The sequence below is a fragment of the Ranitomeya variabilis genome, chromosome 4 (genome assembly GCF_051348905.1).
Source record: "Ranitomeya variabilis isolate aRanVar5 chromosome 4, aRanVar5.hap1, whole genome shotgun sequence".
Lineage (NCBI taxonomy): Eukaryota > Metazoa > Chordata > Amphibia > Anura > Dendrobatidae > Ranitomeya > Ranitomeya variabilis.
Window position 1 is genome coordinate 649,505,825 of NC_135235.1, and position 72,089 is coordinate 649,577,913.

The following is a 72,089-nucleotide window of genomic DNA, read 5'->3' on the forward strand; positions in this document are numbered from 1 at the left end:
GTATCCATTGCCATTATTGACTGATTTGTTTGCTCGCATTAAGGGGGCTAGGTGGTTCACTAAGATAGATCTTCGCGGTGCGTATAATCTTGTGCAGATAAAACAGGGTGATGAGTGGAAAAACGCATTTAATACGCCTGAGGGCCATTTTGAGTATTTGGTAATGCCTTTTGGACTCACCAATGCTCCGTCAGTCTTTCAGTCCTTTATGCACAATATTTTCCGTGAATATCTGGATAAATTTATGATTGTGTATTTGGATGATATTTTGGTGTTTTCTGATGACTGGGAGTCTCATGTTCTACAGGTCAGGAAGGTGTTTCAGGCTCTGCGGGCCAATTCTCTGTTTGTGAAGGGCTCAAAGTGTCTCTTTGGAGTCCAGAAGATTTCTTTTTTGGGGTACATTTTTTCTCCTTCTACTATTGAGATGGATCCTGTCAAGGTTCAGGCGATTTGTGACTGGACACAACCTACATCTGTTAAGAGTCTTCAGAAGTTCTTGGGGTTTGCTAATTTTTATCGTCGGTTCATTGCTAATTTTTCCAGTGTTGTTAAACCTTTGACTGATTTGACTAAAAAGGGTGCTGATGTTGCTAATTGGTCTCCTGCGGCTGTGGAGGCCTTTCAGGAACTTAAGCGCCGGTTTTCTTCTGCTCCTGTGTTGTGTCAACCAGATGTTTCACTTCCTTTTCAGGTTGAGGTTGATGCTTCCGAGATTGGAGCGGGGGCGGTTTTGTCACAGAGAAGTTCCAATGGCTCGGTGATGAAGCCATGTGCATTCTTCTCTAGAAAATTCTCGCCCGCCGAGCGCAATTATGATGTGGGTAATCGGGAGCTTTTGGCCATGAAGTGGGCATTTGAGGAGTGGCGTCATTGGCTTGAGGGTGCTAGACATCGTGTGGTGGTCTTGACTGATCACAAGAATCTCATTTACCTTGAGTCTGCCAGGCGTCTGAATCCTAGACAGGCTCGTTGGTTGTTGTTTTTTTCTCGTTTCAATTTTGTGGTTTCATACCTGCCAGGTTCAAAGAATGTGAAGGCAGATGCTCTTTCCAGGAGTTTTGTGCCTGACTCTCCTGGAGACTCTGGGCCTACTGGTATCCTTAGGGATGGGGTAATATTGTCCGCCGTCTCCCCAGACTTGCGACGTGCATTGCAGGAGTTTCAGGCGGATAAACCTGATCGTTGTCCACCAGAAAGACTGTTTGTTCCGGATGATTGGACCAGTAGAGTTATCTCCGAGGTCCATTCTTCTGTGTTGGCTGGTCATCCTGGAATATTTGGTACTAGAGACTTGGTGGCCAGGTCTTTTTGGTGGCCTTCCTTGTCAAGGGATGTGCGCACCTTTGTGCAGTCTTGTGAAGTGTGTGCTCGGGCCAAGCCTTGCTGTTCTCGAGCCAGTGGGTTGTTGTTATCCTTGCCCATCCCGAAGAGGCCTTGGACGCACATTTCCATGGATTTTATTTCTGATCTCCCTGTTTCACAGAAAATGTCCGTTATCTGGGTTGTGTGTGACCGCTTTTCTAAGATGGTTCATTTGGTGCCCTTGCCTAAGTTGCCTTCTTCCTCTGAGTTGGTCCCTTTATTTTTTCAGAACGTGGTTCGTTTGCATGGGATTCCGGAGAATATCGTTTCTGACAGGGGATCCCAGTTTGTGTCTAGATTTTGGCGGACGTTTTGTGCTAAGATGGGCATTGATTTGTCTTTCTCGTCTGCATTCCATCCTCAGACGAATGGCCAGACGGAGCGAACTAATCAGACCTTGGAAACTTATTTGAGGTGTTTTGTTTCTGCTGATCAAGATGACTGGGTTGCCTTTTTGCCACTGGCCGAATTTGCCCTAAATAATCGGGCTAGTTCTGCTACTTTAGTCTCTCCTTTTTTTTGTAATTCGGGGTTTCATCCTCGTTTTTCTTCTGGTCAGGTGGAGTCTTCGGATTGTCCTGGAGTGGACGTGGTGGTGGACAGGCTACATCACATTTGGAATCAGGTGGTGGACAATTTGAAGTTATCTCAGGAGAAGACTCAGCAGTTTGCTAATCGCCGTCGCCGCGCGGGTCCCCGACTTCTTGTTGGGGACTTGGTGTGGTTGTCTTCTCGTTTTGTCCCTATGAAGGTTTCTTCTCCTAAGTTCAAGCCTCGGTTCATCGGTCCTTATAGGATCTCGGAGATTCTTAACCCTGTATCTTTCCGTTTGGATCTCCCAGCATCGTTTGCTATTCATAATGTGTTCCATCGGTCGTTATTGCGGAGGTATGAGGTGCCCGTTGTTCCTTCGGTTGAGCCTCCTGCTCCGGTGCTGGTGGAGGGAGAATTGGAGTATGTTGTTGAGAAGATCTTGGATTCTCGTTTTTCCAGACGTAAACTCCAGTATTTGGTTAAGTGGAAGGGTTATGGTCAGGAGGATAATTCCTGGGTGGTCGCTTCCGATGTTCATGCGACTGATTTGGTCCGCGCCTTCCATAGAGCTCATCCTGATCGCCCTGGGGGTTCTCGTGAGGGTTCGGTGACCCCTCCTCAAGGGGGGGTACTGTTGTGGATTCTGTTTGTGGGCTCCCTCTGGTGGTTACTGCTGGTACTGGGTGACTTTGGTGGGTTGCGGTCTCTGGGTTCCACCTGTCCATCAGTGGTTGGGTGTTTCCTATTTAGCCTGGCCTTTCTGTCATTTCCTTGCCGGCTATCAATGTATTCAGATGTGCTCAGTTTGGTTCCTGCCTACCTGCTCCCAGATCTTTCAGTATAAGCTAAGTGCTGATTTTCAGTTGTTTGGTTTTTTGTCCAGCTTGCTTATTATGTCTCTATGCTAGCTGGTAGCTCTAGTGGACTGAGGTTCTCCCCATGTGCCATGAGTTGGCACATGGGTTCTTGTAATCTCAGGATGGTTTTTTGATTAGGGTTTTTTGCTGACCGCTCAGACCCCTTTTGTATCGTTCTGCTTTCTAGTTTACAGCGGGCCTCAATTTGCTGAAACTATATATATCATCTCTATGTGTGTGCCTTCCTCTCATTTCACCGTCAATACATGTGGGGGGCAACTATACCTTTGGGGTTCATTCCTCTGGAGGCAAGTGAGGTCTTATTTTCTCTGCAGTGCTAGTTAGCTCTTAGGCTGGTGCGTGGCGTCTAGAACCAACGTAGGCACGCTCCCTGGCTATCTCTAGTTGCGTTTGTCAGGCGTAGGGCAGCGGTCAGCCCAGGTTCCATCACCCTAGAGCTCGTCCGTTATTTATTTGTACTTTGCTTTTCCTGTGCTATCCCTTGCCATTGGGATTCATGACAGATCAGACAGGCTGACCAAGTAACAGCTGATGCTCCCAGTCTGCTCCTGTGCAGGACTGAATGTGACCCCTAACATGAGCAGTGTTTGGCACAGCCAACTCCAGTTTATTTATTATATAGAAGCACAGGCAAATTTGTGAACCAGGGTCAGTGACCACGGGTGTACATAGAAAACATGGGGCCCCAGAGCAAAAGTCTATTTGGGCCCTTCCCTCAACAAGAAAAAAATAATAATCACCAAGGTCGCAGAAGGACTTACGCAGTAAATATGCCCCTATATGTTCCCACACACTAAGATACCCTTTTCACTGTGCTCCACAAAGTATGATGCAAATGTGCCCCCCACCACACACAATGTGACGATATTGGGTGTGGACGCATATGTAGCAGATGGTGCCAGCTTAGAAAATGGTGAATCCTTGCAGAGCACAGTGCGCTTGAGTTATTCAGTTACATAGAGTGATTGCAGACTTATCAGTTTAGGCCGGAGAACCTCTTTTAATGGTGATTTTGTTAAGGTCCCAATAATCAATACAGGGATGTAGGAAACTATCTTCTTAGTCACTAAGAAGCTGGCACTAGTAGGAGAAGAGGACTTAAGGTTGAATCCCTTGGCTGAGTTTTCTTGGATATATTCCAACACGGCACGAGCCTCTGGCAGGGATAGAGAATACACACGGCAATGTAGTGGAGGAGTGCCTGACTGACGATTGATGGAACAATCGGAAGGTCTATAGGGTGGCAAAATCTATGCCTTCTTTTCACAAAAGATGTCTACTAAGTCATGATAATAGGTGGGCAGGGAAGAAATGTTCGACGGCATGGAAGGTGAGCCTTGAGCAAGACCTTGACAAAGCAGTTGGTAACACAAAAAGGGCCCCACAGAAGCTTCTGGCCACTGGACCACTTTACAACCAGCATGTGTAAACGCAACCATGGAAGGACCAGAAGAACAGTTTACTAATTGATGGATGATATTAGCAGTGGAGCCAAAGTCTAAATAAGATGCCGTAGAGAGACATGTCTCTCCCCAGACCAGGGTGACCTCAGTCAAGAGTTTTTGAGAGCAATACTTCTCACCTAGGGTCATCTCTCCGGCGCACCCTAGGTGCTAGAGTTTCACGGCCTCATTGTGCACTGACTAACATAATGCCATTTGCGTCCACAGTACATGGATTTGTTCTCTCTATACCTTCGCTGTCTTTCATAAACAGAAAGTTTGGCCCTTTCAAATTGGCTCTATAACAGGAGGTGTGGCTTGCGGCAGCAAGGTGTACTGGAAATATACAGCTCGGAAGCTCCTTATGTCGGGTGTCTCTGAACCCCCACGCTCCCGAGGGCTTGTTCACACAGAAGAGAGACCATAAGTGCAATCTTGGTTTTGTCTCGTGGAAACAGATGGGTATGGAGCATGAAGTGGCAAAGTTGCAACTCTCCTTTGGGTCTCCATGGTAACAGGACAGAAATGAAAGATGGAGCTTAGCTGCTCCACCCGAAGGTGAAGCTTTAGGTGGTTCTTTTAGAGAGGATGTCAATCCTAAGGAAGGATGACCTGTCACCATAGAGGCACATGACAAATAGGAGTTGTTACCACATTAATTGCCTGGTCTTGGCACTCATGTTTCTCATGCAGGACGTGCATGTTCGACTTAGAGTCTCTAGTTCCCGACTTGTTAACAAGCACTGAAACTTTTATATATTAATTTTATGTAGTAGTAAGGGCTCATACTCATCTACATTTAAAATGAATGAGTGCAATCCGATAAAAAATCGGATTGCTCTCTGACTGTGTGTGCCGTCCGATTTTAATCCAAAAAGTATCGTTTCTCCTTGCGGAGATCGACATGCTAAGCATGCGGAGATGAGGAGACTTAAAGCCGCAATGCTCCTCTGGGTACCCCGAAACACAGTGTCTGCAAATTGAGATTCTGGTTTGGCTATTATCCTAAGTCATGTGACAAGGCTCATTAAAGGAAAACATTGACTTGTAAGATTGCTACCTTCCAATAGGTGGCACTAGAGTTCTAGCTCTCTTCCTCTCTGAAGATATAATTTGCATAATTAGTCTGATTTTTAGTCATCCATTTCATCAGCCAAGTACAGAAAATTCACAACTGTCAGAATAGCTTAGAGAGGATATATACGTACAATAGATAGATGTCAGTGACATATGTAATTGGTGCAGTGTGTGTGTAGCTTAATATACATGTAGTTAGTTAAAAAATAACTAAAAGAAAATAATGGTGTTGGGTCCTTCTAATTTCTCTTAACCAGCTGAGGGAAAGTTGACAGCTGGGGGCTGATGTTTATAGTCTATGAATGGGGTAATAAACATGGAGCTTCCCAGGATATTAATATCAGCTCACAGTGGTCTACTTAGCCTTTACTGATTATTAACAAGGGGTTCCCCCTATAATTAATGACCAGCATAGGCTAGGCTGCCAGCTGCAGACTAGTCTAAGAAGGGGCCATGGATATTGGCTCCCTGCCAGACTAAGAACATCAGCCCTCTGCCGCCCTAGAAATGGCACAACCATTAGATGTGCCAATTTTGGCACCTAGCCTCCTCTCTTCCCACTTGCCTTGGTGCGGAGGAAGTGGGGTAATAGTATTGGGGTTAATATCAGCTTTGTAATGTTAGCTGACACCAAGCCAAGGGGTTAGGCCGGCATCACACTAGGCGTATGAAAATACGTTCCGTTTTTTACAGCCGTAATACGCAGAAATTGTTCCAAAACACTGTTCCGTATTCAATGCAAGGATGCGATTTTTACGCACAAATTTATCTGTGTGTCATCCGTATGGCTTCCGTGCAGAGTTTTTTTCACGCAGGCTTGCAAAATGGACACATCATGGATCCATCGGCTCAAATATTCTTAAAAACATATATACAGTCTATATACATATATATATATATATATATATATATATATATATATATATATATATATATAAAATATGTCAGTAAGACATATATATATATATATATATATATATATATATATATATATATATATATATATATATATATATATATATATATTTAATTCAGCGCTAGATAGCAGAAAAGCCGGTAATTCAATTGCCGGCTTTTGCTATCTCCTTCACAAACCAGACAGGATATGAGACATGGTTTACATACAGTAAACCATCTCATATCCCTTCTTTTATTACATATTCCTCTTTACTAATGTAACAAGTGTCTCTGTGTAAAATTTGGGGTCAGTGACTGAGGGCAGATATTAATAGCCTAGAGAGGGACCATGGTTATTGGCCCCTCCCCGACTAAAAACATCTTCCCCCAGCCACCCCAGAAAAGGCACATCTGTAAGATGCACCTATTCTGGCGCTTAGCCTCTCTCTCCCCACTCCCGTGTAGCGGTGGGATATGGGGTAATGAAGGGTTAATGTCACCTTGCTATTGTAAGGTGACATTAAGCCAGGTTAATAATGGAGATTGGAGAGGCGTCAATTATGACACCTATCCATTATTAATCCAATAACAAAAAACACCTGGTAAAATATTCTGAAAAGTACCCAGGCTCGAGTTCATATGAGTTCATCCAGCTGAGGGCGCATCACCACGACTCGAGGTAACTACAGGACATTCCCCTGCATTCCATTCATTCACAAAGTTTTACAGACAGGAACACAGCTGCATTAGCAGAGCTCCTGGGTGTAAAATGATTTAACCCCTTCAGATGGATTTACAGCATGGGACAAAACTGAACGACGGAAGGTATGGAATATTGTTGTTTGTTTTGTTTAACTTTATTTCAGGTGACAATGGTCTTCAGGTGGATTAAGAGTATAATAAAATATTAAAACACCATGTGTCTTTATTTCATTAAAATACTTTTTAATAACGTGTGTGTTTTATTAACCATTTCATTCTATTGGATTAATAATGGATAGGTGTCATAATTGACGCCTCTCCATTATTAACCTGGCTTAATGTCACCTTACAATAGCAAGGTGACATTAACCCTTCATTACCCCATATCCCACCGCTACACGGGAGTGGGAAGAGAGAGGCTGAGTGCCAGAATAGGTGCATCTTCCAGATGTGCCTTTTCTGGGGTGGCTGGGGGCAGATGTTTGTAGCCAAGGGGGGGCCAATAACCATGGACCTTCTCTAGGCTATTAATATCTGCCCTCAGTCACTGGCTTTCCCACTCTGGCGGAGAAAATTGCGCGGGAGCCCACGCCAATTTTTTCTGGGATTTAACTCTGTAGTTTAATAGCTAGAGACCCCAAATTTTACACAGAGACACTTGTTACATTAGTAAAGAGGAATATGTAATAAAAGAAGGGATATGAGATGGTTTACTGTATGTAAACCATGTCTTATATCCTGTCGGTTTGTGAAGGAGATAAGAAAAGCCGGCAATTGAATTACCGGCTTTTCTGCTATCTAGTGCTGAATTAAATATAAATATATCTCTCACTGACATGCCGGCTTTTCTAGAGAACACCGCTGCGTATTTCTCGTAAGTCACACGCATGGTCCGTGTGTAATCCGTAATTTTCTCGCCCCAATAGACTTTCATTGGCGGATTTTTTGCGCAGTACGCTGACAAACACAGCATGCTGCGATTTTCTACGGCCGTACAAGACTGTATAATACGGATCCGTAAAATACGGCAGATAGGAGCTGGGCCATAGAGAATCATGGTACCGTATGCAATCCGTATTTTCTGCGCCTCTCATACGTCCGTAAAACACGCCAGTGTGACGCCGGCCTTAGTAATGGAGAGGTGTTAATAAGACGCCCCCATTACTAACCCCATAGTCAAATGTAATAAAGACACATACAGAGTAAAGTTAATTGAAAGGAACAGACAGTCTTTTATTTGAAGTAAACACTCCCCACCCTCTTTTACCCATTTATTAATGTAAAAATACAAAATAATAAAACACCATATGCCTCACCTATCCATAGCTAACCCCTATCTGATGGTGTCCCATGAAGAGTTCCAGCTCTGCTACATCTGGGTGGTTTGTAGAGCGGTGGCTTGACGCGAGCGCTCAGCAAGCCAGCGAGAACACATTGGGACTACAGTAGTGATGAGCGAATATACTCATTACTCGAGATTTCTCGAGCATGCTTGGGGGTCCTCAGAGTATTTTTTAGTGCTCGGAGATTTAGTTTTCATCGCCGCAGCTGAATGATTTACATCTGTTAGCCAGCATAAGTACCTGTGGGGGTTGCCTGGTTGCTAGGGAATCCCCACATGTAATCAAGCTGGCTAACAGATGTAAATCATTCAGCTGCGGCGAAGAAAACTAAGTCTCTGAGCACTAAAAAATACTCAGAGGCCAGAGCGAGCTCGAGAAATCTCGGGTAACGAACATCACTAATTGAGACATGAGAGTGAGAACGCCCCCCCCCCCCGGCAGTGTCTAGTGCTGACGTAAGGTCACCGGATGTCAGATGGATGGTAGGTGAGGAAAACCGCATTGTACTCGAATGACACTCGTCCGACTTTTCAGGAACAGCATCGGACCTATTTATGCTGATGAGTGTGAGCTCTAAGAGGAAAACTCTGATATCATAGAAACAAGAGCAACTAAAAATTGTCATTGTCAGAATTGAATTGTACCCACACACTTCTCCACTTCGTACACCCACGGCTCCGCTCCGTACACTTCGTACACCCACGGCTCCGCTCCGTACACCTCGTACACACACGGCTCTGCTACATCCACCATGTAAACCCCTCCTGACCCTGTAATGAGCTGGCCGGCTCTGACTGTTCTGTTATCATTGACATAGAAGAATCTGTGACAGACACTGCCCCCGTGTGGCCAGAAGTTATACCTACGCCGAATGTGATTACAGAGAAACAAACTGTATTGGCTAAGCTCCCCCCTGTTATGTCATGTGACCAGGAAGGAGGGAGAGAGGAAGAAGAGCCCGGGAAATCAGTCTGTGCAGAGAGAAGTCTGTGTATGCTGGTGCCCTCCTGTGAATGCGATATAACAGATTGTCTGGATGATCCCTCTCCCTTGAAAGCTGACTTCCAGATCCTGAACCCACGAACTGTAAGCGGGTCCTCTGTTGAGAGGCCGAATATTCACTCAGCGGTGACATCTCCACAGATCCTGAACCCACGAACTGTAAGCGGGTCCTCTGTTGAGAGGCCGAATATTCCACCCCTACCTGCCGTACCCCAAGGACTACAGTCTGGACCTGAGAGACGGAGCTTTGTTTAATCCCTGCAGAGACAGACAGGCCTGCGACGTGGGAAGATAACCTCCTGGAGCAAAGAGACTGGTAACGTGTGGATAGGGACAGTGAGGGAAAGTTTGTTATTACACGTTATTTCTGTGAATAGGCATATTTTGTGTTGTTTATTATTGTGTTCCGCTGTGTTAAGAAAATGTTTAACAGTAAAGATACGTTTGTTAAGATGGAATCTGAGTGTGGAAGTTCTGCTGGGCCAGATCATGGATATACATGGGCGAACTTGCCCTCGGTCACTTCATCTGGCGTAGTCGGCAGGATCTGTGCCCAGCAAGATTCCCACCCAGGCCCAGTATACAGTCAGAAACCGCCGCCGGTGTCCATTGTAAACCAGGTCAGGAAATTTGGCGGGCGAAACTACCCCGTACCAGAGTGGGCGGAACAAGTGCGGATACTGGGAGAAATGTATAATATTGACCCTAAGACCTTGGCAGAAATGGCGGTACTGACACTAGAGGGGGAGGCATGGACGACAGTCAGACTGGAGACGGTCAGGGGGCAGCGTGTGTTAGAGGATTTGGTGCGGGTGCTGGAAAAGACCTATGGACCTACTACGTACCAGGGAACACTGCGATACCTGTTCTTTAGATGGACACAGCTTGAATGGGAAGACATTCCCCAGTATGCAAATGCCCTTCAGGTACTCCTTGAACAAGTCTGTGCAAAAGGGGAACAGCTGGCTACTATAGCTCCTCGTGACCTGGTACTGAGAGACCAATTCGTTATAGGGCTGAGAGACCAGTATCTTAACCGTACGCTACAGGACTTGATTCAGATGACGCCGACTCTCACCTTCGCTGAAGTCCAGCAGGAAGCCATAGAACGTTCTAGGGGACCCGTCATGGATGTGGGGACTCAAAGCGCTGCGTGCAGATCCATATTAGACATTAAACAGCCCAACAGTGACACCGAGGAGCTGAAACAGATGGTAGCAGATTTACAGCAACAGGTGTCACAGTTAATACTAGAACGACAGAGAGACCAGCGGATACGACCTAGCCGTCCCGCGGGACCGTGTTGGTCATGTGGTGACCCCCGTCATAGGGCGAATCGTTGTCCTCAACGAACAAACCATCAATTACCACGACGAACCGAATATCAGCTACACCCACGAGCAGAGTCACCACGCCAGGTCTCACCACAATGGCCGCCGTTAAACTAGACACCCCTGCAGCTGAGGTTCGAGCAGCAGGGGGGGACAGAGAACGGGGTGTAGAAAAACAGAACCAGCGGCTGATAAGAAGAATCTGGGAGGAGATTGAGAGTCTGGGGAAAGCCCTTACTGCCGTTCTGGGGACCAGTGGCCTATCCCAAGATAACATGCGGAAGCCGCCAGAAAGAGTTAAAGGAGAGGTACTCAGCATGAAGGCGGTTTCAGTGGTGGCCCCAGAGTGTAACTCCGTATCCTGGGGTGAAGAGCAACCGCAGATGACAGATGTTCCCTACCGAGGTCGACGATACAGGCTGAAGCGCCCCCCAGACAGACGCAGACGTGAGTGCTGGACGTGCAGAAAGGTGGGACACATGTCCAGAAATTGCCCTACCCGAGAAGAGCGGTGGCAGAGATCCGCTCACCCCTCTGAGGGTCCTGCTAACTGGAAGGAACGACGCCCCTGGAGGGAATGGTACGGCTGGAAGAGAAGAGTTCCACCTAGGACAAGACAGCACCGCAACATGTTGCGCCCCTGCCGTTCTCAGCCTGACTCCTCTCCTGTGATACCTAGAGAGATGGATATCACTAATACTGTGGGAGACACCGACACCGGGGATGTAGAGGTAGAAGACATACCTACCCCTGCTCGCCTGACTGACACGTCTGATACCCTTACCTCCTCGACTGACTTACCGACTGGGGCGGAGAGTGGAGTGACTGATCGGGGAGAGAGATTAGCACCCGTTAGGCGGACAGCTAGGACCAACGCAGGAGTGCCCCCGGGACAGTCCTACAGAGACCAATATGTGTGGCCCTCTTCACAGCCGGGTCCTACAACCTCCACAGCCATCGCCGCCCTGGAGTCAATCGTTGACAGGGACTGCCAACCTTCAAGTGGGGGGGCGTGTAATGAGCTGGCCGGCTCTGACTGTTCTGTTATCATTGACATAGAAGAATCTGTGACAGACACTGCCCCCGTGTGGCCAGAAGTTATACCTACGCCGAATGTGATTACAGAGAAACAAACTGTATTGGCTAAGCTCCCCCCTGTTATGTCATGTGACCAGGAAGGAGGGAGAGAGGAAGAAGAGCCCGGGAAATCAGTCTGTGCAGAGAGAAGTCTGTGTATGCTGGTGCCCTCCTGTGAATGCGATATAACAGATTGTCTGGATGATCCCTCTCCCTTGAAAGCTGACTTCCAGATCCTGAACCCACGAACTGTAAGCGGGTCCTCTGTTGAGAGGCCGAATATTCACTCAGCGGTGACATCTCCACAGATCCTGAACCCACGAACTGTAAGCGGGTCCTCTGTTGAGAGGCCGAATATTCCACCCCTACCTGCCGTACCCCAAGGACTACAGTTTGGACCTGAGAGACGGAGCTTTGTTTAATCCCTGCAGAGACAGACAGGCCTGCGACGTGGGAAGATAACCTCCTGGAGCAAAGAGACTGGTAACGTGTGGATAGGGACAGTGAGGGAAAGTTTGTTATTACACGTTATTTCTGTGAATAGGCATATTTTGTGTTGTTTATTATTGTGTTCCGCTGTGTTAAGAAAATGTTTAACAGTAAAGATACGTTTGTTAAGATGGAATCTGAGTGTGGAAGTTCTGCTGGGCCAGATCATGGATATACATGGGCGAACTTGCCCTCGGTCACTTCAACCCCACACAGAAATTTCCCTCATCCAGCACCATGACAACCAGCACAGCACAGTCCTGCATACACTGAGGCCCCTGATCATGTGACCCCTGACTCCTCCCCTCCTGTGACCTCATCACAGGTCCTGTGCGCACAGAACAGCCATATATGTGATGTGCGGCTCTGCAGGTGGAGGTAGGTGCTGGAGATTCCCCATTACTGGGCGGGGGCAGAGGGCAGTAACCCCTCCATTCCCGGAGATAGTGCCCCCAGCTCTGCCATGTGTATATAGATATCTGCCAACTACAAGAGCAGATGAGAGGGACAGATTGTGGTGAGTGCAGGAACAGGAAACAGCTGGGGCAGATTCATTATTAGACACACACCAGCTGAGTCTGGCTGTCCTCACTGACTATAATGAGCTCCAGGGATATTTTGTCAAGTTTCTCATCATATGTCACATCTAAGTTCTTTTTCTGGTAAGTCCTCACCCAGGCAATCTCCTCAGTGTTCCTCTCTGACCTCAGGCCATCTCCTCAGTGTTCCTCTGTGACCTCAGGCCTTCTCCTCAGTGTTCCTCTGTGACCTCAGGCCATCTCCTCAGTGTTCCTCTCTGACCTCAGGCCATCTCCTCAGTGTTCCTCTCTGACCTCAGGCCATCCCCTCAGCACTTCTCTCTGATCTCAGGCCATCTCCTCAGTGTTCCTCTGTGACCTCAGGCCATCCCCTCAGCGTCCCTCTGTGACCTCAGGCCATCTCCTCAGCGTCCCTCTGTGACCTCAGGCCATCTCCTCAGTGTTCCTCTCTGACCTCAGGTCATCTCCTCAGCATTCCTCTCTGACCTCAGGCCATCTCCTCAGTGTTCCTCTCTGACCTCAGGCCATCCCCTCAGCGTCCCTCTGTGACCTCAGGCCATCTCCTCAGTGTTCCTGTCTGACCTCAGGCCATTTCCTCAGCGCTCCTCTCTGACCTCAGGCCATCTCCTCAGCGTTCCTCTCTGACCTCAGGCCATCTCCTCAGTGTTCCTCTCTGACCTCAGGCCATCTCCTCAGCGTTCCTCTCTGACCTCAGGCCATCTCCTCAGTGTTCCTCTCTGACCTCAGGCCATCCCCTCAGCGTCCCTCTGTGACCTCAGGCCATCTCCTCAGTGTTCCTCTCTGACCTCAGGCCATCTCCTCAGTGTTCCTCTCTGACCTCAGGCCATCTCCTCAGTGTTCCTCTCTGACCTCAGGCCATCTCCTCAGTGTTCCTCTCTGACCTCAGGCCATCTCCTCAGCATTCCTCTCTGACCTCAGGCCATCTCATCAGCGTTCTTTTCTGCCCTTAAGCAATCTCCTCGGTGCTTCGTTTCATCACACAGGAAATTGGAAAAGATAGAATAGCTTTTAGATAGTGTAGTTAGAGAATGGCAGGGAGTTTTTAATACAGGTATATTAGAAAACAGCTTAGATTACGGCACTAAATATATGAGGATTTAGTATGAAATTTAGTTTGACTTCAGACCAACCCTCTAACTTTAATGATGTGCTCTGTCAGACATAATTTTCAGAAATATCCGTCTTTTTCAGGTAAGAACTGCGTTCATGTTATATTTCATGAGAAAAGAAACCTCTACATGACATAGCTCCTCACTTGTTTTCCCTTATTACCTCTAGTAATTTTGTTATTACATGGGATCTTTATGACGTTACATCATCATCTTCTTCCCATTCAGGTCCCTACAATATTGGATCCTTTCCGTGAAGATCTTCTATAAGAGAATTTTCCTGATTGACCCGCCAAGGATGGATAGTGGCAGGAAAGAGATGGCAAAGAGGCTGTTAAACCTCACCCTAGAGATCCTCTTCCAGCTTACTGGAGAGGTGAGAGATTCTGATGACGTCACATTACATCATTCTTATCTATGGGAATAACAGATGGACAGAACTGGAGAGGTGAGGACTCTGGAAATGTCTGTAGTGAGATTTATTAATGTGTCTCTCCATAACCAGGATTGCACAGTAGTGAAGAAGACCTCTAGTGAGCGCTGTCAGGCCCCTGTGTCTGAGGGATCGGGAAGACCCCTGCACCCAATCACAGGGCCTCCACCTCACCCCCTGATACATGAGGATATCAATGACCAGAAGATCCTAGAACTCACCAACAAGATGATTGAGCTGCTGACTGGAGAGGTGACACTGCTGGGAATGCTGGGACATATTACAGTAAACGCTATGAAGGGATCTGGTTGATGACGTTATCATTGTATGTGTCAGGTTCCTATAAGGTGTCAGGATGTCGCCATCTATTTCTCCATGGAGGAGAGGGAATATTTAGAAGAACACAAGGATCTATACAAGGACATCATGAAGGAGGAGTGGGAGTATTTAGAAGGACACAAGGATCTGTACAAGGATGTAATTGTGGAGGTTCCCCAGCGCCTCACATCACCAGGTAATTGATATGAATAAATTCACTTCTTTAATAATAAGTGCTGAAGTAAATCTAGTTTTACAGAATTTTCAAACACCCAGGTTCTCTAAACCTCATTAACCCCTTCCCGCCGTGGCCCTTTTTCGTTTTTGCGGTTTCGTTTTTCACTCCCCTCCTTCCCAGAGCCATAACTTTTTTATTTTTCCGTCAATATGGCCATGTGAGGGCTTATTTTTTGCGGGACGAGTTGTACTTTTGAACGACACCATTGGTTTTACCATTTCTTGTACTAGAAAATGGGAACAAAATTCCAAGTGCGGTGAAATTGCAAAAAAAGTGCAGTCCCACACTTGTTTTTTGTTTGGCTTTTTTGCTAGCTTCACTAAATGCTAAAACTAACCAGTTATTATGATTCTCCAGGTCATTACGAGTTCATGGACACCTAACATGTCTAGGTTATTTTTGATCTAAGTGGTGAAAAAAAATTCAAAATTTTGCTAAAAAAAAAAAAACAAAACACCATTTTCCGATACCCGTAGCGTCTCCTTTTTCCGTGATCTGGGGTCCGGTGAGGGCTTATTTTTTCTGTGCCGAGCTGACGTTTTTAATGATAACACTTTTGTGCAGATACGTTCTTTTGATCGCCTGTTTTTGCATTTTAATGCAGTGTCGCAGCGACCAAAAAAATTTAATTCTGGCGTTTCGATTTTTTTTTTCTCTCTACGCCGTTTAGCGATCAGGTTAATGCTTTTTTTTTATTGATAGATCGGGCGATTCTGAACGCGGCGATACCAAATATGTGTAGGTTTGATTTTTTTTTATTGTTTTATTTTGGATGGGGCGAAAGTGGGGTGATTTAAACTTTTATATATATATATTTTTCATATTTTTAAAACCATTTTTTTTTTTACTTTTGCAAAGCTTCAATTGCCTCCATGGGAGGCTAGAAGCTGGCATAGCCTGATCGGCTCTGCTACATAGCAGCGATCATCAGATCGCTGCTATGTAGCTGAAATGCAGGCTTGCTATGAGTGCCGACCACAGGGTGGCGCTCACAGCAGGCCGGCCTCAGTAACCATAGAGGTCTTAAGGACCTCTATGATTACCATCCTGATGCATCGCCAACCTCCGATCATGTGACGGGGTCAGCGATGCGCTCATTTCCGGTCGCGCGGCCGGAAACGCCGGTTAAATGCCGCTGTCAGCGTTTGACAGTGGCATTTAACAGGTTAATAGTGGCCGGTGAATCGCAATTTCACCCGCTGCTATTGCGTGCACATGTCAGCTGTACAAAACAGCTGACATGTCGTGACTTTGATGTGGGCTCACCGCCGGAGCCCACATCAAAGCAGGGGACCCGACATGTGCCGTACTAGTACGGGGGGGCATGTCAGGAAGGGGTTAAAGGGTTGATTGTGACTTGTAGGATCGCTATTTCCAACAGGGGGCGCTATAGAGTTCAAGTCCTCTTTTTCTTTGAAAAGGCAATTTGAATATTAAATTTCCCAGAGGAGCATTGGACGGCGAATAAGCCTCCTTACCTTGACAAGCCAGAGCTGGTATGTCACTCTCCACAAGGAGAAACCTTACCCCTTAGACCCCAGTCCAGAGCCTCTCACCTAGCCAAATCCGTTCTCATGCTTCGCACTGATGAGGGCCAACAGCCCGAAACACCGTGTCTGCGAATTGAGATACTGATTTGGCATTTTATCCTAAGTCATATTGCACGACTCGTTAAAGGGTTGATTGTGACTTGTAGGATCGCTGCTTCCAACAGGTGGCGCTATAGAGTTCAAGTCCTCTTTGTCTTAGAAGAGGCAATTTGCATAAACCTATATAATGAGTCTGTAAATATGTTTACATCATTTTGTGATGGCTATGATAATACTTGTATTTTTTTTATTTCTATTGCGCCAACATATTCCACAGTATTTTACAATTCATAAGGGACTTGTACAGAAAATAAAGATATGACAGAGTAACACACATACCAAGAGAAGTGAGGGCCCTACTCACAGTCTTATAATCTATGAGGAAATAGATGAAACCACCAAAGGTGAATGGTGAAAAGTGTGGTTAAGCCATTAATTTAACAAACGGTATTCAAATAACGCTGCATGAACTGGTCACCAGCACAGAGTGCTACTAAGTGTATGGAGGGTGTATAAACAGATAATGCCAGATTCTGAGGAAAATGTAATAAGGACAAAGAGGAAATAGTTTGATACTGGTAATTAATCAAATTGTCTATAGTAGTTCACTCGAGAACTAGCGCAGCACAGGAGACGTTTTTGGAGAAAGCAGGAGGAGGTTCAGATTGTTAAGGTTGTTAGTCTTAGGTCATTAGTGAAATAGTAGAGTGAGGGTGGTAGACAGAGATGACGCAGAAGATGTTGGATGGCGCAAAACTGTGGCAAGCTTTGAGAGTGAGGATAATAAGTTTATACTGTATTCAATAGCGGAAGGTCAACCAGTGTAAAAAGTGACACAGGGTGAAGGCATCATTGTAGCCTTTTCTTATTTACTGCATTATTCCCATGTCCTGTTGCCTATAAATATATACTGTACCTCTTCAGATTTTGTGTTATACTATGCCTGATGAGGAGACCTGAGTCATCTCGAAAACTGGTTATTTGTTACTGCAGCGCCCCAGAGTCCTGGTCGTTGCAGTGATGTAATTCTTCCACCAGGGGGAGTGATATTACGTCTGATGGCAATAAAGGAGATCTTCCTACCAGGTATCACAAACCATACACCACACTTAATACTCCAGTCCACCAGGGGGACTCATGCTCCTATCTACTAGGGCACTCCTCACAGAAGGGTAAAACTGGTGGGCTGGATAGAAAGTTAGACAGAAGCTGACTGGGCTTTGCCCAGGCAACACCTGTCAGGCAGACAGGGGGAAAGGAGGAACATCGGAGCTGCAGACAGAAGGCCCCTGACAGGGGTGGGATCCTGTCAGAGGCCTAGCGAGACAGAAAGACACGGAGCTGCGACTGCCCCACGTGCGGCAGCATCCTAAGAAAGGACACGGAAGAGAACTGTGTTGTAGAGGGTGAGAAACTAAGTCATAGCACAAGGAGATAACACCAGAGGGAGTTCTGCCTTGTAATAGGCTGCCTCCTTCTGAGGCGCAAAGCCGGTGGCTGGAACACCGAGGGAGCAACCGTCTCCAAGCCTTGCTCCAGAGATCGGCAGGGCAGTCAATTCCAAGTTGGCTGCCCAACCTTAATACCTAGGAGACACGGTGGCAACTTGTGAGGGTCGGGGCGTCTCTAGGGTCCCTGTAAAAAAACCTCAGGCCATCAGTCATACGGGTTTGTCCTATCCATACCATCTGGGGGACAGAGAGGAAGAAATAACATCTAGAACATCTACAATAGTTGTGAGGACCTTACCGAGAAGCTCAGCAGGGAGGTACTACAACACACCGGCGCTAGAGGAAAGCTACTGATTTTCCACCTGGATAAGGGGACTCTGGATGTGCCTTCAGACCAGCTGGACTCTGCCTACCCTGTGGTCCGTACCCTGGACTGTGGATGCTGAAGCCTCCAGTAAAGGTAAAGAGACTGCAACCTTGTGTCCTCGTTATTCACTGCGTCCTACATCATCCACCATCACCATCTACACATCTTGGGAAGCCCTGGGGATACACTTCACCTGTGGGAAGGTATACCATCTAGCGGCCATAACATCACCCCAGCGGACCCCTAATCAGCGTCAATCACCCTGACCGAATACCACAGGTGGCGTCACGAACATTATACAAACTTTCCCTTTTATTGGACGTCCCTCAAAGGGCCACGGACCGGGTCGGGCCACCGTGACATCCCCTGAACCGAAGGACCCGGTACCGAGTACCCCATTGGCCTTGTGTGGGGGCACTCCATTACTTTTTAATGGCTAACCACTGAGGACTCTCAAATATTAATATTTTTCAATCTACTGACTAACACGGTACAAAGATATATTTTTCTTGTGTTATGAGCAACAGTAAGAATTTTTGAACAGACAAAAGTAAGAAAATGTCAAATTCTAGAGATGTTTTTGAGATACAGGTGACATGAGCAAGTGAATGATCTGATATAGGTAGTAAAAGAAAGATCTGAGTCAAATGTAACCTGTTATGATTTTCCCAATGGCAGGGAAATCAAAATAACAACGGACTAGCTCTCGGGTGATGGGAACTAAAGTGACCGTGACCTGAACCTGACACGACACTGGAAGTAGCCGGGGAGTGTTTCCTACGATGCCCTAGACACCACGCGCCAGCCGGAGATCTAACTACCCCTATCAGAGGAATATACAGGCCTGCCTTACCTCCAGAGATGAACCCCAAAAGGAGATAGCAGTCCCCCACAGATATTGACGGTGAGTCAAGAGGAAAAGACATACGTAGGATGAACAGCAGATTTAGCACAGTGAGGTCCGCTTACTAGATAGCAGAAGTACAGGAAAGAGTCACTTCACGGTCCACTTCAAAACACTACTCAAAAACACCATCCTGAAATTACTTTAAAACTCCAGTGACAACTCATGCCACTGGAGTGGCAATTTCAGTCCACGAGAGCTTCCAGCTACAGAGAGTCACATTGCAAATAGCTGGACAAAAATAGCATAAACTAGAAACAAAATACAACTTAGCTGAACAGGATCTTGAGGCAGGAGAATGCAACAGAATGCTACTGATACATTGTTGGCCGGCATCGGACCAGCAGCCAAGCAGCCTTAAATAGGAAACTCCCCTAATGGGTGTCAACAGGTGATCAAGGATAGAAGAAGGCAAATAAGTGACAATACCATAAAACACCACCGGGGGAGCCCACACACAGAATTCACAACAGTACCCCCCCCTTAAGGAGGGGGCACCGAACCCTCACCAGAACCACCAGGTCGATCTGGATGAGCACTATGGAATGCACGAACCAAATCAGGAGCATGAACATCAGATGCTGTCACCCAAGAATTATCCTCCTGACCATAGCCTTTCCACTTAACCAGATACTGAAGTTTCCGTCTGGAAACACGGGAGTCCAAGATCTTTTCCACCACATACTCCAACTCACCCTCAACCAGCACAGGAGCAGGAGGATCAGCAGACGGAACAACCGGCACCTCATACCTCCGCAATAATGACCGATGAAAAACATTATGAATAGTAAAAGATGCTGGGAGGTCCAAACGAAAGGACACAGGATTGAGAACCTCCAGAATCCTATAAGGGCCGATAAACCGAGGCTTAAACTTAGGAGACGAGACCTTCATAGGAACAAATCGAGAAGACAACCAAACCAGGTCCCCAACACAAAGACGAGGACCGACACGCCGATGACGATTAGTGAACTGTTGAGTCTTCTCCTGGGACAACTTCAGATTGTCCACAACCTGTCCCCAAATCTGATGCATTCTATCAACCACAGCATCTACTCCAGGACAATCCGAAGACTCCAATTGACCGGACGAAAAGCGAGGGTGAAACCCTGAATTACAAAAAAATGGAGAAACCAAAGTGGCAGAACTGGCCCGATTGTTAAGGGCAAACTCTGCCAATGGCAAAAAATCAAGCCAATCGTCCTGATCAGCGGACACAAAACACCTCAAGTAAGTCTCCAAGGTCTGATTAGTACGCTCAGTCTGGCCATTAGTCTGAGGATGGAACGCAGACGAAAAAGACAAGTCGATGCCCATCCTGGCACAGAACGCCCGCCAAAATCTAGACACAAACTGGGTACCCCTGTCAGACACTATATTCTCAGGAATACCATGCAAACGCACAACATTCTGAAAAAATAGAGGGACCAGCTCAGAGGAGGAGGGCAATTTGGGCAAAGGTACCAAGTGAACCATCTTGGAAAAACGGTCACACACCACCCAGATGACGGACATCCTACGAGAAACGGGAAGGTCAGAAATAAAGTCCATAGAGATGTGCGTCCAAGGCCTCTTAGGAATAGGCAAGGGCAACAACAACCCGCTGGCCCGGGAACAGCAGGGCTTAGCCCGAGCACAAACATCACAAGACTGCACAAAAATACGTACATCTCGAGACAAGGAAGGCCACCAGAAGGACCTAGACACCAGATCCCTGGTGCCAAAAATTCCAGGATGACCTGCCAACGCGGAAGAGTGAACCTCCGAAATAACTCTACTGGTCCAGTCATCAGGGACAAACAGTCTACCAGGCGGACAGCGATCAGGCCTATCCACCTGAAACTCCTGCAAAGAGCGCCGCAGGTCTGGGGAGACAGCTGACAATATCACCCCATCCTTCAGGATGCCAGTAGGTTCGGAATCACCAGGCGAGTCAGGCTCAAAACTCCTAGAGAGGGCATCCGCCCTCACATTCTTAGACCCAGGCAGATACGAGACCACAAAGTTAAATCGAGAGAAAAACAACGACCAGCGCGCCTGTCTAGGATTCAGACGCCTGGCTGACTCAAGATAAATTAAATTTTTGTGGTCAGTCAAGACCACCACCTGGTGTCTAGCACCCTCAAGCCAATGACGCCACTCCTCAAATGCCCACTTCATGGCCAAGAGCTCCCGATTTCCAACATCATAATTTCGCTCAGCGGGCGAAAACTTTCGAGAGAAAAACGCACATGGTCTCATCACTGAGCAGTCAGGACCTCTCTGCGACAAAACTGCACCTGCTCCGATCTCGGAAGCATCTACTTCAACCTGGAACGGGAGCGAAACATCAGGCTGGCGCAACACAGGAGCAGAAGAAAAGCGGCGTTTAAGCTCCCGAAAGGCCTTCACAGCCGCAGAGGACCAATTAGCAACATCAGCACCCTTCTTGGTCAAATCAGTCAAAGGTTTAGCAATGGCAGAAAAACCCGCTATGAATCGGCGATAGAAATTAGCAAATCCCAAGAATTTCTGAAGACTCTTTAGAGAAGTAGGTTGTATCCAATCACAAATAGCCTGAACCTTAACAGGGTCCATCTCCATAGATGAAAGGGAAAAAATATATCCCAGAAAGGAAATTCTCTGAACCCCAAAAATACACTTTGAGCCCTTCACAAATAGAGAATTAGCTCGTAAAACCTGAAAAACTCTCCTGACCTGTTGAACATGAGATTCCCAGTCCTCCGAAAAAATCAAAATATCATCCAAATACACAATCATAAATTTATCCAGATATTCACGGAAAATATCGTGCATAAAGGACTGAAAAACGGAAGGGGCATTCGCGAGACCGAAAGGCATTACCAAATACTCAAAATGGCCTTCAGGCGTATTAAATGCGGTCTTCCACTCATCCCCCTGCTTAATCCGCACCAAATTATACGCACCACGTAGATCGATCTTAGTGAACCACTTCGCCCCCTTTATGCGAGCAAAAAGATCAGTCAGTAAAGGTAACGGGTACTGGTATTTAACTGTAATCTTATTCAGAAGTCGATAGTCGATACAAGGTCTCAATGAACCATCCTTTTTACCCACAAAGAAAAACCCTGCCCCCAATGGAGACAAAGAGGGGCGAATATGACCCTTTTCCAAAGATTCTCTGATATACTCCCGCATAGCAGTATGTTCAGGTACAGACAAATTAAACAAGCGACCCTTAGGAAATTTACTACCGGGAATCAACTCAATAGCGCAGTCACACTCTCTGTGAGGGGGGAGAGAATCAGTTTTAGGCTCCTGAAAGACATCATAAAAATCTGACAGAAATGCTGGGATCTCAGAGGGAGTAGATGAAGAAATGGGAACCAAAGGTGCATCCCCATGAATCCCCCGACATCCCCAGCTCAGCACAGACATTGATCTCCAGTCCAAGACTGGATTATGAATTTGCAACCATGGTAATCCAAGTACTAATACGTCATGTAGATTATATAACACAAGGAAACGAATAATCTCCTGATGGTCTGGGGAAAGATGCATAGTCACTTGTGTCCAATATTGTGGTTTATTGCTAGCCAAAGGTGTAGAATCAATACCCTTTAAGGGAATAGAAACCTCCAGAGGCTCTAAATCAAACCCACAACGCTTGGCAAAGGACCAATCCATGAGACTCAGAGCGGCGCCAGAATCCACATAAGCATCCACAGTAACAGATGATAAAGTACAAATCAATGTCACGGACAAAAGAAATTTAGACTGCAAGGTACCCATAGAAAAAGATTTATCAACCTTTTTATCAACCTTCTTTATGCGTTTAGAGCATGCTGATATAACATGAGCTGGATCTCCACAATAGAAGCACAACCCATTTTTGCGCCTGTAATTCTGTCGTTCGCCTCTAGACAATACACTATCGCATTGCATATGCTCTGGTGCCTTTTCAGAGGTCACCGCCAAATGATGCACAGGTTTTTGCTCAGAAAATACCGCCATATGGTGCACAGGTCTTTGCTCAGAAGATACCGCCATATGGTGCACAGGTTTTTGCTCAAAAGATACCGCCATATGGTGCACAGATTTTTGCTCAGAAGATACCGCCATATGTTGCACAGATTTGCGCTCCCGTAAACGCCGATCAATCTGGATAGCCAATTTCATGGCATCATTCAGACCTGTAGGCACAGGGAACCCCACCATGACATCCTTCACGGCATCAGAGAGACCTTCTCTGAAATTAGCTGCTAGAGCGCACTCATTCCATTTAGTAAGCACCGACCATTTACGAAATTTCTGGCAGTATATCTCAGCTTCATCTTGCCCTTGGGAAAGAGCTATCAAGGCTTTCTCAGCCAAAATCTCTAAATTAGGTTCTTCATAAAGCAACCCCAAAGCCAGAAAAAACGCATCTACATTTAATAACGCAGGATCCCCTGGCGACAATGCAAATGCCCAACTTTGTGGGTCACCCCGCAATAGAGAAATAACAATTTTAACCTGTTGCGCAGGATCACCAGCAGAGTGAGATTTCAGAGACAAAAACAATTTACAATTCTCTCTGAAATTCAAAAAACGGGATCTGTCTCCGGTAAAAAATTCAGGCATAGGGATCTTAGGTTCAGACATTGGAGCACGTATAACAAAATCTTGTAAGTTCTGGACCTTTGAAGCCAGGTTATTCAGACCTGCAACCAAACTCTGTGGATCCATGATTCAAACAGGTGTAACCAAAGCCATTCAGAGATTAAGAGGAGAGGAAAAAAAAAAAAGGCTGAAGACTGCAGTTTAAGCAAGGAGTACAAATAAGCACTAAGGTGCACTTTCCAAACACAGAAGGAAAAAAAAACCTTTTCATATCCTTTCCTGCTTTAGTGCATAGTTTTATCACATGTGGGCCGGCCAAACTTATGATTTTCCCAATGGCAGGGAAATCAAAATAACAACGGACTAGCTCTCGGGTGATGGGAACTAAAGTGACCGTGACCTGAACCTGACACGACACTGGAAGTAGCCGGGGAGTGTTTCCTACGATGCCCTAGACACCACGCGCCAGCCGGAGATCTAACTACCCCTATCAGAGGAATATACAGGCCTGCCTTACCTCCAGAGATGAACCCCAAAAGGAGATAGCAGTCCCCCACAGATATTGATGGTGAGTCAAGAGGAAAAGACATACGTAGGATGAACAGCAGATTTAGCACAGTGAGGTCCGCTTACTAGATAGCAGAAGTACAGGAAAGAGTCACTTCACGGTCCACTTCAAAACACTACTCAAAAACACCATCCTGAAATTACTTTAAAACTCCAGTGACAACTCATGCCACTGGAGTGGCAATTTCAGTCCACGAGAGCTTCCAGCTACAGAGAGTCACATTGCAAATAGCTGGACAAAAATAGCATAAACTAGAAACAAAATACAACTTAGCTGAACAGGATCTTGAGGCAGGAGAATGCAACAGAATGCTACTGATACATTGTTGGCCGGCATCGGACCAGCAGCCAAGCAGCCTTAAATAGGAAACTCCCCTAATGGGTGTCAACAGGTGATCAAGGATAGAAGAAGGCAAATAAGTGACAATACCATAAAACACCACCGGGGGAGCCCACACACAGAATTCACAACAGTAACCTCAAGTGATCGGGCATTCTGCTTGGAAATTGTGGTGAAACCAGACATGGAAATGGTAATATTGGTTTAGGTACAGTAGTAGAGGGGGAAAATACAAGGAGTTCTGTTTTTGACAAATTTAGCGTTAGATAGAGGATAGACATACCATATATACTCGAGTATAAGCCGAGATTTTCAGACAAAATTTTTGGTCTGAAAGTGCCCCTCTCGGCTTATACTCGAGTAACGGTCGGCGGCAGGGTAGGCGGGTGAGGGGGAGAGAGGTCTGAGGCATTCTTACCTGCTTTCGGCGCTCCCCCTGCCTGTCCCACGGTCTTCGGGTGCCACAGCTCTTCCCCTGTTCAGCGGTCACGTGGGACCGCTCATTAAAGTCATGAATATGGACTCCACTCCCATAGGGGTCGAGCCGCATATTCATTTCTCTAATGAGCGGTAACGGTGACCGCTGACAGAGGAAGAGGCTGCGGCACCCGAAGACCATCTGTCCGGGAGAAGGAGCCAGGGATGCCGGGAGCAGGTAAGTATTACATATTCACCTGACCGCGTTCCAACCGCCGGGCGCCGCTCTGTCTTCCCGTCCTCTTGCACTGACTGTTCAGGTCAGAGGGCGCGATGACGTACTAGTGTGCGCGCCGCCCTCTGCCTGAACAGTCACTGCGGAGAGACGCCGAGACGGGACGCTGAGGAGCAGCGGGCAGCAAGAGAGGTGAGTATGTCATTTTTTTTTTTATTGCAGCAGCAGCAGCATTATAGATGGGGCACAGCTTTCTATGGCACATCTATGGGGCAATAATGAACGGTGCAGAGCATTGTATATGGGGCACAGCTTTATAAGGAGCATCTATGGGGCAATAATGAACGGTGCAGAGCATTGTATATTGGGCACAGCTTTCTATGGCACATCTATGGGGCAACAATGAACGGTGCAGAGCATTGTATATGGGGCAACAATGAACAGTGCAGAGCATTGTATATGGGGCACAGCTTTCTATGGCACATCTATGGGGCAACAATGAACGGTGCAGAGCATTGTATATGGGGCACAGCTTTCTATGGCACATCTTTGGGGCAATAATGAACGGTGCAGAGCATTGTATATGGGGCACAGCTTTCTATGGCACATCTATGGGGCAACAATGAACGGTGCAGAGCATTGTATATGGGGCACAGCTTTCTATGGCACATCTTTGGGGCTATAATGAACGGTGCAGAGTATTCTATATGGGGCACAGCTTTCTATGGCACATCTATGGGGCAATAATGAACGGTGTAGAGCATTGTATATGGGGCACAGCTTTCTATGGCACATCTATGGGGCCATAATGAACGGTGCAGAGCATTCTATATGGCACAGCTATATATGAAACATCTATGGGGCAATAATCAACGGTATGGAGTATTATATATGGCACAGCTTTATATGGAGCATCTTATGGGGCAATAATGAACGGTATGGAGCATCTATTTTTATTTTTGAAATTCACCGGTAGCTGCTGCATTTCCTACCCTAGGCTTATACTCGAGTCAATAAGTTTTCCCATTTTTTTGTGGCAAAATTAGGGGGGTCAGCTTATACTCGGGTCGGCTTATACTCTAGTATATACGGTAATTAAAGTTAGAGACGACAGATAATCATTGATATTTTGTAGTAATGTTTGGGTGATGTAAAGAGAAGTGTATAATTTGGTATCATCAGCATCAGAGATGGTACTGAAAAGCGAATTTGCTAATGGTCCGTCCAATAAGGAGATTAAAGATATGTCTGTAGTTAGCAGTGCAGGTCTGGCCAAGGGATGTTTCTTGTAACTAATGTATGTATGCTGATGTGTTTCAAGGAGGGAAAGATAACGGATGAAACAGAGAGGTTACATATTTTAGTTAAGTTTATGGTGACAGCCGGCGAGAGGGATTGAAGGAAGTGAGAGGGAATAGGGTCAGTGGTTCAGGTAGAAGGGTGAGAAGAAGTGAGAAGCCTGATAACTTTGTCGGTTCACAGCAGATCACAGTAATAATTTCTCAGCATGATCTGCTGTGAAGTCACTGAGCTTGAACTGCGGTGACCTCATGACTGACTTTTTCCCACAGTGCTGATGTCACTGCAGTTCAGCCTGACTGGGAACGCAGCCTAACTGACTGGAGGTAACCACGGTGATGTCACTGCTGGTCAATTATGCTGCACTCTTAGCAGCTCATTCACCAGTAGTTCTCAGCCTGGACGGTCGAATCTTGGCACCGTCCAGGTTGAAAACTATATATCCCCCAGACACGGATTATAGCATGGGACAGAAAGATTTTTTATTTATTTATAGTAGTGTTCCCCAACTCCAGTCCTCAAGGCCCACCAACAGGTCGTGTTTTAAGGATTTCTTTAGTAATGCCAAGGTGATAATTGCATCACATGTGCAATACAAAGGAAATAATGAAAACATGATCTCTTGGTTATAGTTATAGTTATTATTAACCCCTTCACCCCCGGAGCTTTTTCCGTTTTTCCGTTTTCGTTTTTCACTCCCCTCCTTCCCAGAGCCATAACTTTTTTATTTTTCCGTCAATTTGGCCATGTGAGGGCTTATTTTTTGCGGGACGAGTTGTACTTTTGAACGACATCATTGGTTTTAGCATGTCGTGTACTAGAAAACGGGAAAAAAATTCCAAGTGCAGTGAAATTGCAAAAAAAGTGCAATCCCACACTTGTTTTTTGCTTGCCTATTTTGCTAGGTTCACTAAATGCTAAAACTGACCTGCCATTATGATTCTCCAGGTCACTACGAGTTCATAGACACCTAACATGACTAGGTTATTTTTCACCTAAGTGGTGAAAAAAAATTCCAAACTTTGCAAAAAACAAAACAAAATTGCGCCATTTTCCGATACTCGTAGCGTCTCCATTTTTCGTGATCTGGGGTCAGGTGAGGGCTTATTTTTTGCGTGCCGAGCTGGCGTTTTTAATGATAGCATTTTGGTGTAGATACGTTCTTTTGATCGCCCGTTATTGCATTTTAATGCAATGTCGTGGCGACCCAAAAAACGTAAATCTGGCGTTTCGAATTTTTTTCTCATTACGCCATTTAGCGATCAGGTTAATGCTTTTTTTTTATTGATAGATCGGGCGATTCTGAACGCGGCGATACCAAATATGTGTAGGTTGGGTTTTTTTTTTATTGATTTATTTTGATTGGGGCGAAAGGGGGGTGATTTAAACTTTTATATTTTTTTTATTTTTTTCACATTTTTAAAAACTTTTTTTTTTTTACTTTTGCCATGCTTCTATAGCCTCCATGGGAGGCTAGAAGCAGGCACAGCCCGATCGGCTCTGCTACATAACAGCGATCATCAGATCGCTGTTATGTAGCTAAAATGCAGGTGTGCTGTGAGCGCCGACCACAGGGGGGCGCTCACAGCCACCGGCAATCAGATATTGAAATTCTACTCTGAATGCCCCCTACAAGGTCATTAATAAATATGTTAAAAAGAAGAGGGCCCAATACTGACCCCTGTGGTACCCCACTGCTAACCGCAACCCAGTCCGAGTGTGCTCCATTAATAACCACCCTTTGTTTCCTATCCCTGAGCCAGCTCTTAACCCACTTACACATATTTTCCCCTATCTGGCCTTAAGGACTGGAGTTGGGGAACACTGATTTATAGCACAGGCAGCCACTCCTGATGTCACTTTTATTAGAGGCAACAGGTGTAGGCTGATGAGATTAATAGTCCCATCAGCCGCCATCTGCTGTTATTGTTATCACTTGAATATAACTCTCATCATTCTCCTGTGATCACCGTCAGAGCAGGGGAGATTGGTGAGAGCAGTCTCCAGCGCCTGGGAACAGCGCTTACTGTAACGCTTCTTGCTTGGGGCCATACATGTGGTACTGATGAGGCACATGGTTGCCACACATGTGCTCCAAGTATTACACTCACGGACACTGTCATCTCCGGTACAGTTTTTTTTCCAGTACCAGAAATTTCAGGACGTGTGAAACCGGCTTAACATGTATGAGACGTTTTTTGGTTTTGTAAGGGTACGTTCCCACGGGTTGGACAACGCATACATCCACAGCATCCAGATGTTACAGCATAGTGGATGGGATTAAGAAATCCCATCTGCACTATGCGGCCAGAGACGCCTGCGGATCACCCACAGAGATGGACATGCGGTGGCGTCTTTCCAGACTTCAGCATGTCAATTTATCTTGGGTACATGCGAGACTCCACAAGATAAATGTCACCCATATAGTGTAATGGCTTAGGTGATTTCGCACGGTTCAATGAACACATGCGGAATCACCTGCTTTCAAAAGCCGGCAGTGCTTTGGACTTTTGGACATGTGCTGCATCCAAAGCGCTGCCGATTCCTGACAGTGTGCACATACCCTAAATGTTATTTCTTGCTGATGAGTGAAAAAAAACTAATGTCATATGGATGGCAAACTTAAGACGATAGAGATGAAAGTCTGTTTTTTACCCTTCGCCACGATAGCACCCACTGGAGAGATAGGGATCCGCCTGTTATGATCCTTAGTGGCTGAGGATCGCAAATCTGAACAGCAAGTAAGGGAAAATAGGACGAGCTCTGGGGATGTGGTAACTGGACTGACCGCAATCCTGATCCTATCCAACACACACTAAAGGTAGCCGTGGAACGTGCCTAGAAATCCTAGACGTTTTTTCACAGCCTGAGAAACTATCTACCCCTAGAGAGAAAGCAAAGACCTCACTTGCCTCAGAGAAATAACCCCAAAGATATAGAAAGCCCCCCACAAATAATAACGGTGAGGTAAGGGGAAAAATACAAACGTAGAAATGAAACAGGTTTAGCAAAATGAGGCCCGCTAACACTAGATAGCAGAAGATAGCGAGGAAGCTGTGCGGTCAGTACAAAACCCTATACAAAAATATCCACGCAGAGAATGCAAGAACCCCCACACCAACTAACGATGTGAGGGGAGAAACTCTGCCCCCAGAGCTACCAGCAAGCGAGGAAATCACATATTAGCAAGCTGGACAGAACTCATCATATTCTAAGAAACATATTGAACACTGATGAGCGGAAAATGAACAAACAAAACTTAGCTTCTCTTGGAGAGACTGGTAACGAATGAATTCAGGAGAGATCAGAATAGCACTGAATACATCGACAGCAGGCAACAAATGAAGGTCCAGGTGAGTTAAATAGGAAACCTAACTAGCAGGTGACGAGGCAGCTGATCCCAGCCACAGACTCGCAGAACGACAAAAGAGCCACCAGAGGGAGCCCAAAGATACAACTCACACAGTACCACTTGTGACCACAAGAGGGAGCCCGAGAACAGAGTTCACAACAGTACCCCCCCCCCTTGAGGAGGGGTCACCGAACCCTCACCAGAGCCCCCAGGGCGGTCAGGACGAGCCACATGGAAGGCACGAACCAAATCAGCCGCATGGACATCGGAGGCGACAACTAAGGAATTATCCTCCTGACCATAGCCCTTCCACTTAACCAAGTACTGAAGCCTCCGTCTTGAAATATGAGAATCCAAGATCTTCTCCACCACGTACTCCAATTCTCCGTCAACCAACACCGGAGCAGGAGGATCCACAGAAGGAACCACAGGCACCACATACCTCCGCAACAATGACCGATGGAACACATTATGAATGTTAAACGATGCTGGGAGGTCCAAACGAAATGACACAGGGTTGAGGATTTCCAAAATCTTATAAGGACCGATGAAACGAGGCTTGAACTTAGGAGAGGAGACCTTCATCGGAACATAACGAGAAGACAACCATACCAAATCCCCAACACGGAGTCGGGGACCCACACAGCGACGGCGGTTAGCAAAGCGCTGAGCCTTCTCTTGTGACAACGTCAAATTGTCCACCACATGGTTCCAAATCTGCTGCAACCTATCCACAACAGAATCCACCCCAGGACAGTCAGAAGGCTCAACCTGACCCGAGGAAAAACGAGGATGAAAACCAGAATTACAAAAAAAAGGCGAAACCAAAGTAGCAGAACTAGCCCGATTATTAAGGGCAAACTCGGCCAATGGCAAAAAAGTCACCCAGTCATCCTGATCAGCAGAAACAAAACATCTTAAATAAGTTTCCAAGGTCTGATTAGTTCGCTCGGTTTGGCCATTCGTCTGAGGATGGAAGGCCGACGAAAAAGACAAATCAATGCCCATCTTAGCACAAAAGGACCGCCAAAATCTGGACACAAACTGGGATCCTCTGTCAGACACAATGTTTTCAGGGATGCCGTGCAAACGAACCACATTCTGAAAAAAGAGCGGAACCAAATCGGAGGAGGAAGGCAACTTAGGCAGGGGCACCAAATGGACCATTTTAGAAAAACGATCACACACCACCCAGATGACAGACATTCTCTGAGAGACTGGAAGATCCGAAATAAAATCCATGGAAATATGTGTCCAAGGCCTCTTCGGAACCGGCAAAGGCAAAAGCAATCCACTGGCACGAGAACAGCAAGGCTTAGCCCGAGCACAAATCCCACAGGACTGCACAAAGGAACGCACATCCCGCGACAAGGAAGGCCACCAGAAGGACCTAGCCACCAAATCTCTGGTACCAAAAATCCCAGGATGACCCGCCAACACCGAAGAATGAACCTCGGAAATAACTCTGCTGGTCCATCTATCTGGGACAAACAGTCTCTCTGGTGGACAACGGTCAGGTCTATCCGCCTGAAATTCCTGTAACACCCGTCGCAAACCTGGGGAAATGGCAGACAAAATCACCCCCTCTCTGAGGACACCAGCTGGCTCTGAAACTCCCGGAGAGTCAGGCACAAAACTCCTCAAATGCCCACTTCATAGCCAACAACTCCCGATTACCAACATCATAATTCCGCTCGGCAGGTGAAAATTTTCTTGAAAAGAAAGCACATGGCTTCATCACAGAGCCATCAGAGCTTCTCTGCGACAAAACAGCCCCTGCTCCAATCTCAGAAGCATCAACCTCGACCTGGAAGGGAAGAGAGACATCTGGCTGACGCAAGACTGGAGCCGAAGAAAATCGGCGCTTCAGCTCCTGAAAGGCCTCCACGGCTGCAGGAGAACAGTTAGTCACATCAGAACCCTTCTTGGTCAAATCCATCAAAGGCTTAACCACACCAGAAAAATTAGCGATGAAGCGACGGTAAAAATTAGCAAAACCCAAGAACTTCTGAAGACTCTTAACAGATGTAGGTTGAGTCCAATCATGAATAGCCTGGACCTTGACTGGGTCCATCTCAATATTAGAAGGAGAAAAAATAAAGCCCAAAAAGGAAACCTTCTGGACTCCGAAGAGACATTTAGAACCCTTCACAAATAAGGCATTGGCACGTAGTACCTGAAATACTGTCCTGACCTGTTTCACATGGGACTCCCAATCATCAGAAAAGACCAAAACATCATCCAGATACACAATCATAAATTTATCCAGATATTCTCGGAAGATGTCGTGCATGAAGGACTGAAACACAGAAGGGGCATTGGAAAGTCCAAAAGGCATCACCAAGTACTCAAAATGGCCTTCGGGCGTATTAAATGCTGTTTTCCATTCATCGCCCTGCTTTATACGCACAAGATTATACGCACCGTGAAGATCTATCTTGGTGAACCAACTAGACCCCCTAATCCGAGCAAACAGATCAGACAACAATGGCAAAGGGTACTGAAATTTGACCGTGATTTTATTTAGAAGGCGATAATCTATACAGGGTCTCAAAGAACCATCTTTTTTGGCCACAAAAAAGAATCCTGCACCAAGAGGAGACGAGGACGGGCGAATATGTCCCTTCTCCAAAGACTCCTTTACATAACTCCGCATAGCGGCATGTTCTGGCACAGATAAATTAAACAGTCGCCCCTTAGGGAACTTACTACCAGGAATCAAATCTATAGCACAATCACAATCCCTATGAGGAGGTAGGGCACTGGACTTGGGCTCATCAAATACATCCTGGTAGTCCGACAAAAATTCAGGGACTTCAGAAGGAGTAGAAGAAGCAATTGACACTAAAGGAGCATCGCCATGAATTCCCTGGCAACCCCAACTTAGCACCGACATTGCTTTCCAATCCAAGACTGGATTATGAGCCTGCAGCCATGGCAGACCCAACACGACCACATCATGTAAATTATGTAGCACAAGAAAGCGAATCACCTCCTGATGTGCAGGAGTCATGCACATGGTCACTTGAGTCCAGTACTGTGGTTTATTCTTGGCCAATGGAGTAGCATCAATTCCCTTCGGAGGAATAGGGAATTGTAAAGGCTCCAAGACAAAACCACAGCGCCTGGCAAAAGACAAATCCATCAAATTCAGGGCAGCACCTGAATCTACAAAAGCCATAACTGAGTAGTATGACAGAGAGCAGATCAGAGTAACAGACAAAATGAATTTAGGCTGTACGGTACCAATGGTGACAGACTTAGCGAAGTTTTTTGTGCGCTTAGAGCATGCTGAGATAACATGAGCAGAATCACCACAGTAGAAGCACAGCCCATTCTGACGTCTGTGATTTTGCCGTTCAATTCTGGTCAGAATCCTGTCACATTGCATAGACTCAGGCTTCTGCTCAGAAAATACCGCCAGATGGTGCACAGGTTTGCGCTCCCGCAAACGCCGATCAATTTGAATGGCCAAAGCCATTGACTCATTCAGACTCGCAGGCGTGGGGAACCCCACCATAACATTCTTAAGGGCTTCGGAAAGACCTTTTCTGAAAATTGCTGCCAGCGCACACTCATTCCATTGAGTAAGCACTGACCATTTCCTGAATTTCTGACAATAAACCTCTGCTTCATCCTGACCCTGAGAGAGGGCCAGCAAAGCCTTTTCTGCCTGGTCCTCAAGATTAGGTTCCTCATAAAGCAATCCAAGCGCCAGAAAAAACACATCCACATTCAACAATGCGGGGTCTCCTGGCGCCAGGGAGAATGCCCAATCCTGAGGGTCACCACGTAACAAGGAAATAATAATTTTAACCTGCTGAGCAGGATTACCAGAGGAACGAGGTCTCAAAGAAAGAAATAACTTGCAATTATTCTTAAAATTCAAAAACCTAGATCTATCTCCAGAAAACAACTCAGGAATAGGTATTTTAGGCTCTGACATAGGACTGTAAATAACATAATCCTGAATGCTTTGTACTCTTGCAGTAAGCTGCTCCATATTAGAAGTCAAACTCTGAATATCCATGTCTGCAGCTGAATTCAGAGCCACCCAGAGATTAAGGGGAGGAGAGAAGCAAGACAAACTGCAACAAAGAAAAAAAAAAGGGCACTCAGGACTTCTCTTATCCCGCTTCTGCGATGCATTTAACACTTTGTGGCCTGCTGTACTGTTATGATCCTTAGTGGCTGAGGATCGCAAATCTGACCAGCAAGTAAGGGAAAATAGGACGAGCTCTGGGGATGTGGTAACTGGACTGACCACAATCCTGATCCTATCCAACACACACTAAAGGTAGCCGTGGAACGTGCCTAGAAATCCTAGACGTCTCTTCACAGCCTGAGAAACTATCTACCCCTAGAGCGAAAGCAAAGACCTCACTTGCCTCAGAGAAATAACCCCAAAGATATAGAAAGCCCCCCACAAATAATAACGGTGAGGTAAGGGTAAAAATACAAACGCAGAAATGAAACAGGTTTAGCAAAATGAGGCCCGCTAACACTAGATAGCAGAAGATGGCGAGGAAGCTGTGCGGTCAGTACAAAACCCTGTACAAAAATATCCTCGCAGAGAATGCAAGAACCCCCACACCAACTAACGATGTGAGGGGAGAAACTCTGCCCCCAGAGCTACCAGAAAGCGAGGAAATCACATATTAGCAAGCTGGACAGAACTCATCATATTCTAAGAAACATATTGAACACTGATGAGCGGAAAATGAACAAACAAAACTTAGCTTCTCTTGGAGAGACTGGTAACGAATGAATTCAGGAGAGATCAGAATAGCACTGAATACATCGACAGCAGGCAACAAATGAAGGTCCAGGTGAGTTAAATAGGAAACCTAACTAGCAGGTGACGAGGCAGCTGATCCCAGCCACAGACTCGCAGAACGACAAAACAGCCACCAGAGGGAGCCCGAAGACACAACTCACACAGTACCACTTGTGACCACAAGAGGGAGCCCGAGAACAGAGTTCACAACATACGCCCCAAGGAACAGGAAATCTACAGAAGAATAAAAGGGGCGGTCCGCCTCTCCTCCTCAGTTTACGTTTCCTGTTCCCAGAGGACAGGTTTCTCTGGATTCTCAGAAGACCATACCTGGGCCAGGGGCATCCGCCTGTGCGGTCTCTGCAGGAACGGCAGGAGATGCGTTCCAGATGCAGCGTCGGGGGAGTTTCCATTAGACGGCTCCCCCCCTCGTCTGACCGGCACAGTGAGGGCTGGATACGGGAGAGGCCACCCGGTCTCACTGAGGAGCGATGCGGTGAGGTGCGGGCTAAAAAGATCTCCGGGACGTCGGACGGCATATGAGGGTCCGGGGGCGGCCGCACGGTCGCCAGAAGCAGCAGCTGCCGGGGTCCGAGGTGAGACGCGGCCGCACAGGCGCAGACCAGCTCCATTACCTGCCCGGAAGTGATCTTAGCACTTCTGGGGCATACAGCACAGCGGTGGGGGAAAGCGCGGTTTCGCACATGCGCAGTACACCGCTAGAAAAAAAACCCCCGGATCTTCTGCTTAAAAAGGGGGATGGTTGCAGGTGCACGGGCGATGCAACATGTCATCCCCAGCGGACCCAGCGGGTGATTCAGCCAGCAGGAGGTCCTCGGACGTCAGCCGTAAGAGTGATGCCACGGATTCAAGGTCCAGAACGGCGCTTCGGCCACCTGATCCGGTACCATACAGCTTCACTGGGTGAGTGTAAAAACCATCTACCTATTAAGCTGACACTCTTTTCCACAACATTTTTCCCCCCAGGCCAAAAAGAAACAAAAATTCAAACATAAACAGTGTGCGTTGTGTGATCAACCTCTCCCAGACTCCTACCCTAAAAAACTCTGCAAGCAATGTATTAGTGAAACCATGCAGGATCCATCTATGTCCGTTACGGATATACGGGCCATAATCAGGGAAGAGTTACAAGCATCACCCAAGCCAACGTACCCCTTAAGAAAACTAGGAGGGAAAAAATAGCGTCCAGCTCTGAGTCCGATGATGATCATGCAATTACCTCGGACTCCTCACACGCATCATCCTCATCTTCATTACCATCAGATATTGAAGGTCGGTCTTGTGTTCCCCTTGATGGGATAGACAACCGAGTAAAATCAATTAGAAACACAATAGGTTGTGAAGATACAAAAGATGACCAGACGGCGCAAGATATCATGTTTGCAGGGTTAGCGGAGAGGAAAAGGAGAGCTTTCCCAGTAATCCCTGCGGTTAAAGCATTAATAAAGAGAGAATAGGAAAACAGGACCAGAGAGGTTTTCTCCCGTCAGCCTCCAAAAGGAAGTACCCCTTTAGTGATGATGAGCTTATATCATGGACTAACATCCCTAAAGTGGACGCAGCGGTCGCCTCCACTTCAAAACAATCAGCTTTACTAGTTGAGGATGCAGGCCTACTCTCTGATCCCCTAGATCGGAAAGCGGAATCGTCATTAAAAAGATCATGGGAAGCTTCCACAGTCATATTTAAGCCAGCAATTGCCAGCACATGTACTGCTAGATCCATGCTCGTCTGGATTGATCAATTAGATCAACAGATTGAACAAAGAGTCTCTAGACAGAAATTGCGGGATGCTATACCACCCCAGTAGGTGGTAGACTAAAATTATTCCTCCCTAAATGGGAAAAAATAACATCAAATCCGTGGATTCTAAATATCATTAAGGAAGGACTTAACATAGAATTCCTCCAAATTCCCCACGATTCATTCATCATAACAACCCTTAGCTCACCGATACAACAAAGGGCCCTTGAGCTTGCGATACAGAGCCTGATAGATAAAAATGTTTTAGTAAAAGTACCAAAGGGACAAGAGGGTAGGGGGTTCTACTCTACATTATTTCTAATCCCAAAGCCCGACAGTTCATTCAGAACAATTATAAATCTTAAAAAATTCAATACATTTATTAAAAATTATAAATTCAAAATGGAATCCATTAGATCCGCCATTAAGTTACTTTATCCAAACTGTAAAATGGGAGGCATTGATTTATAAGATGCTTACTACCATCTCCCTATCCATAACAGATATCAAAGGTACTTCAGAGTCGCAGTAATCCTAGAAGGGGAGGCTCATCATTTCCAGTACACGGCCATGCCCTTTGGCCTCTCCACAGAACCAAAAATCTTCCCCAAAGTAACGTTAGAGGTGATGGCCTACCTTCGTCAAAAGGAAACTTTAATCATCCCCTATTTGGATGACTTTTTAGTTGTCAGAAATTCGTCTCTTCAGTGTGCTAAACGCTTAGCTTACACTGTGTTATCTTTACAGGACCTGGGCTGGATCATCAACTCCAAAAAATCCAGACTTATTCCACTTTCCCTCCAGACATTTTTAGGGTTTCATCTAGATTCTACAAAACAAAGATGTCTACTCCCTCAGGTAAAAATATCACTAATAGAGAAAAAAGTAACTGCTGCAATTCATAAACCCCAAATGTCCCCGAGGGAAGGAATGTCCTTATTAGGATCCCTTTCCTCCTGTACTCTAGCTGTCCAGTCGGCACAATTCCATACCAGAACATTGCAACACCAAATTCTTCGGGAACAGAAAAAACTCTTTGGCCACCTTGAATCTAAGATAGCCTTATCACAAGATGTTATAGCCTCCCTGATATGGTGGTTAGATAATAGGCATTTATCGGAGGGGGTCCCTTGGGTAATTACACCATCCCACACTTTAACTACTGATGCTAGTCCCCACGGGTGGGGCTCACATATAGGAGATAGTTTCTGCCAGGGAATATGGAATGAAGAGGAAATTCAATATTCATCTAATCTGAAAGAACTAAAGGCGGTAAACTATGCATTACGTCAATTTCTTCCACAGCTTCGAGGAAATCACGTCAGAGTCTGTTCAGACAACACTACGACAGTGGCTTACTTAAACAAACAAGGGGGTACTCGATCGGACGCTTTAATGTCTTCCGCAGAGGACACCTTGAACGTGGCCGAAAAACATCTGTTGTCTCTCTCTGCCCTCCACATCAGGGGAGAGAACAATCAACAGGCAGACTTCCTAAGTCGACACATTCTACATCACGGAGAATGGTGCCTAAATCCTTGCATCTTTCACAAGATAACATTATTATGGGGCCATCCTCAGATAGACCTGTTTGCTACGAGACAAAACAGACAAGTGGAGAAATTTGCATCTCGGTCCCGTGCAGATCACCCGGACGTTCTAGATGCTCTTAAAATACCCTGGCAATTCAATCTAGCATATGCCTTTCCTCCGATGATTCTATTACCTCAAATCATACGGAAAATCCGTGAGGAGTAGGCCAGGATAATATTAATAGCACCATTTTGGCCCAAGAGACCATGGTTCTCGTGCCTGCAATCAATGTCAGTGACAGACCCATGGGTCCTTCCCTCAATCCCAGACCTACTCTCTCAGGGACCTTTCTTCCACCCCCAAGTAGACAGCCTCCACTAGACGGCCTGGAATTTGAAAGGCAGATACTAAATTCTAGAGGTTTTTCAAGAGGTCTAATTGATATACTCCTGCTTAGCAGGAAACCATCTACTACAAAAATCTATACCAAAATATGGAAAAAATTTCTTCAGTTCCATACAAGTTCCGACCCCTCAGAAATTCCAATAAGACCTATCTTAGAATTCTTACAAAAAGGGAAAGAGTTAGGTCTTTCTGTTAATATGCTAAAAGTCCAAGTATCCGCTCTATGCGCCCTCTATGGCCATAATATTGCAGGGAATAAATGGGTGTCCCGTTTTATCACGGCCTGTGAACGAGTTATTCCTGTCCACTCCCCTAGAGTATCTCCTTGGGATTTAAACCTAGTCCTAGACTCTCTTACAGAACCTCCGTTTGAGCCTAGAGATACAGCGTCTCTAAAACACCTATAGTTAAAAACGGCCTTCTTAGTAACACTAACATCGGCTAGAAGGGTCAGCGACATTCACGCTCTGTCAATAGATCCACCTTTCCTTTTAACATTTCAGGACAGGCTAATTTTAAAACCAGACCCCTTATACCTCCCTAAGGTAGCGGGAAAATTCCATAGATCACAAGAGATACATCTTCCAACTTTCTTTAAAGACCCCTCCAATCCTGAAGAACAAAAGTTTCACACTCTAGATGTCAGGAGAGTAGTTTTACATTATATTGAAAGAACTAGTAGTTGGAGGCAGTGTAGGGCTCTGTTCATATCCTTCCAGGGCAAAAAGAAAGGGTATGGAGTCACAAGAGCCAATTGTCCCGATGGATTAGAGACGCTATCCGGCTGGCCTACTCCATGAAAAATAAGGAACCTCCGGAGGGTATTAAAGCACATTCCACCAGAGCTATGGCATCTTCCTGGGCCGAATGGGGAAACGTTCCAATAGAGGACATATGTAAAGCGGCAACGTGGTTGGCTCCTTCTACCTTCTATAACCACTCTAGGCTTGATATTTCATCAACTTCTGACCTACACTTTGGCAGGACTATCCTCAGCATGGTGGTCCCCCCTAGGTGTTGGTCTCTGGAAATCTCTCCAGTGGGTGCTGTCGTCGAAAAGGATAAATAGACGGATTACTTACCGGTAATGCTCTTTTAATGAGTCCACAACAGCACCCAGTCACATCCCTCACTAATAAATTAAAACCAATTGAATTATTTCTTTTATAGAGTAAATAAGTTTAAGATATATATTGTAAATATTTGCCTAATACTGGCGGTCCTCCGGGTTCTCTGAAAATTAAACTGAGGAGGAGAGGCAGACCGCCCCTTTTATTCTTCTATAGGTTTCCTGTTCCTTGGGGCGGATCCCTATCTATCCAGTGGGTGCTGTCGTGGACTCATTAATCCCTTCATGACCTTTGGGATTTTCCGTTTTTCCGTGTTCGTTTTTCACTCCCCTCCTTCCCAGAGCCATAACTTTTTTATTTTGCTGTCAATTTTTTATATGTAAAATCGTCCTTAAAACCCTTCCTGCGTGGTAATATAGGTGAATTTAATGAAAATGTAGGGTCCCTGTGGGTGGAGATAAGGGGAGGGGGAAAAAATAATAAATTACTGATAGGGGTTTGTTATAAATCTCCAAAAATAATGGAAGCAATGGAGAATATCCTCGTACAGCAAATAGATGAAGCTGCGACTCAAGGAGAAGTAATTATTATGGGGGACTTCAACTACCCTGAAATACATTGGGGAGCAGAAACCTGCAGTTCCAGCAAAGGTAATCGGTTTTTGACAACTATGAGAGACAATTACCTTTCACAACTGGTTCAGGACCCAACAAGAAACAGGGCACTGCTAGACCTAATATTAACCAACAGGCCAGACCGCATATCAAATATAAGGGTTGGGGGTCACTTGGGGAATAATGATCACAAAATAATTAGTTTTCGTGTATCCTTCAATAAGATGTGTAGTAGGGGGGTTACAAGGACACTAAACTTCAGGAGGGCTAATTTCCAACGGATGAGAGATGATCTTGGTGCAATTAACTGGGACGATATCCTGAGACATAAAAGTACACAAAGAAAATGGGAGACGTTTATTAGCATCCTGGATAGGACCTGTGCACAGTATATACTGTATGGGAATAAACATACTAGAAATAGGAGGAAACCAATATGGCTAAATAGAGCTGTAATTAAAGGAAATAGGTAGTGATGAGGCATTAAATAAATACAGAAAATTAAATAAATTCTGTAAAAAGTAAATTAAGGCTGCACAGATTGAGACAGAGAGACTCATTGCCAGATAGAGTAAAAATAATCCCAAAATATTCTCTAACTACATAAATAGTAAGAAACTAAAAAATGATAGTGTTGGCCCCCTTAAAAATAGTCTGGGTGAAATGGTGGATGAGGATGAGGAAAAAGCCAATATGCTAAATTACTTTTTTTCATCAGTATTTACAAAAGAAAATCCCATGGCAGATAAAATGACTAGTGATAAAAATTTCCAATTAAATGTCACCTGCTTAACCCAGCAGGAAGTACGGCGGCGTCTAAAAATCACTAAAATTGACAAATCTCCGGGCCCGGATGGGATACACCCTCGAGTACTGCAGGAATTAAGCTGCCACACAAAAGGTTGTTACATAAAATGAGAATAATGGGGATAGGGGAAAATATGTGTTAGTGGATTGAGAGCTGGCTCAGGGATAGGAAACAAAGGGTGGTTATTAATGGAGCACACTCGGACTGGGTCGCGGTTAGCAGTGGGGTACCACAGGGGTCAGTATTGGGCCCTCTTCTTTTTAACATATTTATTAATGACCTTGTAGGGGGCATTCAGAGTAGAATTTCAATATTTGCAGATGACACTAAACTCTGCAGAGTAATCAATACAGGGGAGGACAATTTTATATTACAGGATGATTTATGTAAACTAGAAGCTTGGGCTGATAAATGGCAAATGAGCTTTAATGGGGATAAATGTAAGGTCATGCACTTGGGTAGAAGTAATAAGATGTATAACTATGTGCTTAATTCTAAAACTCTGGGTAAAACCGTCAATGAAAAAGACCTGGGTGGATGACAAGCTCATATTCAGTGGCCAGTGTCAGGCAGCTTTACCTCTATACAAGTCACTAGTTCGACCACACTTAGAATACTGTGCACAGTTCTCATCTCCGGTGTATAAGAAAGACATAGCTGAACTGGAGCGGGTGCAGAGAAGAGCGACCAAGGTTATTAGAGGACTGGGGGGTCTGCAATACCAAGATAGGTTATTACACTTGGCGCTGTTTAGTTTGGAAAAACGAAGACTAAGGGGTGATCTTATTTTAATGTATAAATATATGAGGGGACAGTACAAAGACCTTTCTGATGATGTTTTTAATCGTAGACCTGAGACAGGGACAAGGGGGCATCCTCTACGTCTGGAGGAAAAAAGGTTTAAGCATAATAACAGACGCGGATTCTTTACTGTAAGAGCAGTGAGACTGTGGAACCCTCTGCCGTATGATGTTGTAATGAGTGATTCATTACTTAAATTTAAGAGGGGACTGGATACCTTTCTGGAAAAGTATAAGGTTACAGGGTATATACACTAGATTCCTTGATAGGGCGTTGATCCAGGGAACTAGTCTGATTGCCGTATGTGGAGTCGGGAAGGAATTTTTTTCCCCAAGGTGGAGCTTACTCTTTGCCACATGGTTTTTTTTTGCCTTCCTCTGGATCAACATGTTAGGGCATGTTAGGTTAGGCTATGGGTTGAACTAGATGGACTTAAAGTCTTCCTTCAACCTTAATAACTATGTAACTATGTAACTAATATGGCCATGTGAGAGCTTATTTTTTGCGGGACGAGTTGTACTTTTGAACGACATCATTGGTTTTACCATGTCGTGTACTAGAAAATGGGAAAAAAATTCCAAGTGCGGTGAAATTGCAAAAAAAAGTGCAGTCCCACACTTGTCTTTTGTTTGGCTTTTTTGCTAGATTCACAAAATGCTAAAAGTGACCTGCCATTATGATTCTCCAGGTCAGTACGAGTTCATATGAAGGAACAGATGAATGACCTCGGGGAGACGAAAACATCCAACACTGCGGAGACACCATCACGTGTTTCTCAACGCAGTGATCCAGAACACTGCCCCCATCCCTTATGGGAAATATGCAAATGCATGTAAAGTAAGCTGCGGAGACACCATCACGTGTTTCTCAACGCAAGCAATGAATAGCCAGGCCTTTCTCCGGGAAGGAACAACCACGGGAAGGGCAGCATCCAATAAAGGAGAATATCCAATAAAGGAAGACCACCTATGCCAAGCATGGTATCCATCCACAAACAGCTGTTTCGGGGTTTTTGCCCCTCATCAGTGTGGAGTAGGAAACTGGCTATTAGGAGCAGTGCCTGGTGAAAGGCTATGAAGGAACAGATGAATGACCTCGGGGAGACCAAAACATCCAACACTGCGGAGACACCATCACGTGTTTCTCAACGCAGTGATCCAGAACACTGCCCCCATCCCTTATGGGAAATATGCAAATGCATATAAAGTAAGCTGCGGAGACACCATCACGTGTTTCTCAACGCAAGCAATGAATAGCCAGGCCTTTCTCCGGGAAGGAACAACCACGGGAAGGGCAGCATCCAATAAAGGAGAATATCCAATAAAGGAAGACCACCTATGCCAAGCATGGTATCCATCCACAAACAGCTGTTTCGGGGTTTTTGCCCCTCATCAGTGTGGAGTAGGAAACTGGCTATTAGGAGCAGTGCCTGGTGAAAGGCTATGAAGGAACAGATGAATGACCTCGGGGAGACCAAAACATCCAACACTGCGGAGACACCATCACGTGTTTCTCAACGCAGTGATCCAGAACACTGCCCCCATCCCTTATGGGAAATATGCAAATGCATGTAAAGTAAGCTGCGGAGACACCATCACGTGTTTCTCAACGCAAGCAATGAATAGCCAGGCCTTTCTCCGGGAAGGAACAACCACGGGAAGGGCAGCATCCAATAAAGGAGAATATCCAATAAAGGAAGACCACCTATGCCAAGCATGGTATCCATCCACAAACAGCTGTTTCGGGGTTTTTGCCCCTCATCAGTGTGGAGTAGGAAACTGGCTATTAGGAGCAGTGCCTGGTGAAAGGCTATGAAGGAACAGATGAATGACCTCGGGGAGACCAAAACATCCAACACTGCGGAGACACCATCACGTGTTTCTCAACGCAGTGATCCAGAACACTGCCCCCATCCCTTATGGGAAATATGCAAATGCATGTAAAGTAAGCTGCGGAGACACCATCACGTGTTTCTCAACACAAGCAATGTTTAGCCAGGCCTTTCTCCGGGAAGGAACAACCACGGGAAGGGCAGCATCCAATAAAGGAGAATATCCAATAAAGGAAGACCACCTATGCCAAGCATGGTATCCATCCACAAACAGCTGTTTCGGGGTTTTTGCCCCTCATCAGTGTGGAGTAGGAAACTGGCTATTAGGAGCAGTGCCTGGTGAAAGGTACGAGTTCATAGACACCTAACATGACTAGGTTATTTTTTATCTAAGTGGTGAAATAAAATTCCAAACTTTGCTTAAAAAAAAATTGCTCCATTTTCCGATACTCGTTGCGTCTCCATTTTTCATGATCTGGGGTCGGTTGAGGGCTTATTTTTTGCGTGCCGAGCTGGCGTTTTTAAAGATACCATTTCGGTGCAGATACGTTCTTTTGACCACCCATTATTGCATTTTAATGCAATGTCGCGGCGACCAAAAAAACATAATTCTGGCTTTTCAAATTTTTTTCTCGCTACGCCGTTTAGCGATCAGGTTAATGTTTTTTTTTTTTTATTGATAGATCGGGCGATTCTGAATGTGGCGATACCAAATATGTGTAGGTTTGATTTTTTTTTTTTATTGATTTATTTTGATTGGGGCAAAAGGGGGTTGATTTAAACTTTTATATTTTTTTTTATTTTTTTCACTTTTTTTTTACTTTTGCCATGCTTCTATAGCCTCCACGGGAGGCTAGAAGCAGGCACAACGCGATCGCCTCTGCTACATAGCAGCGATCTGATGTTCGCTGCTATGTAGCAGAAATGCAGGTTTGCTGTGAGCGCCGACCACAGGGTGGTGCTCACAGCTATCCAGGATCAGTAACCATAGAGGTCTCAAGAACCTCTATGGTTACAATGTAGAAGCATCACCGTCCTCCGATCATGTGACGGGGGTCGGCGATGCGCTCATTTCCGGCCGCCCGGCTGGAAGCGCCAGTTAAATGCCGCTGTCTGCGTTTGACAGCGGCATTTAACTAGTTAATAGGCGCTGGCAGATCGCGATTCTGCCCGAGCCTATTATGGGCACATGACAGCTGTTCAAAACAGCTGACATGTCTTGGCTTTGATGCGGGCTCACCGCCGGAGCCCGCATCAAAGCGGGGCTTCTGACCTCGGACGTACTATCCCGTCCGAGGTCAGAAAGGGGTTAAAAGAGCATTACCGGTAAGTAATCTGGTTATTCTGGCTATGTAGTTATGTAGGTTGAAAAAAATGCAAAGGTCCATCCAGTCAAACTTTCTCCATCAGTTCTACATTCTCTATTATGATTACTTATAACCCACAATGCCACTTGTGACAAGCCCTGTTTTAAATGTTGTTGTAGTATTTGCCATTATTGTCTCCTACGGACAGCATTCCACTGTCTTACTGCTCTAACTGTGAAGACTTCTTTCACATTTAGCTGCCAGAATCACCTTTCCTCCATCCGTAAGGAATGGTCCATGGTCTTTTGCACAGTCTTTGGAAGGAATAAGTAATGTGCCAGTCCTTTTTTTATTGCCCACACAATGTACTTATGGTTGAAAATCAGATCTTTTTTTATACTGTTGTGTGAACTTGGTTTTATCGCGAGATTGTGATCTGTTTAAAACCACCGTTTTAAGTTGGACATGGTATTGGTATAATGTGAATGAAGATTTCCCAGTTTTTTATGACAGAAGATGTTAGGAAAAAGAGGAATTTAGCTGATAGTTTTCAACATACAGTACTTGATCGTTTTGTGTGGAAGGGTTAAACCTCCCACTCTCAGAGTGGTCAGTAGGGGCCAACCTAAAGCATGTGGTAAGACTTAATCTGTTAACTATGGAATTGTGCTATATGCTTTGCAACTTGTATGACTTTTTTGTACATAAATGTTATAAAATACAAATCTTTAAATTATATAACAAAAATTAAAAAAAAAATCTCTCTTTTATTTTTGCTAGGTGATCATATAAGAAGCTTGAAAAAATATGGGATATCTACAGATTTTACAGCAGATCACCGTGGTATCACACAAAATACAAATCAACAGCAAGTCATTGCCCCATCTATACCTAAAGCGTGTGGTAAGACTTAATCTGTTAACTATTGAATTGTGCTATATGCTTTGCAACTTGTATGACTTTTTTGTACATAAATGTTATAAAATACAAATCTTTAAATTATATAACAAAAATTTAAAAAAAATCTCTCTTTTATTTTTGCTAGGTGATCATATAAGAAGCTTGAAAAAATATGGGATACCTACAGATTTTACAGCAGATCACCGTGGTATCAAACAAAATACAAATCAACAGCGAGTCATTGCCCCATCTCTACCTGCAGCCACTCACAACATGTATAAATTATGTTACCCTGTCCAACTGGTCTTTGTTCCTAATTCACCACAGACTGAAATTAAAAATGAAAATAAGCTTATTTTACCCCCAAAAAATGAAAATAAGTTTATTTTACCCCCAAAAAATGAAAATAAGGTTGTTGAACATCCAAGAATTCAACCGGGAGAGACTTCACGTTTATTTTTTCAAAGGATATGTCACACAGGTGGAAAGAGAATCATATGTTTGAAATGTGGGAAATGTTTTGCAGATCAATCAAGTCTTGTTTTACACCAGAAAATTCACCAGAAAATTCACATACGGAAGAAGCGCTTTTCATGTTCTGAATGTGAGAAATGTTTTGTACAGAAACGTGATCTTGCTAATCATCAGAGAATTCACACAGGGGAGAAGCCGTATACATGTTCAGAATGTGGGAGATCTTTCAACCAGAAATCACATCTTAGAAGACACCTGAGTGTTCACACCGGAGTGAAGCCGTATTCATGCCTTAAATGTGGGAAATGTTTTGCTCAGAAATCAGAACTTAAAATACATGACAGGAAGCACACAGGGGAGAAACCGTTTTCATGTTTAGAATGTGGCAAATGTTTTGTCACAAAAACGCATCTTGTTAACCATCTGAAAATTCATGTAGGGAAGTAACAATTCTCCTTTTGGTACACATTTGTGTTATTGACAAGTAAAGTAATAAAGCATACAGCAATTATAGTCAAGTAATGTTACGTTTCATACATTACAAATGGAGTGAAATGTCAGTCCCTAAATAATTAATAAAAATTATTTGAAGTTACCAATAAACAACTTAATTCCAAAATCTAAATAGCACCCAGGAAACACAGCTATATATCAGTCAGGTCTCTACAATTTATAACATTAGTTGATATAACTACAGTTCAAACTTCTGTTTGCCAATTATTAATAATTGTTTGTTAGAAAAATGTTGAGCTATCTTTTTTTTATAATTTACATGCATACCTCAGAGTCTGGAAATCAAATCACCTTAGAAAGAATATCTGTTATTACAGTCCAATAAGTGTGACTACACAAACAGTACCATACTTGACTCCATAAACTTTGTGTACACCTGCAGTAGCATACATGACATTTTAATGCCCAAACTCTAACCACTTTGAAAGGCCCCATTCAAATGTCTGGGGGGGGGTTTTTGTCCCCTTTTAACCCCTTAATGACCGCCAATACATCTTTTTACTGACCTGAGCTATAAGAGAATATGGGATTTGGATGTTTCACCCTCAGCAGTTCGCCCCCCGGGTACATTTACTTCACCTGTGGGACATTATACCACCCAGCTGCCATACAATCACCCCAGAGGACCCTTTTAAGCAGCATCGGTCCCTACTGACCGAATACCACAGGTTGCGTCACGAACAAACTTAATTCTTGAACTCCCTTTAAAGACCCTTCCCTTTACTTGGGCGCCCAGGGACTCGGACCGGGTCACAGCCACCGTGACATCCCCTTCAAGTACCGGACCTGGTACCGAGTACCCCACTGCCCTGGCGGGAGACTCAACTTGGCGTCACGAACAGGATGTACCCGAGGGGCGAACTGCTGGGGTTGAAACATCCTATAACCAGAGAATAGCATCCCCATACAGGTGACAATCCAGTAGCTGTCGGCAATACACTATAGCTGACAACTTGCTGCATTAGTCATGATCACTGTTGGCACCATTCATATCTGTTTAACCTTATAGATGCTGCTGTCAGTAGTGACCTTATCATATAAATGGTTAACAGAAGGTGGGGGCTTCCTCTTTATCTCCATTGGCACTCTGAGATCCTGATTGTGTGGTCCTGATGTTTGCCATGGCAATTCATGATCAAATAGCGGCCTTAGGGTACCGTCTCACAGTGGCACTTTGATCGCTACGACGGTACGATCCGTGACGTTCCAGCGATATCCATACGATATCGCTGTGTCTGACACGCAGCAGCGATCAGGGACCCCGCTGTGAATCGTACGTCGTAGCAGATCGTTTGGAACTTTATTTCGTCGCTGGATCTCCCGCTGTCATCGTTGGATCGGTGTGCGTGACACCGATCCAACGATGCGTTCGCTTGTAACCAGGGTAAACATCGGGTTACTAAGGATGGCCACGGTGTCCATGAGAGGAGCCGGGAAAGAGCCCTCTACAGCAGCTGCGGAGTCATCACCTCTGAAAGAGAGCGGAGTAAGCACACACAGTAAAGCTTAACCCATTCCAGACATTCCGGAGTCTCAACTAAGGGCTCCAGAAGTCATCCAGCAGATCAGGAGGAAGCCGGTGATACCAGGTACCTGGAAGCTGCAGACAGCCCTCCCATGTTGCTCCCTCAGAGGGCAGCTGCTGGAGCAGGGGGGGGGGAGTGGTATACCCCTGACCACACCACAGTAGATTGCCATGGGGGGTCCTCCAGGGATCATGAGCGTAGCAGGGGCTGGAGAGGTGGTGGGAGAGCCCCTTACTGACTTTGCTTCATGTGGAATTATAATGACACCTGTGCGGGCACAACCAGCAGGCCCCCTCATGAGCTCCCAGTCTGCTCTCCATGACCACTTAACACCCTCTTGGGCAGCCTGCAGCCTTCTGGGGTCATCCCAGCAAGGACAAGGAGCTTTGGCTGAACTTGCTGACCTGCGGGCACGCATGGCCTCTATCCCTACGAGGGAGGATATGGAGTCTTATATTAAAGGACTAGAGCTCGCCTACCGCAGTGAACTATCCAGCCTAAGAGGTGAAGTAGAGAGTAGATACTCAGGGTCAGGACCACTCCAGCAGAATCCTAGCCCTGGAGGAGGCAAGCAGGTCTCAAAAACAACAAATAGATGACAATCATGTCAATTCCAATATCCCGTAGAGACCAGGGATGATGGCGAAATTAGAGGCGGCTGGAACAACATCAGGGTGAGAGGCCTGCCAGAGTCCTTTGAGTCAAGGGACCTCCCCTAGGTGCTGCAGACTTTATTCAACGAGATCCTGGGTGACCCCCCCTAGAAACACAATTGAGATGGACAGAGCACATAGGGCTTTGGGCCCTAAACCCAGAGACCCCGAGAGGCCAAGGGATGTAATTTGCAGAGTCCACCGTTATGTCCTGAAGAATGCCATTATGAACAAGATCCGTAATGGGGTGACCAGTAAATTTCATGATAAGATCATCAATACTTCCGGACTGACTCTGCAAAGAAGAAGAGCCCTGCACCCATTGCTGGATATGCTACGTGACCAAGACATGCCTTATAGCTGGGGCTTCCCGTTTAGGCTCCAGGTGCATACATCACCCCTACCTTCTGTCTCTTCCTCACTATCCCATAGAATGTAAGTCCGCAAGGACAGGGTCCTCTCCCCTCTGTACCAGTGTGTCACTGTAAACCTGTTTACTGTAAATGATATCTATAACTCTGTATGTAACCCCTTTCTCATGTACAGCACCATGGAATTAATGGTGCTATATAAATAAATAATAATAATAATAATAATACAGGTGGTTGCACCGATGTCCTTCAGAACCCAGGGGATATTCCTGCATTCACAGCTGCCTTGGGTCTTCCCCCAAAACTTATGAACAGTGGCCAGATCTCCACTTGGGATCCCTGGAGGGTCTATCCCAGAGGCCTTTGGGGAGAGGTGAGGAATAGGGGAAGAACCCCCCAGAAGCCATCCGGCTATTGCTATTGTAGATGGTTAAGGGCATTGGCTCTCGCTCACTGTTAAACGGGACGTCCTAGTGTCGATTTACAACTGAGACTCTCAAAAAGAGGATGGTGTTCTCCCTGGGTTCCTTCTGATAACCCGTATGGTCCAACAGTCTTTTTACCTGTTATGTTGTGATAAGTTGTATTGTTCTCTTGCTCCCCCCTTCCCTCCCTCCCTTCTCCCATCCCCCTCCACCCCTTCCATTCCTCCTCTTTCCTCCCTCTCCCCTCTAAATGCCGTATACTATAACTTGTTATATATATGTATGTATGTATATATATATATATATATATATATATATATATATATATATATATATATATATATCTGTTTTCTGGTTTAACTGTCTTTGATATGGTCCTGGACAGGAGGTTTCTCGGTAGAGAGCCCCTTCCCTACTTGGGACTTCCGACCGCACTAGCGTGTTGGTTGGTTTCTTTTCCCACTGAGTTTAGATATTCGCTAACACTACAATTAACCAGAGTTTCCTTTGTAATCCTTAGGACACAGGTTACCGGACAACCTCTTCTCTTTTCTTATTCTTTCTCCTCTATTCCCCCCCCCCTTTTTTTATCCTCCTCTACATACCTTATCCTTCTGAGTCGCCTTATTCCTTCCCTTTCCCTTGTTTCTTCCTAAAGGTCACGACTACAGTTTGCGGGAAATGCAATTGCACTAATATTTCCTACTAGAAAGGATTTCTCCAGGTCCGAATCACTCTATCAGTCGTTTTTACACTCCAGATAGACTGGACCCTTTCATAAGTTTGTTCAGGGATTCTTCTTCTTAGAGATGTCCCTGGTTAAGTGGGGTTCCCTAAATGTAAGGGGGCTTAACACCCCCCAAAAAAAGAAAACAGATACTCTAAGATATGCACAAGCATAGGGTTCATATTCTACTTTGCAAGAGACCCACTTCAAGCTGGAGCACATACCTGGCATCAATGACCGCCACTACACTACATGGTTCCATAGCCCTAATCCAGAGACTAGATTAGGGGAGTGTCAATAGTATTGCATAGATCTCTGACACATTCAGTCTTAGACACTCTTACAGACTCAGAGGGTAGATACATCTTCCTAAATATCAGGGTGAACTCTGAGGTCTTTACAATAGCTAATTGGTATCTGCCCAATAGAGAACCGATATCCGTATATATCTCTTTCCTCTCCTCCCTTGCGGGACATGGTGGGAGAGATGACATCATTTTCTGGACATGCGCAGTCTAAAGTATGCATGCATATCGAACGCATGCATACGCATGTCCTTGAGAAAGCATGTTCTTGCCTACCAATGCATTCATCCACAATTGTCTACATGCGGAAGATTGCAAAATAATTGACGCCTCAAAAAATGCAACATGTTGAGTTTGCAGGATCCCGTCGCTCACCTCAAAATGACGTATGCGTATGCATCCGCATGTGAACGCATGTAAAAACATGTCACTGCATACATAATGTTAAAGATATGTACGCATGACGCATGCGGATCGTACGCTGTGCACACAGAAGCAAATGTGAACCTGGCCTTAGCCAGGATGCTCCATCCCAGGGGAAATCCAGGACATATTCCCCAACTTAGAAAGCCAGGTGAGGTACTAACTCAAAACCCTGATTAGATTCTGGATGTTTTCCAAAAATTTTATAGTAACCTTTATAACATGACAGGCCGATATGATGACATGGATCCCCGACTGGTTCAGGACAAGATCAGGACATATGTAAATGATAAGTCATTGCCAGTCCTTGACGCTTTGGATGCTGACTCTTTAGAATCTGAGTTTTCTGAGGCAGAGGTCTTGGGCCCCATTATGGGTTCTCCAGGTGGGAAATGCCCAGGACCAGATGACTTTACCTCTAAATTCTTTAAGCAATTTGACCCTCAGATTGCGCCTTTTTTGAAGAGGGTTTTCAACGTGATTTCGCTTGAATCCTTATGCACTCCCCAATCATTGGAGACTCATATTAGTATTTGTCCCTAAGCCAGGAAAAGATCATACAGAGGCTGCTAACTATAGACCTATATCTTTAATTAACATTGATATCAAATTATTTTCTAAAATCCTAGCAAATAGGTTGGCAGTCCTCCTTCCTGGAATTATCCATAATGACCAGGTGGGATTTGTTAAAGGTAAAGAGGCTAGGGACAACACTAATAAACTACAACTTTTCATGGCTCGGCTGAGGGCCCAATCGACTCCCATGTGCTTACTTTCAGTGGACGCAGATAAGACATTTGATCGGGTCAGCTGGAGATTTATGAAGGACTCGTTTGAGCAGATCGGTCTGGGGACTAGATTCCAGGGTGGATAAAAATCAATGTTTTTTTAAAAAAAATAAAAAAAAAATCGGATTTTTTTTATTTAAATCAGATTTTTTTTATTTAAATCGGATTTTTTTCAATAAACTGCTTTTTGAGGAAAATATTTTACCATCCAAAGGTTCTTCCATCATGAGATAAAGCTGAGTTGTTTAACTCAGTAAAATAAAGGCTGTATATGTGTAACATTCACAATGCCATGCTCTTCCAGAGGTTTCTGTAGGATTAGTGGGCAGTTTCTCTCCTATATTATCACAGACGCTCGCTTTACTTACGCAGTTCTCAAAACTGAATTTGACTCCGCAGAGGTCCCAGCCTCTTCTTCACGGCAAAAATGTTACAACATGAACAGAGTTGAGAAAAAGACCTTAATCCTATTGTTCTACAAACCTATGAATACAGAATCAACCCCTTCAGTGCCAAGTCCAAGAAGTTAGACAATATGTTTCTGATTGTTTGGAGTGGAATAGATCTGCACAACACAAGAAGAATGTGAATCTAAGTGTGAGGAGGAGGAAGGGCAAGCAGACAAGAAAATGAAAGTGAAACTTGGAGCACAATACTGCAGCATAGCCACAGACAGACAAGTCTGGATCTGTTTGTGTGTACGATCTGAGGTTTATTACATTCTTTCCTTATAATGGCAGCAGGCCGTAAAAGAGACCCAGTTTGGGAATATTTTAATGAAGCTCCTTCGCCTATCGGTAAGGCAGGCATGCGTGCAAAATGCAAACGATGCAACAAAGAGATGCAAGGCCTGGTGGCGCGAATGAGGCAACATCATGAGAAGTGCGGTGATGAAGATGACCAAAGAAACACTTCTGAACAGGCAGGATCTTCAGGTTGGTAAACATTTTTATTGAATCCTATTTCTAAAGACTGAACTGTCATGTGTGAGAAAAATTATATTTCTTATTATTACTGCTTGTTACTGTCATTTGGTACAGTTATGAAGAAAAACAAATATTCCTTTTGGGGCAGGGGCAGTGATGTGTTGTGTACAATAAGCAGAAATTGTATAAACAATAAAATAACAGCATTGACTTTTTTTGTTTAGGGGAATTCATGGATTCTGGAAACTATCCACCTCCAAGATCACCATCATCCTGTTCTACAGTTTCAGAGTTATCCATCCAGGATAGTGCTTCATTAGCAGCAGCATCATCATCAGACACCCACAGCCACATATCACCATCACCCAAAAGGAAGAAAAAACCTTTACCTCCTGGAACCACCATAGATAGGTTTGTGATAAGAACTAGCAGATTAGAAAAAGAGTTGATTGATGAAAAAATTGCCCAGTTTATTTATGCAACGAACTCTTCTTTCCGTCTGACTGAGAACCCACATTTCATTAATATGGTTCAGTCACTGAGACCAGGATACAGTCCACCCAGCAGAGCTGATGTTGCAGGGAAACTGCTGGATCAAGTGTATGACAGAGAAATGGAGCAATGTGCAACAGCTCGGAGGGTAAAATTGTTAACCTAAGTATTGATGGGTGGAGTAATGTCCACAATGATCCTATTGTATGTGCTTGTATAACAACAGAAGAAGGTAAAGTCTTCCTTGCACAAACAACTGATACGTCAGGAAATGCACACACAGCAGAATACTTACAAGAAGTGGCAGTAAAAGCTATAACGACATGTGAACAAAAATTCAAATGTCTAGTACGCAGTTTGGTCACTGACAATGCTGCAAACGTATCCAAGATGAGAAGAGATTTAGAAGAGCAGGGAGGGAATACAAAGCTGCTAATAACATATGGTTGCAGTGCTCATTTGCTGCACCTCTTAGCCAAAGACTTAAGTGTTCCAGAAATAAAGGCTAATGTTATTGAAATTGCTAAATACTTCCGTAATAATCATTTTCCTGCAGCAGCTCTGAAAAGGATGGGTGGAACCAAGCTAACGCTCCCACAAGATGTTAGATGGAACTCTGTGGTGGACTGTTTTGAGCAGTATATCAAAAACTGGCCTATTCTGATGACACTTTGTGAAGAAAATCGAGATAAAATAGATGGCACTGTCACGGCCAAAATCCTCAACATAGGGCTTAAGAGAAATGTTGAACATATGCTGAGCTTCCTGAAACCCATCTCTCAAGCTTTAAACAAAATACCGAAAAATAGCTGTTTTATTGCGGATGCTGTTGAAATTTGGAAGGAACTGAGTGAACACTTAAAAACAGAACTACACATGGACAGAATTAAATTACAAGCAGTAAACAAACGAATGGGACAAGCACTGACTCCAGCTCATTTTTTGGCAAATATTGTCAATATCCAATATCAGGGTCAAAACCTAAGTGCTGAGGAAGAGGAGTTAGCTATGACATGGGTATCCAGCAATCATCCATCTTTAATGCCAACTATAATAAACTTCAGAGCTAAGGGGGAACCATTCAAGAAATATATGTTTGCTGAAGATATTTTAAGGAAGGTCACACCAGTAAACTGGTGGAAGTCACTTAAGCGCTTGGATTTAGAGACTGTTCAAGTAATGATTTCACTTTTAACAGCAGTAGCTTCTTCTGCAGGCGTTGAAAGAATATTCTCTTCCTTTGGACTCATTCATTCTAAATTGAGAAATCGGTTGGGACCCAATAAAGCAGGAAAGCTTGTTTTTCTTTTCCAGATTATGAATAGGAACAAAGAAGAAGATGATGATGAAGATGACAACAAGTGAGATACAGAGAACAGCAGGGACAGTAGTATTTAAGTTTTTCATGTGTCGGCTGGGCTGACAGTCTAAGGGTACCGTCACACAGTGGCATTTTTATCGCTACGACGGCACGATTCGTGACGTTCTAGCGATATCGTTACGATCTCGCAGTGTCTGACACGCTACTGCGATCAGGCACCCAGCTGAGAATCGTACGTCGTAGCACATCGTTTGAAACTTTCTTTCGTCGCTGGATCTCCCGCTGACATCGCTGGATCGTTGTGTGTGACAGCGATCCAACGATGCGTTCGCTGGTAACCAGGGTAAACATCGGGTAACTAAGCGCAGGGCCGCGCTTAGTAACCCGATGTTTACCGTGGTTACCAGCGTAAAAGTAAAAAAAAACAAACCGTACATGCTCACCATCTGATGTCCGTCAGGTCCCTTGCCGTCTGCTTCCCGCTCTGACTGCCGGCCGGAAAGTGAGAGCAGATCACAGCGGTGACGTCGCCGCTGCGCTCTGCTCTACTGTACGGCTGGATCTCAGTCAGAGCAGGAAGCAGACGGCAAGGAACCTGACGGACATCAGATGGTGAGTATGTACTGTTTGTTTTTTTTTACTTTTACGCTGGTAACCACGGTAAACATCGGGTTACTAAGCGCGGCCCTGCGCTTAGTAACCCGATGTTTACCCTGGTTACCCAGGGACTTCGGCATCGCTCCAGCGCCGTGATTGCAACGTGTGACCGCAGTCTACGACGCTGGAGCGATAATCATACGACGCTGCGACGTCACGAATCGTGCCGTCGTAGCGATGTAAATGGTACTGTGTGACGGTACCCTAAGTTTCTTAAAATATATATATATTTTGTTTAGCCAAATTAGTTAACAAACATGGATGTTTGTTTAAGCAAATAACTTATGCTGTAATGTTGTTATTGTTTCAGTTGAATAAATCTATTTAAATTGTTATTAAGGTCAGGATTATTTTTCTCCTTCCTAAGTACAACAGAACAGTGGTGTCCAAATATGAATGATTAACCCATTAAACTGAGGAGAAAAAAGTAATATAAAAAGTGATTCTAAAAATCTTCATCTACTTGCATGTTAAAGTAGCAAGAACTAGTTTAGGTAGAAACTTTGATTTAAATCACTGATTTAAATCAAGCCTTACTGACTAGTGATTTAAATCGTGATTTAAATCAGTTAGATTTAAATCAAATCCACCCTGCTAGATTCCTAAATTGGATAGGCTCTCTATACACTTACCCCTTGGCAAGGGTTAGAGCAAATGGCTCCCATTCTCCCGCTTTTTCTATACATAATGGCACACGCAAGGGGGTGTCCTCTATCCCATTTGCTATACATTATCATAATGTAACACCTTGCAGTTGCCATAAGGCGAAATCCCAATATAAGGGGGGGGCGAGTCGGACGCATTACAAAACTGCTTTATTTGCTATTTACTTTTGTTTGTGTCTCAGGCTTGTACTACCTTCCCCAATTTGATTAACGAATTTGAAGAATTTGGAAGTCTTAGTGACTTTAAGGTTAATTTCACTAAGTCTGAGGCATTGAATATCTCCCTTCCTTCTGATTAACAATTGCACTTAGCAGATAGTTTTTCATTTAAATGGCAGAATTCAGCCTTGAAATATTTGGGAATTGTAGTTCCTAGGGACCTCACCCAACTGTTTGGTCTTAATTTTCTCCCTCTGCTTCAGAGAACACTTTGAGATCTCAAAACGTACGATAAACAAGTTTCGTGGTTTGGTCGCATTAATGCGATAAAAATGGACGTGCTTTATCGGTTCTTGCTCCTGTTCCAGTAAATCCCTATAGGTATCCCTGACTCAATCTTTGTTAAACTCCAATCGGCTATTTCAGACTTTATTTGGGGAAATCATAGACCCATGATTGGAATCAAAACCTTATATAGACATAAACACCTTGGAGGGTCGGGCCTCCCTAACCTTAAAAAATACCATAAAGCGGCCATCCTGTTACAGTTGTTGGACTGGAAACACCATCGAGAATCCAAACAATGGTTTGTATTGGAGCAGTTAGATGTGGCGACCCCCTTGTGGTGATTGCTCTGGATCTCCTCCGGTGGCAGGGACATGACTGGCTTTGAGACAGGTATGTTGGCAACAACCTTGAGGCTCTGGGATAGAGCGGTAAGGATGGGCAACATATCCTCAGGCATAGGCCCCCTTATGCCACTTTTCCATAATCTGGACTCTCTCCCCCCCCCTGGCATTGAAGGGAAAGACATTCTTGGGTTGGCAGGAAAGTGATGGACCACGTCCTTTCCATATTTTGAAAAGACGAGACCTGATGCCCTTAGAATCGCTGACAAACACAGGACCTGCAATGCTTTGGTTTGAATACTCTTAATTAAAATCATTTTTGTCCACGAGGGAGAAAACAGGGAGCTTTAAGGACCCTTGAAATTTGAGGAGTTGCTTGTTTTGGAGTCCCCGTCTATCCTAAACTCAGGGAATGAGACGACTAAACCAAGATTTTTCAAGAGTTGAGAGGAAGATCTCAAAATGCAGATATCGGGGACAGAATGGAGGAAGGCATGCATCCTGTCTCACAGTTTGTCGATGGGCTGTGCAGCTCATGAAAGGAATTACAAAATTATTTCCCATTGGTATCATTGCCTGGTGATCCTACATGCTGCTGTCCCCGATGAATGCTGGAGGTGTAACAGTGAAAGAGGTTCTATGCTACATATTTGGTGGAGCTGTGGAAAAAATCAGCCATTTTTGGAGGGAGTGTTTCACATCTATCTGTTAACTAGTGGGCAAATGATAGATAAGACACCCACGATAGCACTATTAGCAATACTACCAGGCGCAATTAAGTCCCAAAAACAGGACATACTCCGATTCTGCCTCACGGCGGCTAGAGCGGTCATTCCAAGACACTGGAAGACACCCCATTGTCCTTTCCTGACTGAATGGTTTGAAGAAATGTGTCTGATTTACAAGATGGAAGACCTTACTGCAGAGATGATTGGTGCCAGGGATAGATTCCTTCGTACCTGGAGTCAATGTGTCCTGTTTCTTGATTCTCCAAAATTTAAAGAAGCGCTTGGGGCACCCCTGGATCAAACTGTATCTGGATAGTGTGAGTTCGCCCGTGCTGGACTTAAATACACTCCCTTTTGATATTGCTCATCTCACATAGATCTACTTCACAAAAATTAGCCTGCTCAGTATGCTTTAGAGGGGTCCCCCCCTTTTTATCCTATTGAAACGTCTATCCACTCCTATCTTAGTCCCAAGGTCCCTCCCACTTTTTTACCTGCTTTCTCTCTCTCTCTCTCTTGTTTTTCTTGTTCTATTCTCTCTACTCTTCTTTATCATGTTTCCTGGTATGCTGTACATAATCTGTTTCTCCATAGGTAAATATGGTTAAGATGTTTTAATGTACCGTCACACTCAGCGACACTGCAGCGATATAGACAACGAGCCGATCGCTGCGGCGTCGCTGTTTAGGTCGCTGTAGAGACGTCAAACATAGCAGCTCCAGAACGATGCAGGAGCGATCCTGTGACGTAACGGCGACTCACTTATCGTTCTCACAGGTCGTTACCTCCATGTAATACATTGCTGGCATCATTGCTTTTGCTGTCAAACACGACGATACACGCCGACCTTACAACCAAATAAAGTTCTGGACTTCTAGCTCCGACTAGCGATACCACAGCGGGATCCAAATCGCTGCTGCGTGTCAAACACAACGAGATCGCTATCCAGGACGCTGCAACGTCACGGATCGTTGTCGTTCTCGTTGTAAAGTTGCTGAGTGTGAAGGTACCTTTAGTTGTTTTTCTGATTTACCTTAAGGTTTGCACCCTCTTCCCTTGATAACGGTTGAGTGACTTGGCTGAGAGGCTTATTTACAGACTAGTTTGTTCCTTTATTTAATAAGTTTAACAGATACGGAAGACTTCCTAAATACCTTAAGTGCAATTGGAATAATAACGGAGTCCTGTATCCAGCTACTGATGGTTTTGCTTCAAAAAGTTGTGGACTATTGAGTGAAATCGTGAAAATACTCTATCAGGATTCATATTATAATTCTATAGTTGTTCACTTCCTCTAAGTTGACAGGGATAAGGAAATCGAAAAGTTGCACTGTTGGTATGCCTATAACTTGTAATGTTCTCTACGGTTTATGACGGTATGAATGTTCCCCTTTTTTTCTCTGTTATGTTTAATAAAGAATGAATGATAAATGAATATACAGAATCACAATATGCTTGCGATGCTAAGCTAAGTATCATAACAGTACACTAAAATGCTATAGTATAGCCTGTAATTAAACTTCCATTAACATCTTTTATCCCTCCTTCACTGCATGCATCATTACTCAAACAATTCTTATTAAATTGGCGTATGTCCACCAATACATTGTAATACATTTTAAATTGCTTTTTAAGTCTGTTCTTAGACTCTAAATCAAGAGTGGGAATAAAAGACGACTATCTTGTAAAAAATTTCTCAGTCAATTTTTCTTTGTTTGTCAAAGTCTCCAACCAGTCCATCCTAAACAGATAATGAATCTTTGTTGGTATTAATAATCTCGATGGTGCATCCAAATTTAACCACTGATGCAATATACTTTTCCTGACCGCTGAGGCCCAAATCACCAGTATGGCATTCAAATGTGTAGGTAGTGATCTCTGATACTCCTCCAAGACACTGAAAATTGCCCACTGTGGGGAGAGGGGAATCTCAACCCTGCAAATATGTTGCAATTCAGAGTGGATATCATGCCATAACTTTTGAATTTTAATACAGTTCCACATTTGATGAAATATATCAGTATTACGTTGGTCACATTTTGCACGTTGATATGAATTCATGGGGGACATCTTGAACTGTATCTAAGGGGTGATATAAGCCCTGTGAATAAGTAATAAAGCCATATCAGTATAGCTACTATATGGAATAACTTTTATTTGTGTCATAGTAGCTACCAAGATAGAGATCAAGACAAAACACACGGCACTCAAGGATCCTGTGTGGTGCCCAAGTCAGGTTTCCAGCCCGTCAATCCAATAGTAATAAATCACTTGGCACTCAAATGGTTTCTTTGAGATGAAAAAAGTGAACATCCCATTTATTTGTGTATCCAGTTCAAAGATTATTTAAACGTTTTCGGTCAAATCACAAGACCTTCATCAGAAATATCTTTAACAAAACTGGAAGCATAGGACAATGGGGTATATGAGCCTAGGCAACCCGGGATGGAAAGCCGGGGGCCCCCGGGACTACTCTACACAGCGCGACGGACCGGACGTCTATGAGCGCCATATGCAGCGGCGGATACACGCCCTCCCTCTCCCTTCAAGGATCTGTGAGACGCTCCAGGTGCGCTTTCCATCCCGGGTTGCCTAGGCTCATATACCCCATTGTCCTATGCTTCCAGTTTTGTTAAAGATATTTCTGATGAAAGCCTGAGTACACGTGGGGGTTGCCTGGTTGCTAGGGAATCCCCACATGTATTCAAGCTGTCTACCAGCTGTAAATCATGCAGCTGAGGTGACGAAAACTAAATCTCCACGCACTAACAAATACTTGGAGACCACTCGATCGTACTTGGGAAAACCCGAGCAACGAGTATACTCGCTCATCACTATTAAGGAGGTTAGTTATTTTAAGAATAAGGGGTTTATAATTAAATCTATATAAAGCGTGGGGATCCGCTGGGAGCCGTATACCCAAATATCCATTAGATTTTGTCCTTCACTGGAAAGGAAAGGAGCCATCAGATATCCCACCCAATTGTTATAATTGACTTTAAACCCGGTAAGATCTCCAAAAATTTTTAATGTCAACACTATGACTGGGATAGCCTGGGTCAGGTTGGCAGCGAATAGTAGAATATCATCAGCGAAAGCTAGTAATTTAGTCTCCACGTTTCCGGTGCGTATCCCTGAAACTCTGATAAATTTTGAAGAGTTCTTAACAGGGGATCTAATGCCAAATTAAATAGTAGTGGAGATAGCGGACATCCTTGTCTGGTACATCGTTGAATTTCAAGAGACGATGATAAGGTATTAATTATAAAAAGCCTGGACATGGGATCTCTATATATCAACCTGATTGCAGTACAAAACCATGAGCCAAACCCCCTTATTTCCAGTAATTTATGTAGATAATTCCACAAAACCGATCAAAAGCCTTGTCTGCGTCTAGACCAACCACTATATTCTTTTTACAATTATTACGTTTACTACAAGATATTGTGCCTATCGCTGTTCTGATATTATAGGCTTCCAGTGTACAAACCCTGTCTGGTGTGGTGAAATTAATTCAGGACGGATTTGCTGAACCCTGTTTGCTAATATTTTTATGAAAAGCTTAAAGTCGGAATTAAGCAACAAAATTGGACGATAACCCTCTACCTGCATCAAATTGTTCCCAGGCTTTGGAAGCACAATAATACAGGCTTCGTTGAATCTATCTGGAATGTACCACTTCTCAATAATTCCATTAAACACCCCACACAAATGTGGACCCACCGAAGGACCTCAAATTTTATAATATTCGCCACTAAACCCATCTGGACCCTGTACTTTAGAACTCTTAATTGTAACATCTCTGTGGTAGTAATGGGCACATTAGGCAAACTTTTATGGTCCTCCGTAATAGTAGGAGCCACCTCGCTCTGAATGAAACACGAGTCCCCAGTGGTCTCTTCTCCCCCGGCTTCATACAGAGAGCTAAAAAATTGTCTAAACTCATCTATTATCTCTTCATTATCTGTTATAATTTTACCATCTTGTTTATGCATTATATTAATTCTAGTTGCACTTCTATACGGTTTAGTGAGAGAGGCAAGTAACTTCCCCGGCCTGTTCCCCCATTTAAAATATCTGTGTTTCTGATAATCTAGACTATACAGAGCTCTCTCATGTTCTATGCTCTCAGCAGCCTCCTTAGCTTGCAAAATTTTTTGTCTATTTATGGGAGAGTTAGATAATTTGAAGTTCTTATAAGCCTGAGTTAGCTTTCTCTGTCGCTAATGTCGCCTCTAGCAATTTTTTCCTTTTATTATCAACATAAGAGATAATTTGTCCCCTTAGTACAGCCTTAGAGGCTGCCCAGAAGAAATGTGGATCACTACAGTGATTTTTATTATCCTCTTTGTATGCATCTCTAAATGTTTGTAGAAAAGCCTTAAAATCATCAGACGAGTATAAATAAGAGGGAAATCTCCACCTCCTCTCCTTACTGCATGATCAGACACATGAACATTCAAAATATCTGTCAAAAGGACAAGCGACACCATCGACAGGCCCAACAACCTAAAGTCCAATATTGCATGGGATTCATGGACATGAGAATAGTGGGAACAGTCCCTTTCAGTGGGGTGCTGCCATCTCCACACATCTGTCTGCCCCAGATTGTCTATCAGTTTCTGTATAAGACCTCCGTATATCGCAACGTCAGGCATATTTGAACCTGACCTGTCATGAGACGAGTTTGGGCCTCATTAAAGTCACCCCCCACTATCAGATTAGATGTATCCCATCCTGCTACTTTAGAAAGCATCCAGAATTGAAACTGGGTGTCTGGCTTATTGGGTGCATACACATTTACTAAGCAATATGGGACCCCTTCTATGTTGATGTGTGCTACCAAGAACTTCCCCATAGGGTCTTCCCAGGTCTCTAAAATGTCATAATTATTACATTTATTGATGAGTATCGCCACCGCTCTCTGATTTTTAGAATATGACACCTCTGCACATAAAACATACTTTTTACTAAATAAAGATGGATGCTTATCCCTCACCCAATGAGTCTCCTGCAAAAAAAATCACATGAAAGTTAGTACGCTGTAAATAGTGCAAAACCTTTCTCCTCTTAACTGAGGAATTGAGCCATCACATTCGAAGAACACCAATATAGTGAATGCACTGTGGACATAGTAAAATTTCCGGACTCTGCCATTTAACCTACACCTAAACGCGGTGCAATCAACCTAAGTAGTATCAGGTATGTGTAGACCCCACACTCATCCCAGCGGGTGGGCGTAAAGGTCATATTTTCTAAAACATTGAATGATGCAGGGACCCCACCCCAACATTAACTTTATCCCACTAATAATCATGCCCAAGGCACAAATGAGCTTGAACCTGTTCAAAAAGGAAAGATCAATGTCTCAAGAAAGATAAAACATGAAGGATGACGTCACCCTATTAGGCAAAAAGGGTAAAGAAAAAAATGATCCGTGACCTCAGGTCTGCATTGTTGAATGGGTATTTGCCCGAAGATATTGCAGTGTTTTTTTCCGGATCATTAATGACCCAGTTTTTCCCATTCATGGAACAGTGTAAAACAAGCCAAAACGAATGTTCTTTCCCGCTAAGATTGCACATGCGGGGTTAAAGGCCTTGTGTTTAGTTGCAACAGCGGCCAAGTAGTCTTGGAAAAGAAACAGCTTATGGTGATCATATGATAATGGTTGTTTCTTCCTGTATGTTGATAATAGGATAACTTTATTTTGAAAATCTAAGAGCCGAAATATTATTGTGCGTGGTCTAGAGTCTTCATCATTCCTAGGAGGACCCAAGCGATGGACTCTTTCAATTTTCAAGGCCCCCTAAGTTGGCGTTAAATTTAATGCTTTTGTGAACCACTCTGAGACTACCTCCATTAAATCTGCTGATTTGATCAATTCAGAGAGTCCCACCAATTTCAGATTTTTACGGCAAGACCTGTTCTCTGAGGCTGGGGTCACACATGGCGTAAGACAATACGCCACGTATTATACGTCCGTACTACGGCCGTAATACGGAGAAATGTTCCCAAAATATTGATCCGTAGTCAGGGTGTGTCAGCGTATTTTGCGCATGGCATCCTCCGTATGTAATCCGTATGGCATCCGTACTGCGAGATTTTCGCGCAGGCTTGCAAAACCGACATCTAATGGATTTATGTGCTCAAATGTTAGGGAAAACATATATACAGTATATATATATATATATATATATATATATATATATATATATATATGTCATTGAGACACATATATATATATTCTGTATTTAGATTTCATTCAGCGCGATATCTGTGAACAGCCGGTAATTCAATTGCCGGCTTTTCATTTCTCCTGCACAAACCCGACAGGATATGAGACATGGTTTACATACAGTAAACCATCTCATATCCCCCTTTTTTTTGCATATTCCACACTACTAATGTTAGTAGTGTGTATGTGCAAAATTTGGTTGCTGTAGCTGCTAAAATAAAGGGTTAAATGGCGGAAAAAATTGGCGTGGGCTCCCGCGCAATTTTCTCCGCCAGAATGGTAAAGCCAGTGACTGAGGGCAGATATTAATAGCCAGGAGAGGGTCCATGGTTATTGGCCCCCCCGTGGCTAAAAACATCTGCCCCCAGCCACCCCAGAAAAGGCACATCTGGAAGATGCGCCTATTCCGGCACTTGGCCACTCTCTTCCCACTCCCTGTAGCGGTGGGATATGGGGTAATGAAGGGTTAATGCCACCTTGCTATTGGAAGGTGACATTAAGCCAGATTAATAATGGAGAGGCGTCATTTATGACACCTATCCATTATTAATCCAATTGTTGGAAAGGGTTAAAAAACACACACACACATGATTTAAAAGTAGTTTAATGAAATAAACACAGCGGTTGTTGTAATAATTTATTGTTCTCGCAATCCATCAGGACCACCCTCGCTTGGAAAAATAATAAACGCACAAGATACATACCCTCAGCTGAACCGTCTTGTCCCACGAAGTAATCCATCTGAAGGGGTTAACTAATATTACAGGCAGGAGCCCTGCAAATGCAGCTGTGCTCCCTGCCTGTAATTCCCGGCGAATGAAGGAAATGTAGGTCATTGACCTACATTTCCTTCAGTCGCGGTGAGGCGCCCCCTGGTGGATGTCCTCATATGACCTGGAGCGTGGGAAAAAGTTCCCAGGCTGCAGTTCATGAGAACATCCACCAGAGGGCGCTTCACCGCGACTCAATGTAAGTACAGATCCTGCTTTCCTTTCAGCACCCGGGGATTACAGGCACGGAGCACAGCTGCATTTAGCAGGGCTCCTGCCTGTAATATTAGTTAACCCCTTCAGATGGATTACTTCGTGGGACGAGACGGTTCACCAGAAGGTATGTATTTTGTGCGTTTATTATTTTTCCAAGCGAGGGTGGTCCTGATGGATTGCGAGAACAATAAATTATTACAACAACCGCTGTGTTTATTTCATTAAACTACTTTTAAATCATGTGTGTGTGTGTTTTTTAACCCTTTCCAACAATTGGATTAATAATGGATAGGTGTCATAAATGACGCCTCTCCATTATCAATCTGGCTTAATGTCACCTTCCAATAGCAAGGTGGCATTAACCCTTCATTACCCCATATCCCACCGCTACAGGGAGTGGGAAGAGAGTGGCCAAGTGCCGGAATAGGCGCATCTTCCAGATGTGCCTTTTCTGGGGTGGCTGGGGGCAGATGTTTTTAGCCACGGGGGGGCCAATAACCATGGACCCTCTCCTGGCTATTAATATCTGCCCTCAGTCACTGGCTTTACCACTCTGGCGGAGAAAATTGCGCGGGAGCCCACGCCAATTTTTTCCGCCATTTAACCCTTTATTTCAGCAGCTACAGCGCTGAAATTTTGCACATACACACTACTAACATTAGTAGTGTGGAATATGCAAAAAAAAAGGGGATATGAGATGGTTTACTGTATGTAAACCATGTCTCATATCCTGTCGGGTTTGTGCAGGAGAAATGAAAAGCCGGCAATTGAATTACCGACTTTTCACTAACAGCGCTGCGTATTTCTCGCAAGTCACACTGCAGGTCCGTGTGGAATCCGTATTTTTCTCGCCCCCATAGACTTTCATTGGCGTATTATTTGCGCAGTACGCTGACAAACGCAGCATGCTGCGATTTTGTACGGTCGTAGAAAGCCGTATAATACTGAACCGTAATATACGGCTAATAGGAGCAGCCCCATTGAGAAGCATTGTGCCGTATGTTATGCGAGTTTTACGGACGTAGTTTATGCGCTCTTACGTACGTAAAACACGCATGTGTGACCCCAGCCTAAGTCTTCAACTTTGTCAAGAAGATATGTGACGTTTCTGTCTCTCTGATCTAACTTCCATGAGAGATCCGCAACCATGTCCTCCAAATCTGATACTCTGTGTTCTTAGGCCATTAGGCGTGCCCCTTGTGTTAGGGCTAGCGGAACGCACCGAGTATAGGTAGGAAGCAACAAGGTGCATTCGCAGCCCGGGGTGCAGAGATATCTGCTGCAAAGTAATGGCGGTTAAACTCTGAGCTCAGACGCGGGTTAAGCTTCACCCCGTGTGAACTGAAAGTGATCTCTGTTGCCGCACAGAGTCGCTCTGTACACAAAAACTATAGCCCTAACTAGGGTTGTTCTTGCAAGCAAGCCAATGGCTAATTGCCCCTACTGACGCTAACTGCCTGCCTTAGTGTACAGTCCCAGCGCTACAGTCACACACCACATGTATAAAGAGTGGTATAGTATCCACTGGCCTAAGCCATACACATTTGATACACATTTTATAGTTGCAGCTATTCAGGACCTTCATGGAGAACCAATAGGAGCTGCTACAGTGCCTGAGCGTGTGACCCCCGTCCTCCAATGAGAGGTCCTCCCGTGGGCTTGCTCAGTGTGTGCAAAGTAGGACTTAGTCCCAGAAAAGCCTGCTCGCCGCTGACCAGTGCTGGCTACAAAAGCAGAGCCTGGAAAGGCAGCAGTAACCAAGTGCACAGTATCAGGCTGAGCGGGACACTGGGACCAACGTCTCCGTTGAGCAGGCTCCACTGTGGCTGATGTAGAATGGGAGACCGCAGCAGATATGGTTCAAGATTCCCTCTGTGCAGTGGTGGGAACTCGACACCTAACACCTTGTATGTTAACTTGAGAGGCTGTAGCATCCAGAGTAGCCTGAAACGCCACTAGTCGGGATTCTATTTTTGGCATTAGTTTATCAGTAATGGCCTGAGTGAAAGATTTTGTGTCCTCCGGCTCCATATCAGTAGTTATCTTAGGTGGAGAGGACGTATTCTGTTGCTGAGTCGAGGGACAATTTGTTTTTCCAAATTTGGCCACGTACGTTTCCACATTATATGGGAGACTTGATGCACTTGTGTAGATATGTCAGTGACGTCACTATTGAGTATTCCTCTCACATTGAAAAAATCAAGTGTTCTGCAATAAAGAAACTGACCTGGGAAACGCTAGGTGTATTACTGCCAAAAGGAATGGGAATTATTCCATAACAGTGTGTGTGCTTCCAGTTATTAATGCAGAGATATGGTAATTATACACACTAGTAATGTAAGACAGCACTTAAGACCAGCAGGGGGCAATGTCCTTCAATATTTGATCTGAGCGCTGACCCCCTGTATAGGAGCCAAGTCACTGAATCAGACTGAATAATTGCACAGCACGGTGACAGTAGGGCAGCCCTCAAATCCAGCAGGGGGCATCATCATCCAGGATTGAGTTCATGTGTAAATCTATAGTGTCAAAAAGAAGGCTGTAAGTAATAGAAGAATGATTGTATAGCACCTCTATCTTTTCCTCCATGACCTGGCTCCTCCAGCCTGTGGGCTTACATAGAGGAACACAGACTGCGTGGTCCAGCCCCACCGCTCTCCAGATCCTAGAGGCCACACTGTCAGCCGCATCGGCCTGCCGCCCTGCACTCACCGCCTCCTGCCTCCTCTGTCACTCGGGTACTTGCTCTTTTATTCCGGTCACCACCGCCGCCGCTCTAAACTCCTCTGATAGCAGGTAATCGGCGTCCTCTTCTCCCCTATACCTTGTAGCCCGGGGGGATGGTATGGTGTGTTCCGATGCGGCCTCCCACTGCCGCCTCCGTCTGAAGCCGCATGCTTCTTAGCGCTGCCTGCGCCTGGTACCTCCGGAATCCACGGAGAGCTGGACCCGATGCTGGGGATTCTTGCCTGGGCCTTATCCCCGCTGCCTGTTGAATTTGGTGGTGTGATGGCAGTGGTTTTGATCTGCCTTCGGGGAGATCGATTAAAATGCAGCCATCTTATATCTATGCCTCCAGGAAGTCATTGAGTCTCCATATTCTGAGAGCCATACCTTGTACAAATTTCCATCATGCAATTCTGTGTTCTCTATGGGGGAAATAAAGAAAACCAATAAAAATAAAATACTGGGCTTTCCACTCATGAGATTTCCATCTACACTCCTATATCCTCACATGCCTTCCAGAATAGGTTCCAACCTTTGGATAATGATGTGAACCTTCCATCCACAAGTGGAATAGAGCAAAAAAATCAGAAAAAGGGGTTGTAGGGGCGGGAAATTTGCCCAAAAAAAGAGGCAGCAAGCTAATAGGAAAGAGGAACTAAATAATAAGTCTGATCAAAAAATTTTTAATTTAAGCAGACATTCATTGGACAAAAAAGAAATATCTTTACTTAGTAAAGGTCTGAAATATGCTCCTAGTGTTAAATTTGATAAATTTCAGGCATTTATTGGCATCAAATTATTTATGAAGCAATTGGCTGTAAAAAAACATTTTTAAAAAAATACTACTATTAATAGAACCATTCTTTCCCCACCCATTGACCCGTTTGTTCATACCACATTAAGGGCCAAATCAAATTTCAATCCAGCACAAGAATACTCTGAGGCGTTCGAAGCTTTCCAAAACAATGTTATAAGAGATATCAGAAGAATCTCAGATAAAAGATGTTCCAGTTTTAAGAACAATTTGACGGTTGAAGAATTAAAAGCTATCAAGCAGATCCAGACGAATAAAGCTATTACAATTAGACCAGCGGACAAAGGGGGGGGCATAGTTATTCTTGATTCTGAAGACTACAACACAGAATGCCTACGTCTACTAGGTGATAAAAAAACTTACTGCCTCCTACCAAGAGACCCATCCGCAGCATTTTCTCAAGAATTGAAGGGCTTAATTAAAAAAGGATTTGAACAAGGAATCATTACGAAAAGGGAGTTTGATTTTATTCATGTAAAACATTCAAAGATAGCGTACTTTTATTATCTCCCGAAAGTACACAAAAATTTGAATAACCCCCCCGGAAGACCTATCATATCAGGGGTGGGCTGTTTAACGGCCAACATGTCAAAGTATGTGGATTGTTTCTTACAAAAATTGGTTCCAGATCTCCCTTCTTATTTAAAAGACAGTTCCCATATTCTTAGAATTCTGGAACAAGTAGAATGGAAGAATCACTATATTCTGGGTACAATGGATATCACTTCATTATACACCGTGATACAGCATGATAAAGGATGTCTAGCCGCACAATTTTTCTTAGAGAAGCAGGGGACACTTCCGAGTGATCAAATCACATTTATTTTAGATTGTATGCGTTTTATACTTACCCATAATTTTTTTAAATATCAGACGCACTACTACTCCCAGCAGTGGGGTACTGCTATGGGCACCAGGTTCGCACCAAGTTATGCCAATCTTTACGTTGGCAAATGGGAACATGACACCATATATGAAAACTCTCCATGGGGTGCGAACTTGGTGCTCTGGCAGAGGTTCATTGATGATGTCATTTTTATATGGTCTGGTGGTCCGGATTCTCTGTCCGATTTTATTAACGTTTTAAATAAAAATTCGTATTTTTTAAAATTCACGGCTACCACCAGTACTGAAGCTATCGACTTTTTAGATCTTAGTATTTTTATTTCTGAAGGGAGGATTCAAACTAAAACGTTTCATAAACCCACGGATGGGAACAGCTATATTGCACTGAACAGTTGCCATCTTCCCAACTGGTTACTTAATGTTCCCAAAAGTCAACTGATCAGGGCGCACAGAAACTGTTCCCGAAAACAGGATTTTGAGAGAGAAGCAGGTATTCTCACACAGAAATTCATCAATAAAGGTTATTCAGCCAGTTCTCTATCTCTGGTAAAAAAACAAGTTAACGAATTACCCAGATCACGTCTTCTCCTGAATAAAGAGAAAAATGATAATAAACAAATGAGGGAAATTGTCCCTATCATTATCAGGTACAGTGCTAACACACATCTCTTCCGCAAAATAGTTAAAAGACATTGGAATATTCTTAAGGAAGATAAAGTAATTGGGGAAAAACTACCAGAAAACCCGCCTTTTATCTTTAAGAAAGCCCAAAATATGGGGAATAAAATAGCCCCTACAGTACCACAATCATCTTCGGTACTAAAATACTCGTTTGGACGTCAACATCAAGGTTTTTTCCCCTGCACAAAATGCAAATCCTGTAAATTATTGAAAACGAGGAAACAATTTCTCTTGGTGAAAGAAAGGGTTGAGTGGAAAATTGAGGACTTCATAACCTGTAACACCAAAGGGGTCATTTATTCCATCAGGTGCCCTTGCGACAAATTATACATTGGAAGAACAAAGCGGGCCCTTCATATTAGGATCAGTGAACATATGAGGAACATCGATAAAAAATTCGAAGGGCACCCGCTCTCAAAACACTTTCTGACCCACCATAATGGATCGGCATGTGGCACCATCATCACAGGTCTTAAAATAGTGTGTGAAGGTTTGAGAGGGGGTGACTATATCCAACATATGTCAAGGGAGGAAACTAAAATGATTTTTAGGTTTGACACTCTTGTCCCAAGGGGTCTGAACAGCGAAATAGAACTTTTCGCATTTAATACTTAGTACAGTTACTTCACCCGCTGCAGGCTATAAATAGTACGCATAGGCTAAAGAGGTCCATCCCTGAGGAAGGAGCACGTTCAGCTCTGAAACGCGTAGGAATTGGTCCTCCTTGCTATCCATAGGCTGTCACGTGAGGTATCACGTGGACGTGACGTCACGTTAGGTCCTGCCGCAAGCAGAGTACCTACCAAAGCCGAGCAGCGTACATAGCCTGCACGTGGGTATAGAGCGCATGAGTTTCTGTCACCGGCCGGGACAGGTACTGTAGCGCATACCCTGGAAGAATCCTACAAGCTCAGACCAGACCACCTCACTCACCTGGACTATACGGACGGATCAACGGATCATATGATATAGAGGGTGAGGAACATCATTTTGTACGGTCTTAGTCCTAGATCTGCATCCTCTTCATGAGGTCATTATTATTAGTTTTTATGTTATATAGTGTTTGATCACAGTACAATTACTGTCCTCTATAAGGTCCTCTCATTTTTGTGATTCCTGCATTTTTTAATTTGATTTCTTATACTGCTACAGTTAGGTGATACTGTAGAAATATCAGCTGCAGGTTCAGAGGAGGGGCAGCGCTTTTGGTATAGACTTCTGATATTTTAATTTGATTTTTATCACCACACCATTCAGGCAGCTCCCCACCATCTCACATCATGAGAGACCTTTTGTCAGATAGAACAAGAAGAATCCATACCATTCAAAAGTTCTTTAATTGTGCCCAGACAGAAATTCCAGTAATACAGAATATGGAAGATGCCACTGAAGCAATTGAAATTCTAAAAAAGTTGGAACAACTTTTAATCAAAGAAATGAGGGACTTATGGGAAATTGCTACATTAGAGAGATACTTATCTTTTAACTGCATACCGAAGGGTTTAACAGTTTATAAATCCATTTCGGGTGATATTGGGGATCAAGAGACTGTGAGGCAATGGGATGCTATGTTTAAAGATTTTTCTATTAAAACAGTCTCGTTCATTATTGATAAAAGGAAACAACATCTAAGTGAATTAGAAAGTAGCATCTCCAAATTATTTGACGAAATAAAACCATTTGAACGCCATCCGGACATTTTGAGGTTATCTAATAACATCAGGATCAGAATCCTAGCAAAGGAAAAAGAAATTCTGGTCAAGAAACAATCTAAATTTGGTAGAGATATGATCCCCAATTGGACTAAACAACCCTCATTCAGAGCATCTCTGCAAGATTGCAGCACTGATAACAGAAATAGAGAACGTACTAGGGAAGAACAACTCCCAAAATATAATCATATTAATGACTTTATAACAATTGATGAAACAAACATCAGTTCAATAACGGATGATCGCTTCTCAATCCATCCAACAGAGGAGGTTGAGGGTTTCAGACAACAAACCCTAACAAACTCACTGGAGGTGAGCAATATCTCGGTGGAATCTGGGCTTTCCACTCATGAGATTTCCATCTACACTCCTATATCCTCACATGCCTTCCAGAATAGGTTCCAACCTTTGGATAATGATGTGAACCTTCCATCCACAAGTGGAATAGAGCACAAACGAATCAGTGCCAGCAATCTTTTGAGGGCACAAGATTCTGACAAATCTCAGAAACAAATATCTACAATAACCCCTAAAACCACCCCCCAAAAAACTCTTAAAAAATCAATCAAGTCCACTGGTAATCTACCTCCCAGAGTATCAATTGTGCCAAAAAA

At 44.4% G+C, this 72,089-nt stretch overlaps 1 protein-coding gene across 1 annotated transcript; it reads left to right on the plus strand.

Annotated features, from left to right (window-relative positions):
* Positions 1–12,609: 12,609 nt before the first annotated feature.
* LOC143766176 (oocyte zinc finger protein XlCOF8.4-like) lies at positions 12,610–48,081 on the plus strand. Its single transcript, XM_077253646.1, has 6 exons — positions 12,610–12,799; positions 14,035–14,182; positions 14,312–14,491; positions 14,576–14,753; positions 45,570–45,692; positions 45,835–48,081. The coding sequence occupies exons 1-6, from the start codon at positions 12,738–12,740 to the stop codon at positions 46,608–46,610; spliced, it is 1,467 nt and encodes a 488-aa protein (XP_077109761.1). The 5' UTR covers positions 12,610–12,737; the 3' UTR covers positions 46,611–48,081.
* The last annotated feature ends 24,008 nt before the right edge of the window (positions 48,082–72,089 follow it).

Excerpts from the sequence above, each read along its gene's own strand:
- LOC143766176 (XM_077253646.1), top strand. The coding sequence starts at position 12,738 with ATGAGCTCCAGGGATATTTTGTCAAGTTTCTCATCATATGTCACATCT. Across the intron at positions 14,183-14,311 it reads TCTTCCAGCTTACTGGAGAG|GATTGCACAGTAGTGAAGAA; the intron begins GTGAGAGATTCT and ends CTCCATAACCAG. Across the intron at positions 45,693-45,834 it reads ATCTATACCTAAAGCGTGTG|GTGATCATATAAGAAGCTTG; the intron begins GTAAGACTTAAT and ends TATTTTTGCTAG.